Source organism: Rhinatrema bivittatum, chromosome 3 (genome assembly GCF_901001135.1).
Source record: "Rhinatrema bivittatum chromosome 3, aRhiBiv1.1, whole genome shotgun sequence".
In the NCBI taxonomy this organism is placed as follows: Eukaryota; Metazoa; Chordata; class Amphibia; order Gymnophiona; family Rhinatrematidae; genus Rhinatrema; species Rhinatrema bivittatum.
The window spans coordinates 9,925,793-9,997,697 of record NC_042617.1 but is presented as its reverse complement, the minus strand read 5'-3'; the positions used below and the strand labels follow the sequence as shown (position 1 = coordinate 9,997,697).

The 71,905-nt window shown below is 49.4% G+C and overlaps 1 protein-coding gene across 1 annotated transcript; it reads left to right on the top strand.

Annotated features, from left to right (window-relative positions):
- Positions 1-12,059: 12,059 nt before the first annotated feature.
- Positions 12,060-58,818, top strand: TMEM151B (transmembrane protein 151B). The gene is given in 15 exon segments (XM_029596751.1): positions 12,060-12,471; positions 56,226-56,481; positions 56,484-56,533; positions 56,535-56,558; positions 56,560-56,614; positions 56,617-56,671; positions 56,673-56,746; positions 56,749-56,787; positions 56,790-56,836; positions 56,838-57,139; positions 57,141-57,241; positions 57,244-57,314; positions 57,317-57,422; positions 57,425-57,544; positions 57,547-58,818. Coding segments are annotated over 15 exon segments (1,512 nt in total). The 5' UTR covers positions 12,060-12,381; the 3' UTR covers positions 57,669-58,818.
- Positions 58,819-71,905: the final 13,087 nt, after the last annotated feature.

The following is a 71,905-nucleotide window of genomic DNA, read 5'->3' as shown; positions in this document are numbered from 1 at the left end:
TCTGCACCCACGTATCATGCGGGCAAGTTCATGAAAGGGCATATCTGCGGCAAATCCCCTTTAAAACGAGCTCTCGGTGTACAAAACCGGAAGACGTGCTCCCGATGAGTGGCCGTCCGATCCGATCATTTCCTCCTACACTGGAATAACTCTGGGGAAAGAGTTAATTCAGTTGTGATGATGGTTGATTTCCCGATGCACAGACCCGCTCTCAGTCCATTGAAGCGTTTGCATTAGAAAAACAAGAGCACGGTAAAAAGCGTTTGGCAGTGCATTGGTGCCAGCAGCTGCTCTCTGGAAAATGGGTTTATCCTGCAACCAAAGTCCGGGTGACTCCGCAGCGTGAGAGGGAAGATATTTCATGGAGAAACTTACTGCTCTTCTGAAGAATAGGAGTGAAGTTCCTCAATTAGGCTAGTACAGAGGGTATGTCACCAGTAATGCATGTACAAAGCCCACCCATGCATGGCGCCCATCTGCCTCACGTTGACCGGATCTGTGTGCTGCGTTGGCAGTAGTGAGGAGCGGCCGGGGAAGAGGCCGGCTGTTTGATGAATAGGTTCCTGGAGGTGGTGCCTGCATGCATTGTGAATGACAATGGGAGTAGGGCCGGCTCACCCGTTAGCTAGACAGGTGAATGCCTAGAGAGAAGCAGTTTTGCAGGTGGCGTCAAAGGATTCCCAGTGCCTGGGGCGGCCCCCCCCCCCCCGAGACTCTGCTATGACGACTTTACTGGACAGGGCAAAGCAAAGACGTGTGCGCCTTGCTGCTCCCGAATCCAGTCCCTGCCCGCCTGGAGTCGGAGGGGAATGAGGGTGGCGTGCACAAGAGTTCAGCTTTTATTTGTACGTTTCGGTTTATAATTTGTGGTCACTTATTCTGTATTTCCAGTAGGCCTTTCAGCTTGCCTTCCCAAACAATGACGGAGCTTTATGGCAGTTTTAGAAATCAGCTGCAGCAAGCCCCTTACCCGAGAGAACAAAAGATAAAAGACAGGACCCCGAAGCAAGAGAACATCCAGCACAGAACCCAAATGTTCGGCACGGGTCGCACACATAACACCCCTCGTCCGGTCACTGCGCCGGGATGTCTGCGGGCCTGCACGCTCGCTCAGCTGCTGCGTCCTCCATGAGCCCTCCGTCCGGCCCCGGCGCTGGCTCCGGCGGGCCCGGCATGTCCTGAGGTGTCTCTGGGATTAGGAACCCTTCCCTAATCCTGCGAGGCACTCCAGCGTTTGAGCAGGAGCAGTCTCTCTGTGTGTGGCAGGGCTCCAGTGATTTCGATGGTGGAACCTCTAGCAAACACAGGGATCTTGTAGCACAAATGAGGCCAAGACGGATGAGCCCAGCAGGGTCTGGCCTGGCTCCTGCTTGAGCTGTAACTCCGCCGTGGGCACAGGGCTGAGAGGCTCTAGGCATCCCTAACATGACTGGGATAGCCTGATGACTTTTCCTTGGAATAACCACACTGTTTCCCCATGGGGGGGGGGAGATATTCCTGACGGGCTGAGCGTTCACGCCGCCTGCTTGAAACTGGTCCGAACCGTTCAGGCAGTTTTACCACTTGATCACCCTTCCACACCAGTTCAGGACGCGGGTCAGCACAGGATCCTTTGCAGACAGCCTGGAGGGCAGCGTCAGGAGCAGATTGTAGCATGAAAAGGTTACCCAGAGGTGCAAGTGGCAGGTTGGCCCGGTTATGCCCTTCCTTTGCCAGGGCTGGATGCCAGGGTATAGTCGTAGGCGTGATGCAGCGTGATGCTCCAACGGCTGTATCCACGGCGACCAGAGGAGGGATTGAGGATCTCCTTGGGAGAGGCCGGTGGTTAGTACTGATTTCAGAAGCCCGGCCGTGCCCGCAGCTGGGGGACTTTTAAACCCGCCTGCCGCTCTATCAGTCAAAGCCTAATCCTGCTCGCATGAAGGCAAGGTTTGAGGAGAGTGGGGAATCAGTGCCTCCGGGATGACTGGAAGAGCCCCGGCGCCATGCGACGAGGCATCGCAGGCGGAAAGGAGAGCACAGGGCCAGTGCAAGGCTATCGAGCCAGCCACCCCCCTCCCCCATTAAATGTCAGGCCCATAGGCCACCCCCCCCCCCCCAAGATTTTGATAATTCAGCCACCGCCAGCCCAAAATAATCCTGTAAATAACACAGGACTGGACCTAGGGAGCACATTTCACAGCTGGAAAAATCGCCCGGGACCTTCATTTTCACTTTTATTTGATTTTTCCCAGGAATTTATCTTGGAGTTTATTATTGCTAGAGCAAACATTATCCCAAATCATTTTTTCCATTTTTGTTCTGCTTGCAACAAACACCCATACATTCTTTAAAAAATATTTTTAAAAAAACCCCAAAAATGCCCCCCTTGAAAATTGCCTGAAAGGAGGCAGGGTTGAAAGGGAAAGGATGCTCGTACGTTCCCTGTGAGAACTGGCACAAAGCACGTAGGGAAAAATGCACGCAGGCTTTGCAGCAAAATGTACGATTGTGAAAACTGCGCCGTACATTAAACATTAAACTTTATTTCGATGCACACATAAGGCCACAGCGTCTGAATGGCATGCGGTATTTTTGAAGATAGAGTGCAAAAAATAAATAAATCAGGAAATACCTAAAGTTTATCAATGGAAAGGAATCAATCTATATCCTGCACTGGCTGGAGATAATCTCCGACTGGCTGGCAGCTTGGGTCAAACTAGGATGCTTCCCCTTTTTCACTCACCGTACAAGACATTTGAAAAGTGTTTGTCGGCTCAGTAAAGTGGCACTAGCTCCCTCCCTCACCAGGCTCACTGTGAAGGAACACAAACCCTTGTTATGCTGAGGCCACATGCTCCAGCCCAGTGGTAATGGACGGTGGGGCAGGGAGGAGCTCAGCAGGACAGGGCGGGTCCTTGACACAGCAATCAAACCCCCAGCACTTGCTGCAGGCATTTCAGCATCCAGCAGGCTTAAGCAGCATCATTTCTAGCACCCGAGGATCCCCTTCCATCATGGATCCCCGGCCTCTACCACAGTCAGAAAAACCTTCAACCCGACAGGTAGGAGGAGGCCTTTTCCCAGCTAACAGACCCCCTCACCTCAGTCACCAATGCAGGCCACAAGTATAAATAGTAAGGTGCAGACAAAAAACTGGACTGGAAACCACTAAAAGCCAGAGTCATAAGCAGTGCAATAATGCAAAAACATAACTAACACCATTCCTTATAAAACAAAGTAAAGAAATATAAATCAGTCATAACAGTGAGGAAACCATAGTAATAAAAAAAAACATATTTCAAAGCAAATAACACATAGAACACCACCTAATAATTAAGAAGAATAAGGATTTAAAAAAACCCTTTAAAAATTTACCCAAAATCAATCAAATATTTCAAAACAGCAGACATATCAATCACCCAATAATTAAAACTAATAAGGATTTAAAAAAACATTCCCCCCTCTCCACACCTGGAAACTTTTCATTTCCAGTCACCCTGAGATTGTAGACTCTCTCTTTCACAGGCAAACACTCAAGCAGGTTCCCAATCTCTCTCTTTCATAGGCACACACACAAGCAGGCTCCCAATCTCTCTCTTTCACAGACGCACACACACACAAGCAGGCTCCCAATCTCTCTCTTTCACAGGCGCACACACACACAAGCAGGCTCCCAATCTCTCTCTTTCACAGGCACACACACACACAAGCAGGCTCCCAATCTCTCTCTTTCACAGGCACACACACACAAGCAGGCTCTCAATCTCTCTTTCCCAGGCACACACACACACAAGCAGGATCCCAATCTCTCTCTTTCACAGGCAAACACTCAAGCAGGTTCCCAATCTCTCTCTTTCACAGGCACACACACACAAGCAGGCTCTCAATCTCTCTTTCCCAGGCACACACACACTCAAGCAGGTTCCCAATCTCTCTCTTTCACAGGCAAACACTCAAGCAGGTTCCCAATCTCTCTCTTTCACAGGCACACACACACAAGCAGGCTCCCAATCTCTCTCTTTCACAGACGCACACACACACAAGCAGGCTCCCAATCTCTCTCTTTCACAGGCGCACACACACACAAGCAGGCTCCCAATCTCTCTCTTTCACAGGCACACACACACACAAGCAGGCTCCCAATCTCTCTCTTTCACAGGCACACACACACAAGCAGGCTCTCAATCTCTCTTTCCCAGGCACACACACACACAAGCAGGATCCCAATCTCTCTCTTTCACAGGCACACACACACAAGCAGGCTCCCAATCTCTCTCTTTCACAGACGCACACACACACAAGCAGGCTCCCAATCTCTCTCTTTCACAGGCGCACACACACACAAGCAGGCTCCCAATCTCTCTCTTTCACAGGCACACACACACACAAGCAGGCTCCCAATCTCTCTCTTTCACAGGCACACACACACAAGCAGGCTCTCAATCTCTCTTTCCCAGGCACACACACACAAGCAGGCTCCCAATCTTTCTCTTTCACAGGCACACACACACAAGCAGGTTCCCAATCTCTCTCTTTCACAGACGCACACACACACAAGCAGGCTCCCAATCTCTCTCTTTCACAGGCGCACACACACACAAGCAGGCTCCCAATCTCTCTCTTTCACAGGCACACACACACACAAGCAGGCTCCCAATCTCTCTCTTTCACAGGCACACACACACAAGCAGGCTCTCAATCTCTCTTTCCCAGGCACACACACACAAGCAGGCTCCCAATCTTTCTCTTTCACAGGCACACACACACAAGCAGGTTCCCAATCTCTCTCTTTCACAGGCACACACACACAAGCAGGCTCTCAATCTCTCTTTCCCAGGCACACACACACTCAAGCAGGTTCCCAATCTCTCTCTTTCACAGGCAAACACTCAAGCAGGTTCCCAATCTCTCTCTTTCACAGGCAAACACTCAAGCAGGTTCCCAATCTCTCTCTTTCACAGGCACACACACACAAGCAGGCTCCCAATCTCTCTCTTTCACAGACGCACACACACACAAGCAGGCTCCCAATCTCTCTCTTTCACAGGCGCACACACACACAAGCAGGCTCCCAATCTCTCTCTTTCACAGGCACACACACACAAGCAGGCTCTCAATCTCTCTTTCCCAGGCACACACACACACAAGCAGGATCCCAATCTCTCTCTTTCACAGGCACACACACACAAGCAGGCTCCCAATCTCTCTCTTTCACAGACGCACACACACACAAGCAGGCTCCCAATCTCTCTCTTTCACAGGCGCACACACACACAAGCAGGCTCCCAATCTCTCTCTTTCACAGGCACACACACACACAAGCAGGCTCCCAATCTCTCTCTTTCACAGGCACACACACACAAGCAGGCTCTCAATCTCTCTTTCCCAGGCACACACACACAAGCAGGCTCCCAATCTTTCTCTTTCACAGGCACACACACACAAGCAGGTTCCCAATCTCTCTCTTTCACAGACGCACACACACACAAGCAGGCTCCCAATCTCTCTCTTTCACAGACGCACACACACACAAGCAGGCTCCCAATCTCTCTCTTTCACAGGCACACACACACACAAGCAGGCTCCCAATCTCTCTCTTTCACAGGCACACACACACAAGCAGGCTCTCAATCTCTCTTTCCCAGGCACACACACACAAGCAGGCTCCCAATCTTTCTCTTTCACAGGCACACACACACAAGCAGGTTCCCAATCTCTCTCTTTCACAGGCACACACACACAAGCAGGTTCCCAATCTCTCTCTTTCACAGGCACACACACACAAGCAGGTTCCCAATCTCTCTCTTTCACAGGCACACACACACAAGCAGGCTCCCAAAGACACAATTGTACCTCTGCTCATTCTTCAGCCCTGCTGGCCTGGGTTGAAGTGGCAGCCCATCACTTGGTCTCTCTTCTCCTCTGGCGGGTGCGCTGCTGCGTTTCCTTTCTCCTCCTTCTCCTCCTTCGGCCCTGCTGGCCTGGGCTCCGGTGAGTGCTGCTACCGCAACTTTTTTTATTCTTTTTTTGGCCCCGCTGATCTGGGCTTCAGAAGGTGCTGTTGCCTCATCTCTGTCAGGGCCAGCCAATCCTCTGCTAGTTCCTGGGGGTAGCCTCCAGCCACTCCAAATCCCTTTCAGACTGACGAACAGAAACAGTGAATGCATGAGCCCCTGTGCTGAGGCGCAACCGCAAGGCAAGGCCCACGCCAACGGCAGGCGAGCAGGGACCAGACAGAACCCACAAATCCACACGAAGGCAGAACGTATAGCTGAAGGCTTGACAAAGGCAAGCTGAAGCAGAGAATTAGCAAGGGCTTGGCTCTTGGCTTGCGACAAGACTGATTACTTATAACAAGATTGATGGCTTGCACAATGCACAGCTGAACTGGAGCAGAACTAAAGACCAGAACCAGGCCAAGCCAAAATCAGGAACTAGGATGTACTGAAGAACATAGCAGCAGGGTCTGACAGAAGGCCCAGGGTCCAGCAGACAGTAGGCATACAAGATCCAATACAATCCACAGCCAGGAAAAGCAACCAGAATCCAATAACCAGCCCACGGTCAAAACAGGCATAATCCAAAACCAGACACTCAGCAAGCAAGGAAAGAACCAGGAACAAGCTACAGAACCTCTTCCAACCATAGAGTCCACTAAGTAGTTAGGAGCATGTGACATTATCATCAGGGTAAATGCCCAGCTCTCCCTCCAATGTGCAGAGAATCGTTCATGCCCATGCACACTTACACATGTGTGTTCCTCCGTCACGTCTTAGTCAGGGCGCCCGCTGGCAGTTCCTTACCATACAGTGAGCAGCTGAAGCCGGGGATTCTGGGAAGGCAGCTGATTCTAGCAGTCTCTGTCTCTTGGAGAGGATCTTTCCTGGCTGGTAGGGGGGTGGAAACCCTGCCAGCACTGATGAATGCGGTCGCTCCTCACTGAGACTCTCTCTATCTCCCACTGTAAGAGGGGCACTTTCAACTCAGGGTGGGTTTGGAGGGGGGGCAGTGTTACATTGGTTTGCCTGGGGTGCAAGGGTCTGTAGACTCTTGTAACACTGCCCCCCCCCCCCAAAACCCACCCTGAGTTGAAAAAATGAGAAGGCTACATTTCTTTTCTATGGGGGGATCAGAATCTGCTCTCTGTGGGAGGGGGGGTCACAGTCTGCTCTCTCTGGCCCAAAATCTCCATTTAAATCTTGGCACCCATCCCTTTTCTGCCTCCTTATTGTTGACATTTGTACTTCCCAGCTTCTTAAAATTTGCGTTGCTCGCACATGGCCCGTGTACACATATATGGGTCCCTTATTGCATGAGCAATGCTTTTAAAATGTCCCTGTGTGACCCCCCCCCCCCCCGGAGTACAGATCCTGCATTACAGCGGGGTGAATGTCGGGAGAAAGCCAGTTCAGCTCATTAATTTGTAGACGTTGTTAGGAGCTGCCAAGACTGTGGGGTAGTGTGGGATGGGGAGGGGAAGAGGAGGAGTGAAGGGGGTAATGAGAGTCTGTGATTGGAGGGGGATAAGGAAGGTGTGTGAAGGGGAAGGAGAGTGTATAATGGTGAGAAGGGGATACGGGGAGGGTGTAATGGGGAGGAGAGTGTGTGATGGGAGAAGGAGCTACAACCCAGGAAAGAGATCTAGGCAGCATAGTGGATAACACATTGAAATCGTCGGTGCAGTGTGCTGCGGCAGTCAAAAAAGCAAACAGAATGTTGGGAATTATTAGAAAGGGAATGGTGAATAAAACGGAAAATGTCATAATGCCTCTGTATCGCTCCATGGTGAGACCGCACCTTGAATACTGTGTACCATTCTGGTCGCCGCATCTCAAAAAAGATATAGTTGTGATGGAGAAAGTACAGAGAAGGGCTACCAAAATGATAAGGGGAATGGAACAACTCCCCTATGAGGAAAGACTAAAGAGGTTAGGACTTTTCAGCTTGGAGAAGAGACGACTGAGGGGGGATATGATAGAGGTGTTTAAAATCATGAGAGGTCTAGAACGGGTAGATGTGAATCGGTTATTTACTCTTTCGGATAGTAGAAAGACTAGGGGACACTCCATGAAGTTAGCATGGGGCACATTTAAAACTAATCGGAGAAAGTTCTTTTTTACTCAACGCACAATTAAACTCTGGAATTTGTTGCCAGAGGATGTGGTTAGTGCAGTTAGTGTAGCTGGGTTTAAAAAAAGGTTTGGATAAGTTCTTGGAGGAGAAGTCCATTATCTGCTATTAATTAAGTTGACTTAGAAAATAGCCACTGCTATTACTAGCAACGGTAACATGGAATAGACTTAGTTTTTGGGTACTTGCCAGGTTCTTGTGGCCTGGATTGGCCACTGTTGGAAACAGGATGCTGGGCTTGATGGACCCTTGGTCTGACCCAGCATGGCATGCTCTTATGTTCTTAATGTGTAATGAGTAAGAAGAGTGTGAGATGGTGAGGGGGATAAGGGGAGTGTGTAATGAGGGAGGAGAGTGTGTGATGGGGAAGGAGCGTATATGATGGTGAGGGGAATAAGGGGAGTGAGTAATGGGGGAGGAGAGTGTGTGATGGGGAAGGAGAGTGTGTGATAGTGAGAGGGGCAGGATAAGGAGAGTGTATGATGGGGAGAGTGTGTAATGGGGAAGGAGAGTGTGTGATAGTGAGAGGGGCAGGATAAGGAGAGTGTATGATGGGGAGAGTGTGTAATGGGGAAGGAGAGTGTGTGATAGTGAGGGGGGCAGGATAAGGGGAGTGTGTGATGGGGAAGGTGAGTGTGTGATGGGGAAGCAGAGTGTGTAATGAGGGAGGAGAGTGTATGATGGTGAGGGGGATAAGGGGAGTGTGTAATGGGGGAGAAGGGTGTGTGTGATGGGGGAAGGAGAGTGTGTGATGGGGAAGGAGAGTGTATGATGGTGAAGGGGGAAGGAGAGTGTGTGATGGGGGAAGGAGAGTGTATAATGGGGAAGGAGGATGTGTGATGGGATAAGAAGCGTGTATGATGGGGAAAGAGAATGTGTAATAGGGAAGGAGAATGTGTGATGGTGAGGGGGCAGGATAAGGGGAGTGTGTGATGGGGAAGGTCAGTGTGTGATGGGGAAGGAAAGTGTATGATGGTGAGGAGGGAGGAATAAGGGGAGTGTGTGATGGGGAAGGAGAGTGTGTAATGAGGGAGGAGAGGGTATGATGGTGAGGGGGAGAAGGGGAGTATGTAATGGGGAGAACAGTGTGTGTAATGGGGAGGAGAGTGTGTGATGGGGGAAGTGGAGTATATGATGGGGAAAGAGAGTGAATGATGGTGAGGGGGTAGGATAAGGGGAGTGTGTAATGAGGAGGAGAGTGTGTGATGGATGGAAGGAGAGTGTGTGATGGGGAAAGAGAGTGTATGATGGGGAAGGGGGAAGGAGAGTGTATGATGGGGAAGGAGAGTATGATGGTGAGTGGGATAAGGGGACTGTATAATAGGGGAGGAGAGTGTGTGATAGCGGAGGAAAGTGTATGATGGTGATGGGGGAAGGAGAGTGTGTGATGGGAAGGAGAGTGTCTAATGGTGATGGGGGGAAGGAACGTGTGTGATGGGTAAGGAGAGTATATGATGATGAGTGGGATAAGGGGAGTGTGCAATAGGGGAGGAGAGTGTGTGATGGGGAAGAAGGGTGTGTGATGGGATAAGGAGAGTGTATGAATGTGATGGGGGAAGGAGAGAGTGTGATGGGGAAGGAAAGTATGATGGTGAGTGGGATAAAGGGACTGTATAATAGGGGAGGAGAGTGTGTGATGGGGAAGGAGAGTGTATGATGGTGATGGGGAAGGAAAGTGTGTGATGGGTAAGGAGAGTATATGATGATGAGTGGGATAAGGGGAGTGTGCAATAGGGGAGGAGAATTTTTGATGGGGAAGGAGGGTGTGTGATGGGATAAGGAGAGTGTATGAATGTGATGGGGAAGGAGAGAGTGTGATGGGGAAGGAGAGTGTGTGGTGGGGAAGGAGAATGTATAATGGGGAAGGAGGGTATATGATGGGATAAGAAGAGTGTATGATGTGGAAGGAGAGTGTGTGATGTGAGGGGGTGGGATAAGGGGAGTGTGTGATGTGGAAGGAGAGTGTATGATGGGGAAGGAGAGTGTATGATGGGATAAGAAGAGTGTATGATGGGGAAGGAGAGTGTGTGATGTGAGGGGGTGAGATAAGGGGAGTGTGTGAAGTGGAAGGAGAGTGTATGATGGGGAAGGAGGGTATATGATGGGATAAGAAGAGTGTATGATGGGGAAGGAGAGTGTGTAATAGGGGAGGAGAGTGTGTAATGGGGAAGGAGAATGTATAATGGGGAAGGAGGGTATATGATGGGATAAGAAGAGTGTATGATGTGGAAGGAGAGTGTGTGATGTGAGGGGGTGGGATAAGGGGAGTGTGTGATGTGGAAGGAGAGTGTGTGATGGGGAAGGAGGGTATATGATGGGATAAGAAGAGTGTATGATGGGGAAGGAGAGTGTGTGATGGGGAAGGAGGGTATATGATGGGATAAGAAGAGTGTATGATGGGGAAGGAGAGTGTGTAATAGGGGAGGAGAGTGTGTGATGGGGAAGGAGAATGTATAATGGGGAAGGAGGAGAGTGTATAATGGGGAAGGAGGAGAGTGTATGATGTGGAAGGAGAGTGTGTGATGTGAGGGGGTGGGATAAGGGGAGTGTGTGATGTGGAAGGAGAGTGTGTGATGGGGAAGGAGGGTATATGATACAATATACATAGCCTATATTAGGCTATGTATATTGTATTTCTTTGTTTAACCCCATATATTCATTTCCAAGTTATTCTTCCTGTTCTCTGTAAGACATTTGCTTGTCACTGTTATTGTTCAAAATGTAAACCGAATTGATCAGTAATTCTGTTATTGGAAAGTCGGTATAGAAAAGTTCTAAATAAAATAAATAATAAATGATGGGATAAGAAGAGTGTATGATGGGGAAGGAGAGTGTGTGATAGTGAGGGGGGTGGGATAAGGGGAGTGTGTGATGGGGAAGGAGAGTGTGTGATGGGGAAGGAGGGTATATGATGGGATAAGAAGAGTGTATGATGGGGAAGGAGAGTGTGTAATAGGGGAGGAGAGTGTGTGATGGGGAAGGAGAATGTATAATGGGGAAGGAGGAGAGTGTATAATGGGGAAGGAGGAGAGTGTATGATGTGGAAGGAGAGTGTGTGATGTGAGGGGGTGGGATAAGGGGAGTGTGTGATGTGGAAGGAGAGTGTGTGATGGGGAAGGAGGGTATATGATACAATATACATAGCCTATATTAGGCTATGTATATTGTATTTCTTTGTTTAACCCCATATATTCATTTCCAAGTTATTCTTCCTGTTCTCTGTAAGACATTTGCTTGTCACTGTTATTGTTCAAAATGTAAACCGAATTGATCAGTAATTCTGTTATTGGAAAGTCGGTATAGAAAAGTTCTAAATAAAATAAATAATAAATGATGGGATAAGAAGAGTGTATGATGGGGAAGGAGAGTGTGTGATAGTGAGGGGGGTGGGATAAGGGGAGTGTGTGATGGGGAAGGTGAGTGTGTGATGGGGAAGGAGGGTATATGATGGGATAAGAAGAGTGTATGATGGGGAAGGAGAGTGTGTAATAGGGGAGGAGAGTGTGTGATGGGGAAGGAGAATGTATAATGGGGAAGGAGGAGAGTGTATGATGTGGAAGGAGAGAGTTGATGTGGAGTGTGTGATGTGAGGGGGTGGGATAAGGGGAGTGTGTGATGTGGAAGGAGAGTGTGTGATGGGGAAGGAGAATGTATAATGGGGAAGGAGGGTATATGATGGGATAAGAAGAGTGTATGATGGGGAAGGAGAGTGTGTGATGGTGAGGGGGGGGTGGGAGGGATAAGGAGAGTGTGTGCTGGGGGGAGGATTCCCAGCAGCAGGAGGAGGATTGAAGGCTGGAGGCAGCCTCTCTACAGTCCCTGACAGAAGATAGAGAGAGACACAGGAAGGAGCGCAGAGAGCAGAGGCAGCGCTTTCTCCTCCTCCGCCTCCTCCCCTCTCCCCTCCCTCTTCCCTCCCCCTCCAGACCTCGGCTTGCCTTCCTCTATCACCTGCGCCGCATTTCCCCAGGGTTTCCCCAAATCTTCCCTCCCTCCATCCTTCCCTCGATCCCCCTGCACTGCTCTCCTGCACCCTTCCCTCCGTCCCCCGTGTCTCCGTCCCTTCCCTCCCTCCCCTCGGCTTCTTCCCTCCATCGCCGCTGTCTCCTTCCCTTTCCTCCCTCCATCCCTGTTTACCCTCCCTCCCCCTGATCATGGGGCCGCGTCCGTGCCGCTTGATCGGAGCCCGCCGCCGACACCGGGGCTTCTCCGGGAGCGTCGGCGGCTGAGGAGGACCCGGGAATCCGGCTCCAGCATCCGATCCCCAGCATGGCCCCCCCGGCTTCCGCCGCCGCCCCCGCCAGCCAGAGCAGCACCAGCTCCGTGCATCAGGAGGAGGCGGAGGGGGGCAGAGAAGAGGTGAGCAGGGAGAGGAGCTAGCGACCCGACGGGGAGGGGGGGTTACCCGGAGGGGGAGGGAGCAGAGAGGAGGTGAGGACAGAGAGTGGTTATCTGCGGGGGGGGGGGGGGGGGGCTGGGGGTAGAAACGTGGTGAGGAGGAGGAGGGTCTTCTCGCTTGGTAAGGGAGGGGGGACAAGAGGTGAGGGAAGGGAAGGGCTACGTGCCTGGGAGAGGGGCAGAGAGGAGGTGAGCGGGAGGGGGGGTGGTTACCCGGAGGGGGAGGGAGCAGAGAGGAGGTGAGGAGAAGGGCTACCCCTCTGGCAGAGAGCAGTGCTACCCGCAGGCAGGAGGAGAGAAGGTGGAGCGGGGGGGGGGGGAGCAGTGAGGAGAGAGGGGGCAGAAGTGAGGGGGGGGGGGTCAGAGGAGGTTTGAGGCTGAGGGACCATCTGCTATAGAGAGGCAATGAATAAGGAGAATGGGCACCTGCTGGGGGGTGGGGTGCACAGAGAGGAGGTGAGGAAGGAGAGGGGCTGGCAAGAGGGGCACATAAGTGGTTAATGTTTCTTAACTTGTTGGTGGAGCAAAGGCTTGGGATATGTGGACTCGCTCTGTAATTACATAAGTACCTAAGGCTTGCATACCGGGTCAGACCCAGGGGCCATCAAACCCAGCATCCTGTTTCCAGCAGTGGCCAACCCAGGTCACAAGTGCCTGCCAGGATCCCAAAATGCCGATAGATTCCATCCTGCTTATCCCAGGGATCTCCCCAACTCCACCTTAATAATGGTTTATGGACTTTTCCTGCAGGAACTTGTCCAAATCTTTTTTAAACGCAGCTACACTAATAGCTTTCACCACATCCTCTGGCAACAAATTCTAGAGTATAATTATGCATTGAGTAAAACAATATTTTCTCTTATTTGTTTTAAATGTACTACGTAGTAATTTCATTGCATTATCCCTGGTCTTTGTGCTTTCAGAAAGAGTGAACAACCGATTAACGTTTACTTGTTCCATTCCACTCATTATTTTATAGACCTCTATCATATCTCCCTCAGCTGCCTCTTCTCCAAGCTGAAGAATCCTAACCTCTTCAGCCTTTCCTCATAGGGGAGCTGTTCCATCCCCTTTATCATCTTGGTCATCCTTCTCTGTACCTTTTCTAATCCTGCTATATCTTTCTTGAGATGTGGTGACCAGAACTGCACTCAGTGCTCAGGATAAGGTCGCACCATGGAGTGATACAGAGGCATTATGATATTCTCTGTTTTATTCTCCATTCCTGTCCTAATAATTCCCAGCTTTCTATTTGCTTTCCTGGCTGCTGCTGCACACTGAGCAGAAGGTGTCAATGTATTATCAATGATGACCCCTAGATCCTTTTCCTGAGTGGTGACTCCTAATGTGGAGCCTTGCATTGTGCAGCTATAATTTGGGTTTCTCTTCCCTAAGTGCATCACTTTGTACTTCTCCACATTAAATTTCATTTGCATGCCTAATCTACCAATCTTGCAATGACCTCTTGCAATTTCTCACAGTCCTCTTGTGATTTAAGAATTTTGTGATATTGGAAAATTTGTTCCCATTGCCAGGTCGTTTATAAATATATTAAAAAGCATCGGTCGCAGAACAGATCCCTGGGTCACTCCACTATTCACCTTTCTCCATTGGGAAAATTTACCATTTAGCCCTGCTCTCTGTTTTCTACCTTTTAACCAGTCAGCAATCCTCAATAGGACACTGCCCCCTATCCCAGGACTTTCTAATTTCCTAAAAAGTCTCATGAGGGACTTTGGCAAATGCTTTCTGGAAATCCAGATACTCTGTATCAACTGGCTCACCTTTATCCACAGGTTTATTTATGCCCTCAATAAAATGTAGCAGATAAATGAGGCAAGATTTCCTCTGTTGGCTTTGCCCCGTTAATTAGTCCTGGGGGATTTCTGGGCTACTGCAGAGCGCAGAATTTGCACAGAATTCCCCCCCCCCCCCCCACACGCAGAATTGCCAAATTCTGCGCAGAAAATGGCAGCGGGAACCCTGGCATGCCGCGAACGGAGTGCGCACCATTCGCGGCAAAGATGAAGGCCCCAGTGAGAGTGAATGTGTGTGAGAGGAGGGAGGGAGTTTGAGGGGAGGGGGAAGGCATGTGAGAGAGAGAGAGAGAGAGCAGGGGAGATGGGGTGAGAGAGAAAGAGAGCGGGGGTGAGAGAGCAAGGGGGTGAGCAGGAGAGTGTGAGAGAGAGAGTGGGGGGATGCTTGACTGTGGGTGCCAGAGAAAGGAGATTGTGAAGGAGTGTGTGTATGTGTGAGAGATTGGGAGCTCCTGTGTATGAAAAAGGGGTCGTGTGTATGTGAGGGTGCTAGCCTGTGTGAAGGGATTGTGTATGTGTGAGAGACAGAGCCTGTGTGAGGGTGTATGTGTGAGAGAGAAAGGGAGCTTGTGTGGGTGTGTATGCAAGAGAGAGGAACCCTGTATGAGGGGATGTGTGTGTGTGAAAGTCTGTATATAAATCAGAGAGAGAGAGAGAGCATGTGTGTGAGAGAGGGAGGAACAGAGGGAGCCTGTGTGAGGGGCAGTACTGAGAATGGGGTCAAACTCTGGGACTGGCAATAGAGTGGAAGGGGTTGAGCCTAGAGGTGGAAGGGAGAGATATTGGCAGGTGGAGGAGTTGGGGCCTGAGAGAGCAAAGTGGCCAGGGGAGTAGGGAGCGGCAGTTACTACACTTAACAAAAGGCATGGGGTAACCTGCATGGAGCGGCAGTTTCTGACTATTAGAGACGGTTACATTATTACCCTTAACAGAAGGCATGGGGATAACCTGCACAGAGCGGCAGTTACTACCCTTAACAGAAGGCATGGGGATAACCTGCACGGAGCGGCAGTTACTACCCTTAACAGAAGGCATGGGGGTAACCTGCACAGAGCGGCAGTTACTACCCTTAACAGAAAGCATGGGGGTAACCTGCACGGAGCGGCAGTTACTACCCTTAACAGAAGACATGAGGGTAACCTGCAGGGAGCAGCAGTTACTACCCTTAACAGAAGGCATGGGGGTAACCTGCACGGAGCGGCAGTTACTGCCCTTAACAGAAGGTATGGGGGTAACATGCACAGAGCGGCAGTTACTACCCTTAACAGAAGGCACAGGGGTAACCTGCACAGAGCGGCAGTTGCTACCCTTAACAGAAGGCATGGGGGTAACCTGCATGGAGTGGCAGTTACTACCTTTAACAGAAAGCATGGGGTAACCTGCATAGAGTGGCAGTTACTACCCTTAACAGTTACTGTCCTTAACAGAAGGCATGGGGGTAACGTGCATGGAGCAGCAGTTACTACCCTTAACAGAAGGCATGGGGTAACCTGCATGGAGCTGCACTTATTGCCCTTAACAGAAGGCATGGTGGTAACCTGCATGGAGCAGCAGTTACTATCCTTAACAGAAGGCATGGGGGTAACCTGCATGGAGCGGCAGTTACTACCCTTAACAGAAGGCATGGGGTAACCTGCATGGAGCTGCAATTATTGCCCTTAACAGAAGGCATGGGGGTAACCTGCATGGAGCAGCAGTTACTACCCTTAACAGAAGGCATGGGGGTAACCTGCATGGAGCAGCAGTTACTACCCTTAACAGAAGGCATGGGGGTAACCTGCATGGAGCGGCAGTTACTACCCTTAACAGAAGACATGGGGTAATCTGCACAGAGCGGCAGTTACTACCCTTAACAGAAGGCATGGGGGTAACCTGCATGGAGCTGCACTTACTGCCCTTAACAGAAGGCATGGGGGTAACCTGCATGGAGCTGCAGTTACTACCCTTAACAGAAGGCATGGGGGTAACCTGCATGGAGCTGCAGTTACTACCCTTAACAGAAGGCATGGGGGTAACCTGCACGGAGAGGCAGTTACTGCCCTTAACGGAAGGCATGGGGGTAACCTGCATGGAGCTGCACTTACTGCCCTTAACTGAAGGCATGGGGGTAACCTGCATGGAGCAGCAGTTACTACCCTTAACAGAAGACATGGGGTAATCTGCACAGAGCGGCAGTTACTTCCCTTAACAGAAGGCATGGGGGTATCCTGCACAGAGCGACAGTTACTACCCTTAACAGAAGGCATGGGGGTAACCTGCACGGAGCGACAGTTACTACCCTTAACAGAAGGCATGGGGGTAACCTGCACGGAGCGACAGTTACTGCCCTTAACAGAAGGCATGGGGATAACCTGCATGGAGCGGCAGTTACTACCCTTGACAGAAGGCATGGGGTAACCTGCATGGAGTGGCAGTTACTGCCCTTAAGAGAAGGCATGGGGGTAACCTGCACGGAGCGACAGTTACTACCCTTAACAGAAGGCATGGGGGTAACCTGCATGGAGTGGCAGTTACTACCTGTAACAGAAGGCATGGGGGTAACCTGCATGGAGTGGCAGTTAGTGCCCTTAACAGAAGGCATGGGGGTAACCTGCATGGAGTGGCAGTTACTACCCTTAACAGAAGGCATGGGGTAACCTGCATGGAGTGGCAGTTACTACCCTTGACAGAAGGCATGGGGGTAACCTGCATGGAGTGGCAGTTACTACCCTTAACAGAAGGCATGGGGGTAACCTGCATGGAGTGGCAGTTACTACCCGTAACAGAAGGCATGGGGGTAACCTGCATGGAGTGGCAGTTACTACCCGTAACAGAAGGCATGGGGTAACCTGCATGGAGTGGCAGTTACTACCCTTGACAGAAGGCATGGGGGTAACCTGCATGGAGTGGCAGTTACTACCCTTGACAGAAGGCATGGGGTAACCTGCATGGAGTGGCAGTTACTACCCTTAACAGAAGGCATGGGGGTAACCTGCATGGAGTGGCAGTTACTACCCTTGACAGAAGGCATGGGGGTAACCTGCATGGAGTGGCAGTTACTACCCTTAACAGAAGGCATGGGGGTAACCTGCATGGAGTGGCAGTTACTACCCGTAACAGAAGGCATGGGGGTAACCTGCATGGAGTGGCAGTTACTACCCGTAACAGAAGGCATGGGGGTAACCTGCATGGAGTGGCAGTTACTACCCGTAACAGAAGGCATGGGGGTAACCTGCATGGAGTGGCAGTTAGTGCCCTTAACAGAAGGCACGGGGGTAACCTGCACGGAGCGGCAGTTACTAAGAACATAAGAAATTGCCATGCTGGGTCAGACCAAGGGTCCATCAAGCCCAGCATCCTGTTTCCAACAAAGGCCAAACCAGGCCACAAGAACCTGGCAATAACCCAAACACTAAGAAGATCCCATGCTACTGATGCAATTAATAGCAGTGGCTATTCCCTAAGTAAACTTGATTAATAGCAGGTAATGGACTTCTCTTCCAAGAACTTATCCTAACCTTACTACCATAAGAAAATTGCTGGGTAGACAGGATGGAGCATCTGGTATCATTATTATGTTACTATATAACCCTCCAGTCGTCAGTTACCATAGGAAGAATTTAATGATAGTTTTTAAATTAGTAATAGCAGGTCTGCAATTTCATTTTCCAGTCTTCTCTTGGGTAGGGGTGGTGGTGGGGAGGTGGTGGAGGATCACGAGTGCTAGATTTGAGCAGAATGCATTAGAAAGGGGCCTCATAAACCCTTAGAAAGGAGCTGGGTGACTGGCGGCTCTGGGCATTTCTAGGGGTAGAGGTAATACTGTGAGTCAGCTCCAGGTCATCAAGAAATTACCAGACCAGTCTTGCTTTTACCCGAAAATGTGCAGAGAGGGAGAGCAAAAGGGATAAAGGGCATGGAACGGCTTCCCTGTGAGGAAAGGCTAAAGAGGTTAGTGCTCTTCAGCCTGGGGAAGGGACAGCTGAGGGGGGATAGGATGGAGGTCTCTAAAATCCTGAGTGGGGTGGAACGGGTAAATAGGGAACGGTTATTTGCCCTTTCAGGCAACACTAGGACAAGGGGCAATCCATGTAACTGGCTACTGGCAGATTTAAAGCAAACCAGAGAAAGTATTTTGTCACTCGGCCCGTAATCAAGCGGTAGAATCTGTTGCCAGAGGACGTGGTCAAGGTGACGAGCATAGCGAGGTTTAAAAGAGAATCAGACAAGTTTCCCGAGGGAAAATCCATAAGAGGTAAAGAAAGTTATTGCTGCCCCTGGGGGGTTTCTGCTGGAAACAGATTGCTGGGCTCGCTGGACCTTTGCTCTGATCCAGCACCCAGCACGGCACTTCTTGTGTTCTTCTCTATGGACTCGTAATTTCTCCGTGAGCAGGACTAGAAGTCCCTCGAGAATATGGGGGTAGATGAGGACTGACCCAGCCTGTGTCTTATGAAAGCTGGGCTAGGTTAAGGGGACGAGGAATGGCCTGCAGAAGGTCTGATATATTTCTGCACAAACAGATCCCTCGCGCCACTATTTTAATTTTTGAGTGAAGGTTACAATCTGTAGGTTGAAGCTGAAGGGAGTAATGAAAAATCCCACCTGGAAAAACACAATTGTACGACTAGGACCACACGAAATTGTGGAAGAGCCTTGCCCCAGAGAGCGCGTGCCAGTGGGAAGCCCAGCGCACGTTACTGATCAGGTTCCCCCCGAGGTCGCTTCTCAGAGAGATGCAGCATCGCTAAAGCGCCAGACGTTTGCTGGTTTCCCCTTGCCAGGGAGCTTCTCCGTCTTTAAACGTAAGGAAGGAGAGCCTTGGCGGCTGTGAGTGAAGATGCATCTCTCGTGCACCCCTCGGCACTCCGCTGGCCTCTTTCTGCTGCTTCCTGGTGTGACGCGGCAGCAGCCTGGGGCACCCGGGCGAACTCCTGCTGAATCCACTGCACAAGCCCTGAGGAAGCACTAACTCAAATGAACCCTTTTATTTTTTTCTGAGAAAAACAAAACCAACTCGCAGCCTCTGCTGTGACCGGGGCTCTCGCATCTCAGGACTGTCCCTGCTGTCACTGGAGGGTTCCTCAGTATCTCTGGAACCTCTTTGCTGTTACCGAGGGTCTCGGATACCTCAGCACCGTCCTTAACCTTATTAGAGCGGATTCATCTCGCAGGGAGCACAGTTTATTCCAAATGTTTGTTATCCGTTGTCGTCTCAGATTTGGCCGGAAGTTAAGATCTAGGTGCCACGGTCGTGCATTATCTGCCAGAAGCAGCTCTGCTCTCCTGCCTGTCCCCAGAGCTACGACTCTGCAGTTCATGCATGATCGCAGAAGCCTCCTCTGTGCACTCGTTTATTTCCTCACACTCCGTGATATTCCAATAAACGATGGATCTCGGGAGACAGAAACACGACATTCATAATGTAACAGATTCAGACAAGCATTTCAAATAAATAAATAAATAAATAAATAAATAACTATGTCATTCAGAGCACAGGCGATTGTTTTCCAGTGATGCTGATTTCACCCCCTGTATTCCTCCAGTGGTCCATGCTCGAGGCAGACGTCCAGTGGAAAGCAATAGCTAACCCTGCGGCATGCAGCACGTCCTTCTGTCTCTTAGACCAAAATCCCACCACATGTGGCAGTAAGAGGCTTCCATCCTGCATCCCTCCAACACGAAGGACTAGTTTTACAAAATTGTGTAAAGTACAAAGGAAACCAATATGTTCTATGAAGAAACCTAATATTAAATCTTTGCTTTTATCACAGATTCAGATCTTTGGAATGCAGCACTATATTTTATTTTATTTTATTTATTAGTTTTTTCTGTACCGGCATTCGCGATGGGAATCGCATCATGCCGGTTTACAATTAACAAGGGGTGACACAAGGAAAATAATCATAAGAACATTAACAAGTGCTCAAAGAAAAAATAGCAGTTACAATAAAACAGGGACATATTACAACTTGGAACGGTGAGAAGGCGATAGTAATTTAACAGTGAAAAATAAAAGAATAAACCTGCCAATTTAAAAGAGATTGTAAAAATTAAGGAATTGTCAAAGTTGTTGAATACCCTGTTGGGTGGTCAGAGTTAATTAAGTTGAATTTAGGTTCCATTGGTGTCTGGAAAGGCTTTCATAAATAACCAGGTTTTAAGTCTTTTTCTAAATGTTGGAAGGCAGGATAGTGCATCAATCCTCTGCATCAAGATCCGAAAAGAGATCGGAGTTCCAACACTTGATCAGTCTGGCAGTTTTCTCGTTGACTTGCCTCTTATCGGGTGCAGTGACCAAGCCTTTGAGCAGTAATCCAGATGTGCGCCTACCAGGGCCCGGTGTGTAGGCAGGATCCTCTTCTAGAATGAGCAAAAGAAATGTTGTCAGCCAGAAAGAGATGATTCTTCCTACGCACAAGGCCATGGTTGTTGCACATCTGGAGCACTGCACAAAGGTTTGCCCACTGCACCCGATAAGAGGCAAAGTCGACGCGAAAATTGCTACACTGGTGAAGAATTGGAACTCTGATCTCTCTTTGGATCTTGATACAGAGGATTGGCGCCCTATATGTTATTATATTCCAAAGATCTGAATCTGTCATAAAAGCACAAATTTAATGTATAGGTTTCTTCATAGAACATATCCAAAATGTATGCAAAAAAGGAGAAAATATCTTTTTTCTCTCTCACAGGCAGGAAGGGTGGACAGAACATTTTCTCCCAGATAAAATCTCCAGACACAAAAGTACTCAAAACACTGAGATCCACTATCTGTCCACTGGCTGCGAGTCAGAATATATGGCTTCCTCACTTCTAAACTATTCAGCAAAAAGCTTTCGAGCCAATACTGGGTAAGGATAGAAGACCTAGAGAAAAACAGATCCTCTCACTTCAACTTCCAGCTAAAATACCACAGTGACCCTAAGGGTCACCGGCTCTTCTGCAGGAATGACAGTACCACTGCAGCAACCTTCAGTCGGGGGATGCTGTGGCAGGATGGTGCGTCCCTGTGCTCCTTCACTTCCATGGGGTCCCAGCACGGGTCCATTATCTGCCACCTTTCACAGTGACCCTAAGGGTGACCTGCGCTTCTGCAGGAATGACAGTACCACTGCAGCAACCTTCAGTCGGGGGATGCTGTGGCAGGATGGTGCGTCCCTGTGCTCCTTCACTTCCATGGGGTCCCAGCACGGGTCCATTATCTGCCACCTTTCACAGTGACCCTAAGGGTGACCTGCGCTTCTGCAGGAATGACAGTACCACTGCAGCAACCTTCAGTCGGGGGATGCTGTGGCAGGATGGTGCGTCCCTGTGCTCCTTCACTTCCATGGGGTCCCAGCACGGGTCCATTATCTGCCACCTTTCACAGTGACCCTAAGGGTGACCTGCGCTTCTGCAGGAATGACAGTACCACTGCAGCAACCTTCAGTCGGGGGGATGCTGTGGCAGGATGGTGCGTTCCTGTCCTCCTTCACTTCCATGGGGTCCCAGCACGGGTCCATTATCTGCCACCTTTCACAGTGACCCTAAGGGTGACCTGCGCTTCTGCAGGAATGACAGTACCACTGCAGCAACCTTCAGTCGGGGGATGCTGTGGCAGGATGGTGCGTTCCTGTCCTCCTTCACTTCCATGGGGTCCCAGCACAGGTCCATTATCTGCCACCTTTCACAGTGACCCTAAGGGTGACCTGCGCTTCTGCAGGAATGACAGTACCACTGCAGCAACCTTCAGTCGGGGGATGCTGTGGCAGGATGGTGCGTCCCTGTGCTCCTTCACTTCCATGGGGTCCCAGCACGGGTCCATTATCTGCCACCTTTCACAGTGACCCTAAGGGTGACCTGCGCTTCTGCAGGAATGACAGTACCACTGCAGCAACCTTCAGTCGGGGGATGCTGTGGCAGGATGGTGCGTCCCTGTCCTCCTTCACTTCCATGGGATCCCAGCACGGGTCCATTATCTGCCACCTTTCACAGTGACCCTAAGGGTGACCTGCGCTTCTGCAGGAATGACAGTACCACTGCAGCAACCTTCAGTCGGGGGATGCTGTGGCAGGATGGTGCGTCCCTGTCCTCCTTCACTTCCATGGGATCCCAGCACGGGTCCATTATCTGCCACCTTTCACAGTGACCCTAAGGGTGACCTGCGCTTCTGCAGGAATGACAGTACCACTGCAGCAACCTTCAGTCGGGGGATGCTGTGGCAGGATGGTGCGTCCCTGTGCTCCTTCACTTCCATGGGGTCCCAGCACGGGTCCATTATCTGCCACCTTTCACAGTGACCCTAAGGGTGACCTGCGCTTCTGCAGGAATGACAGTACCACTGCAGCAACCTTCAGTCGGGGGATGCTGTGGCAGGATGGTGCGTCCCTGTGCTCCTTCACTTCCATGGGGTCCCAGCACAGGTCCATTATCTGCCACCTTTCACAGTGACCCTAAGGGTGACCTGCGCTTCTGCAGGAATGACAGTACCACTGCAGCAACCTTCAGTCGGGGGATGCTGTGGCAGGATGGTGCGTCCCTGTGCTCCTTCACTTCCATGGGGTCCCAGCACGGGTCCATTATCTGCCACCTTTCACAGTGACCCTAAGGGTGACCTGCGCTTCTGCAGGAATGACAGTACCACTGCAGCAACCTTCAGTCGGGGGATGCTGTGGCAGGATGGTGCGTTCCTGTCCTCCTTCACTTCCATGGGGTCCCAGCACGGGTCCATTATCTGCCACCTTTCACAGTGACCCTAAGGGTGACCTGCGCTTCTGCAGGAATGACAGTACCACTGCAGCAACCTTCAGTCGGGGGATGCTGTGGCAGGATGGTGCGTCCCTGTCCTCCTTCACTTCCATGGGGTCCCAGCACGGGTCCATTATCTGCCACCTTTCAGCTCACCTTCAGGCCCGTGCAAGATTTCTCCTTCTGTTTCTTCTCGGGTGGATCCAGACCACATCCCACTGTGTTGTCTTCTGCCTGCTCCTTGTGACACAGAGGTAAAGAGTTGCCAGGTCCAAGTACCGAAGGGACCCCATTATGTAGGTCTCCCTCCACTGGGAGCTGACGTCATACCCCATGCTCCTTGGTTCCCTCTCACGGAGCCAGTCGACCCCCCTCAGCTGTGGAGTTCCCCCTTTATTCCTGCTCCTTCAGTCGGCTTCCCTGTGGTGGCTTTCTTGGAGTCCAGGCAGATGATATCCATGGTTGTCCTATTTTCCAGTGACTTAGAAACATAAAAGTAACTGGATGAGCTTGGCAGGACTTTTTTTGTGCTCTGAACGTAATCCAAATTCTAACTGGGCTCTTGCATTATCTCCGGTGATTTTCCCAGTGTCTCATTTAATGCCCTGGTGAGATTTACTCATCTGTCATTTGCACAGGATCTGAGAATACCTACTTTGTGCAAAGTGTGAGATTTGCTAATTAACACGTTCCTGCTTCCGTCCCTATTTTAAGAATGCCATTGAATATAACAGTAATAAGTTTCCCATGTCTGCTGCCGGATCCCTTCGCAGTCCTGGATGGAGCACATCTGGCACATTGGGATTTAGTCAAGCTCATGTAGACTTTCCAGCTGCTTTTTAAAAATCTTTTCCCCATACCCCAATGCCCCAAGATATCCCGCAACCGGTTTCATTTCCATCTCCTTCCTTTTTCTTTTTATTTATGCAATTTTCATATATGTTTCAAGAAAACACTTGAATTGCAATCCTTTGTAAACATCACTAAATAACAATCCAAGGAAAAAAAGAAAAAAATATCACCACATATAATCCAAGTCCTCAATTTAAAGGATTCCAGTATCACGACTTCACGAAATGTTTGTAACCATCATAAGGTAAAAAGAACTAGTAAAGAAGCCAATATCATGAACCAACATCATGCAAACACATACATCCTAACTAGGCATTGGGAGAAGAGCAAGACATTGAGGGAACCTTAATACTCAAAAAAAAACCAACAGACAACTGTGATGGCAAGAAAAAAAAGTATAGGAGGCATTTTGATATTAAACAATACATTTACACGGGAACTTAAAAAAAAAAATCTCCCAACTCCAAAACGTTAGGTCTAAATAACGGAATTTGACTCCTTTGTTTCTGGATCTGCTTTGCCAAGTCGGGAAAAAACACGAATCTTCATATATTCAAGAAAAGTTCAAAAAAAACCTAAACATTTTAACATATTCATTGTAAATCAGATATCTCATCAACATCTTTTTTAAGAGATCCACAGTAAGTCATCTTTAGTAAAGGAAACCTCCGTTTCTAGCAATTTCAGACGGCCATCCATTATTCATTAAAACTTGAATAGCGTCCCAGATTGTTTCAGTTGTAATTGTAGAAGGTCTTTACCGGCTCCATTCTTTGAATAACAGGTAACTCGGATGTTTGGTCTCCAATATGCCTGGAAGCCACGCTGTTTGTAGAGTCCGCCGCAAACCTGGGTTCCTCGATTGGTGCTTGAGCAGACATCGCTGAGTCTGCGATATCAGAGGGGTCCCTGGGCGTCTTCGGTGTCTTTGGCCGGCACCCGTCCCCGCAGCAGGTCCCGCTCGCCTGCCTCAGCCGGGTTGGAAGGAGACAGAAAGCTCAGGGAGGAGCCGGGGGCAGCTTCTTCCCAGTCGGCCCCCATCGAGCTGACTCCCGGAACAAGGCCTCCCCAGCGTACAGGAGCATCCATCGGGCCAAAACAGCAGGTGGAGAAAATGCTGATAATACTTCCCGCTCTCTGGCTCTTCATTTCCTGCCAGAGCGAGGCAAGATAGAGGAAACAATTCCAGGACCCGAGAAAACAAACTCAAGCGCGTCAGGCTCGTTCGGCCTCCTTGGGATCCTCCTCCATTTACATCTCCTTCTCTATCATGCATGAGTTTTAACTGAGTGCGTCTGCCGTGCCCGGTTCATCTGAATTAGTCTCACCACTGAGTTCCAGTGCTCCTGCCTTCCCCTGCTGATTTGAATTAGTCTCCTCCATTGAATTCTAGTGATCCTGCCTAACAAATCTGCTTCACTTTTTTGAAAGGGTTAATAAACATGTGGATAAAGGTGAACCGGTAGATATAGTATACTTGGATTTTCAGAAGGCGTTTGACAAAGTTCCTCATGAGAGGCTTCTAGGAAAAGTAAAAAGTCATGGGATAGGTGGCGATGTCCTTTCGTGGATTGCAAACTGGCTAAAAGACAGGAAACAGAGAGTAGGATTAAATGGGCAATTTTCTCAGTGGAAAAGGGAAAACAGTGGAGCGCCTCAGGGATCTGTACTTGGACGAGTGCTTTTCAATCTACTAGATAAGGGAGCCCGGACCGACGTGCCACAAATACGCAGTAGAGAGCAACTTTACCACGCATGCGCGGGCGAGCACGTCGGCCAGAACTTGCCCATAACAAAAAATGGCGCTGGGAGGAGCGGCGGCAAGGCGCAGTAGCGGCACGCGCGCGCGAGGGACCTCCTCCAAAGATCTTCCATTTGTGCTATCCGGAAGGGGAGGGGAGAGAGGAGGAGGGAGTGACTGAGGGGAGGAGGGAGGGAGAATAAAGGGTGAGGGGAGAATGAGGGGGGGGGGGGGAGGAAATGGACCGAAAATGTTTTTTTTTAATGTAGCCCGTTATTACGGGCTTAACGTCTAGTATATATATAAATGATCTGGAAAGGAATATGACGAGTGAGGTTATCAAATTTGCAGATGATACAAAATTGTTCAGAGTAGTTAAATCACAATCAGATTGTAATACATTACAGGAGGACCTTGCAAGACTGGAAGATTGGGCATCCAAATGGCAGATGAAATTTAATGTGGATAAGTGCAAGGTGATGCATATAGGGAAAAATAACCCTTGCTGTAGTTACACGATGCTAGGTTCCATATTAGGAACTACCACCCTGGAAAAAGACCTAGGCATCATAGTGGATAATACTTTAAAATTGTCAGCTCAGTGTGCTGCAGCAGTCAAAAAAGCAAACAGAATGTTAGGAATTATTAGGAAGGGAATGGTTAATAGAACGGAAAATGTCATAATGCCTCTGTCTCGCGCCATGGTGAGACTGCACCTTGAATTCTGTATACAATTCTGGTCGTTGCATCTCAGAAAAGATATAGTTGCGATGGAGAAGGTACAGAGAAGGGCAACCAAAATGATAAATGGGATGGAAAACTCTCCTATGAGGAAGGACTAAAGAGGTTAGGATGGTTCAGCTTGGAGGGGGGATATGATAGAGGCCTTTAAGGTCATGAGAGGTCTTGAATGAGTAGATGTGAATCGGTTATTTACACTTTCGAATAATAGAAGGACTAGGGGGCATTCCATGAAGTTAGCAAGTAGCACATTTAAGACTAATTCTTTTTCACTCAACGCACAATAAAGCTCTGGAATTTGTTGCCAGGGGATGTGGTTAGGGACGTCAGTGTAGCTGGGTTCAAAAAAGGTTTGGATAAGTTCTTGGAGGAGAAGTCCATTAACTGCTATTAATCAAGTTTCCTTAGGGAATAGCCACTGCTATTAATTGCATCAGTAGCATGGGATCTTCTTAGTGTTTGGGTAATTGCCAGGTTCTTGTGGCCTGGTATAGCCTCTGTTGGAAACAGGATGCTGGGCTTGATGGACCATTGGTCTGACCCAGCATGGCAATTTCTTATGTTCTTATGTTCTGTCTTCCCATGTTCATCTGAACTAGTCTCCTCCATTGAATTCTAGTGATCCTGTCTTCCCATGTTCATCTGAACTCGTCTCCGCCATTGAATTCTAGTGATCCTGTCTTCCCATGTTCATCCGAACTCGTCTCCTCCATTGAATTCTAGTGATCCTGTCTTCCCATGTTCATCCGAACTCATCTCCTCCATTGAATTCTAGTGATCCTGTCTTCCCATGTTCATCTGAACTCGTCTCCTTCATTGAATTCTAGTGATCCTGTCTTCCCATGTATATCTGAACTCGTCTCCTCCATTGAATTCTAGTGATCCTGTCTTCCCATGTTCATCTGAACTCGTCTCTTCCATTGAATTCTAGTGATCCTGTATTCCCATGTTCATCTGAACTCGTCTCCTCCATTGAATACTAGTGATCCTGTCTTCCCATGTTCATCCGAACTCATCTCCTCCATTGAATTCTAGTGATCCTGTCTTCCCATGTTCATCCGAACTCGTCTCCTCCATTGAATTCTAGTGATCCTGTCTTCTCATGTTCATCCGAACTCATCTTCTCCATTGAATTCTAGTGATCCTGTCTTCCCATGTTCATCTGAACTCGTATCCTCCATTGAATTCTAGTGATCCTGTCTTCCCATGTTCATCCGAACTCGTCTCCTCCATTGAATTCTAGTGATCCTTATTTATTTATTTATTTATTTATTTATTTATTTATTTATTGTTTTTGTTATACCGAGTTTCATAACAGGCATCACATCAACCCGGTTTACAATTAACAGAGTGTGTAAAGCATAACATAACTTAAAACAATGTTCTCAATAAGAACCTTGAACTTTAAATACAGTGAATAAATACAGTGAATCAAATAAAGGATGTGAGAAAGTTACAAAAAATCAGGGAAATCAACTTGGAACTGGAAAAGGGGAGAGATTGTACAGAGCAATATTTACATTTTGGCCTATTAATGTAATAGAGTAGCAAAGTGATTAAATAAGAATTTGTGAGTAACTGTGGCGGTACATCACTATGAGACGGTACATAAATAACCGGATGCATAAATACGATAATGGTATGATAAAAGCTCAGAAGGTATTGATGAGTGTCAATTTAAGGTTGGTTGATTTGTATTAGGTCCAGTTATAGAATAAGAGTTTGTGCTATTTAATGGAGGTTTTATTCAATGCTTGGAAATGCTTTTTTGAAAAGCCAGGTTTTTAGTCTTTTCCTAAATGTTAGAGAGCATGGCTCCTGTCTCAAATCAGGTGGGATAGAGTTCCAGAGAGTTGGACCTGCTGAAGAGAAGGCTCTAAGACTCAATGATTTATGTTGGTAGGTTTTGGCCTTTGGAATTTGGAGTGACTCTTTGTAGTATTCCCTGATGGGTCTGGCGGAAGTGTATTTTTTAAGAGGTATTTGTAGGTCGAGGTGCGTGTTTTGGTTGATAGTTTTGTATATGATGTTGATGGTTTTGTACATGATTCTATAGTGGATCGGTAGCCAGTGGAGGTTTTTGAGGATAGGTGAGATGTGGTCCATTTTCCTGGAGTTTGTAAGGACTCTGGCTGCAGAGTTCTGAACCATTTGTAGCGGTTTGGTATAGGAAGCTGTCTTCCCATGTTCATCTGAACTCATCTCCTCCTTTGAATTCTAGTGATCCTGTCTTCCCATGTTCATCTGAACTCGTCTCCTCCATTGAATTCTAGTGATCCTGTCTTCCCATGTTCATCTGAACTCGTCTTCTCCATTGAATTCTAGAGATCCTGTCTTCCCATGTTCATCCGAACTAGTCTCCTCCATTGAATTCTAGTGATCCTGTCTTCCCATGTTCATCCGACCTCGTCTCCTCCATTGAATTCTAGTGATCCTGTCTTCCCATGTTCATCCGACCTCGTCTCCTCCATTGAATTCTAGTGATCCTGTCTTCCCATGTTCATCCGAACTCATCTCCTCCATTGAATTCTAGTGATCCTGTCTTCCCATGTTCATCTGAACTCATCTCCTCCATTGAATTCTAGTAATTCAGTCTTCCCATATTCATCTGAACTAGTCTTCCCCACTGAGCTTTATGGTTTCTTCTCCTCCTCTTATTTCTGTTTAGATCTATTTTTAAACCACATGAGTACATTGATTGTACTTCACCTTGAGGCTTGCTTGGAAAAGGTGAAATATCAAATGTTTAAATACATATATAAATTGCCTTTTTCTGTTGTTGTTTCATTTTTGATGACACTAAGGAGTTTGCCTCTGATCATATTCCATCTGTTCTCCAGTAGCACTCCATCTGTGGTAGAGCTTATGTAGGAGAGTTTCTTTATATTATATTCATCTGGACCCTTTTATTGCATAGTAACAGGAGAGAAGATGGCTGAAAGGGACAGCCTGCCCAATTATTCCTGCCTGCATTGTCATGGATATATCCCAGTTGCCAGCCATAGAGTGTGATGGCTTGCAAGGTAGCACCTCCTATTCAGGACACCTCTTGTCGTTTTCCTCTTTTATACTCCGTCCTCATGTGTAGATGAGGACACAAATCTGAATTAGTTCAAAGCCAGCACGTCACTGCTCTGTAATAATCTAAATAGCCACCAGTCTTAGCCCTTTCCTTTTCAGATCGTTTGCACTGGATCAGAGTTCGGGCAGGAGTACGTTTATCTTTGTAAACATTTTCAAAGAGAATGTCTTTCCAGATGTTCTCTTTTAAACTTGCAGCTGGTAAAAAATCCCCATGGATTATATAGACCAGAGGTTTACGTATATCCTTTCTCCATTGAACTTTCCTTCTCTGACCTGAATGCTCTTGCAAATACTTTGTCTAAATGTGGGAAATACGATGTGCGCTCCTAGATGCAGCACAGGTGCTGCATGTGCTGAAACACAGTGTGTGCTTCTGGCCTCAGCGAGGTGCTGCATATGCTGAAGTATGCCGTGTGCTTCTAATTGCAGCAAATGTGCTGCATATGTTGAAATATGGCATGTGTTTCTAGGCACAGCGAGGTGCTGCAGGTGCTGAAATATGGCATGTGTTTCTAGCATGAGAGAGGTGCTGCAGGTGCTGAAATATGGCATGTGTTTTCTAGCATGAAAGAGGTGCTGCAGGTGCTGAAATATTGCATGTGTTTCTAGCATGAGAGAGGTGCTGCAGGTGCTGAAATATGGCATGTGTTTCTAGCATGAGAGAGGTGCTGCAGGTGCTGAAATATGGCATGTGTTTCTAGCATGAGAGAGGTGCTGCAGGTGCTGAAATATGGCATGTGTTTCTAGCATGAGAGAGGTGCTGCAGGTGCTGAAATATGGCATGTGATTCTAGCATGAGAGAGGTGCTGCAGGTGCTGAAATATGGCATGTGATTCTAGCATGAGAGAGGTGCTGCAGGTGCTGAAATATGGCATGTGTTTCTAGCATGAGAGAGGTGCTGCAGCTGCTGAAATATGGCATGTGTTTCTAGCATGAGAGAGGTGCTGCAGGTCCTGAAATATGGCATGTGTTTCTAGCATGAGAGAGGTGCGCAGGTGCTGATATATGGCTTTTGTGTCTGGCCACGAGGGTGCTGCATGTGCTGAAATACAGCATGTGTTTCTAGCCGCAGCAAAGTGTTGTATGTGCTGAAATCTGACGTGTGCTTCTAGCTGCACAAAGGTGCTGCATGTGCTGAAATATGGTGTGTTCTTCTAACCGCAAAGGTGCTGCAAGTGCTGAAATACGTGTGCTTCTAGCTGCAGCGAGGTGCCGCATGTGCTGAAGTATTGTGTGTGCTTCTAGCTGCAGCGAGGTGCCGCATGTGCTGAAGTACGGCGTGTGCCTCTACCCGCAGTGAGGTGCCGCATGTGCTGAAGTACAGTGTGTGCTTCTAGCCGCAGCGAGGTGCTGCAAGTGCTGAAATACGTGTGCTTCTAGCTGCAGCGAGGTGCTGCATGTGCTGAAGTAAGACGTGTGCTTCTAGCTGCAGCGAGGTGCCGCATGTGCTGAAGTACGGCGTGTGCTTCTAGCCGCAGCGAGGTGCCGCATGTGCTGAAGTACGGCGTATGCTTCTAGCTACAGCGAGGTGCCGCATGTGCTGAAGTAAGACGTGTGCTTCTAGCCGCAACGAGGTGCCGCATGTGCTAAAGTACGGTGTGTGCTTCTAGCTGCAGCGAGGTGCCGCATGTGCTGAAGTACGGCGTATGCCTCTACCCGCAGTGAGGTGCCGCATGTGCTGAAGTACGGCGTATGCTTCTAGCTGCAGCAAGGTGCCGCATGTGCTGAAGTAAGATGTGTGCTTCTAGCTGCAGCGAGGTGCCGCATGTGCTAAAGTACGGTGTGTGCTTCTAGCTGCAGCAAGGTGCCGCATGTGCTGAAGTACGGCGTGTGCCTCTACCCGCAGTGAGGTGCCGCATGTGCTGAAGTACGGTGTGTGCTTCTAGCTGCAGCGAGGTGCTGCATGTGCTAAAGTACGGTGTGTGCTTCTAGCTGCAGCGAGGTGCCATATGTGCTGAAGTACGGCGTGTGCCTCTACCCGCAGTGAGGTGCCATATGTGCTGAAGTACGGCGTGTGCCTCTACCCGCAGTGAGGTGCCGCATGTGCTGAAGTATGGTGTGTGCTTCTAACTGCAGCGAGGTTCCACATGTGCTGAAGTAAGGTGTGTGCTTCTAGCCGCAGCGAGGTTCCACATGTGCTGAAGTAAGGTGTGTGCTTCTAGCCGCAGCGAGGTGCCGCATGTGCTGAAGTAAGACGTGTGCTTCTAGCTGCAGTGAGGTGCCGCATGTGCTGAAGTACGGCGTGTGCTTCTAGCTGCAGCGAGGTGCCGCATGTGCTGAAGTACGGTGTGTGCTTCTAGCTGCAGCGAGGTGCCGCATGTGCTGAAGTACGGTGTGTGCTTCTAGCCGCAGCGAGGTGCCGCATGTGCTGAAGTAAGACGTGTGCTTCTAGCTGCAGCGAGGTGCCGCATGTGCTGAAGTAAGACGTGTGCTTCTAGCTGCAGCGAGGGTGCCGCATGTGCTGAAGTACAGCGTGTGCTTCTAGCTGCAGCGAGGTGCCGCATGTGCTGAAGTACGGTGTGTGCTTCTAGCTGCAGCGAGGTGCCGCATGTGCTGAAGTACGGTGTGTGCTTCTAGCTGCAGCGAGGTGCCGCATGTGCTGAAGTACGGTGTGTGCTTCTAGCTGCAGCGAGGTGCCGCATGTGCTGAAGTACGGTGTGTGCTTCTAGCTTCAGCAAGGTGCCGCATGTGCTGAAGTACGGTGTGTGCTTCTAGCCGCAGCGAGGTGCCGCATGTGCTGAAGTAAGGTGTGTGCTTCTAGCTGCAGCATGGTGCCGCATGTGCTGAAGTATGGTGTGTGCTTCTAGCCGCAGCGAGGTGCCGCATGTGCTGAAGTTAAGGTGTGTGCTTCTAGCCGCAGCGAGGTGCCCGCATGTGCTGAAGTAAGACGGTGCTGCTCTAGCCGCAGCGAGGTGCCGCATGTGCTGAGTAAGACGTGTGCTTCTAGCTGCAGCGAAGGTGCCCACATGTGCTGAAGTACGGTGTGTGCTTCTAGCTGCAGCGAGGTGCCGCATGTGCTGAAGTACAGTGTGTGCTTCTAGCTGCAGTGAGGTGCCGCATGTGCTGAAGTACGGTGTGTGCTTTAGCTTCAGCGAGGTGCCGCATGTGCTGAAGTACGGTGTGTGCTTCTAGCCGCAGCGAGGTGGCCGCATGTGCTGAAGTAAGACGTGTGCTTCTAGCCGCAGCGAGGTGCCGCATGTGGATGAAGTAAGAACGTGTTGCTTCTAGCTGCAGTGAGGTGCCGCATGTGCTGAAGTACGGCATATGCTTCTAGCTGCAGCAAGGTGCCGCATGTGCTGAAGTAAGATGTGTGCTTCTAGCTGCAGCGAGGTGCCGCATGTGCTAAAGTACGGTGTGTGCTTCTAGCTGCAGCGAGGTGCCGCATGTGCTGAAGTACGGCGTGTGCCTCTACCCGCAGTGAGGTGCCGCATGTGCTGAAGTACGGTGTGTGCTTCTAGCTGCAGCGAGGTGCTGCATGTGCTAAAGTACGGTGTGTGCTTCTAGCTGCAGCGAGGTGCCATATGTGCTGAAGTACGGCGTGTGCCTCTACCCGCAGTGAGGTGCCGCATGTGCTGAAGTATGGTGTGTGCTTCTAGCTGCAGCGAGGTTCCACATGTGCTGAAGTAAGGTGTGTGCTTCTAGCCGCAGCGAGGTTCCACATGTGCTGAATTAAGTGTGTGCTTCTAGCCGCAGCGAGGTGCCGCATGTGCTGAAGTAAGACGTGTGCTTCTAGCTGCAGCGAGGTGCCGCATGTGCTGAAGTACGGCGTGTGCTTCTAGCTGCAGCGAGGTGCCGCATGTGCTGAAGTACGGTGTGTGCTTCTAGCTGCAGCGAGGTGCCGCATGTGCTGAAGTACGGTGTGTGGCTTCTAGCCGCAGCGAGGTGGCCGCAATGTGCTGAAGTACGGCGTGTGCTTCTAGCTGCAGCGGTGCCGCATGTGCTGAAGTAAGGACGTGTGCTTCTAGCTGCAGCGAGGTGCCGCATGTGCGAAGTACGGCGTGTGCTTCTAGCTGCAGCGAGGTGCCGCATGTGCTGAAGTAACGGTGTGTGCTTCTAGCTGCCAGCGAGGTGCCGCATGTTGCTGAAGTACGGTGTGTGCTTCTAGCTTCAGCGAGGTTGCCGCATGTGCTGAAGTACGGTGTGTGTGCTTTCTTAGCTGCAGCGAGGTGCGCCTGTGCTGAAGTACGGTGTTGCTGCTCTAGCGTCAGCGGAATGGTGCCGCATGTGCTGAAGTACGGTGTGTGCTTCTATGCCGCAGCGAGGTGCCGCATGTGCTGAAGTAAGGTGTGTGCTTCTAGCTGCAGCATGGTGCCGCATGTGCTGAAGTATGGTGTGTGCTTCTAGCCGCAGCGAGGTGCCGCATGTGCTGAAGTAAGGTGTGTGCTTCTAGCCGCAGCGAGGTGCCGCATGTGCTGAAGTAAGACGTGTGCTTCTAGCCGCAGCGAGGTGCCGCATGTTGCTGAAGTAAGAGTGTGCTTCTCGCTGCCAGCGAGGTGCCAGCATGTGCTGAAGTAAGGTGTGTGCTTTAGCTGCAGCGAGGTGCGCATGTGCTGAAGTACGGTGTGTGCTTCTAGCTGCAGCGAGGTGGCCGCATGTGCTGAAGTACAGGTGTGTGCTTCTAGCTGCAGCGAGGTGCCGCATGTGCTGAGTACGGTGTGTGCTTCTAGCTGCAGCGAGGTGCCGCATGTGCTGAGTACGGGTGTGCTTCTAGCCGCAGCGAGTGCCGCATGTGCTGAAGTAGACGGTGTGTGCTTCTAGCTGCAGCGAGGTGCCGCATGTGCTGAAGTACGGTGTGGCTTCTAGCTGCAGCGAGGTGCCGCATGTGCTGAAACATAGAAACATAGAAACATAGAAATGACGGCAGAAGGAGACCAAATGGCCCATCTAGTCTGCCCCGCAAATTTTCTCTCTCATACTTATCTGTTTCTCTTAGCTCTTGGTTCTATTTCCCTTCCACCCCCACCTTTAATGTAGAGAGCAGTGATGGAGCTGCATCCAAGTGAAATATCTAGCTTGATTAGTTAGGGTAGAAGCCGCCGCAATAAGCAATCTGCACCCATGTTTATTTGTTTTACCCAGACTGTTATACAGCCCTTATTGGTTGATTTTCTTCTCCCATGCCGTTGAAGCAGAGAGCTATGCTGGATATGCATCGAAAGTGAAGTATCAGGCACATTTGGTTTGGGGTAGTAACCGCCGTAACAAGCCAGCTACTCCCTGCTTTGCGAGTGCGAACCCTCTTTTCTGGATGTGTGAAGTATCAGTTTTTCTTCTCCCCTGCCGTTGAATCAGAGAACTATGCTGTATATGCATTGAAAGTGAAGTATCAGGCTTATTTGATTTGGGTAGTAACCGCCGTAACAAGCCAGCTACTCCCCTCTTTGTGAGTGTGAATCCTTTTTTCCACATTTCCTCTTGCTGTTGAAGCTTAGAGCGATTTTGGAGTCACAGTAAGCCTGTGTATGTTTATTTAATAAGGGTATTGACTCCAGGCAGTAGCCGTCATTCTGGCGAGTCACCCACTCTTCATTGGCAGCCTCTTGACTTTATGGATCCACAGTGTTTATCCCATGCCCCTTTGAAGTCCTTCACAGTTCTGGTCTTCACCACATCCTCCGGAAGGGCATTCCAGGCATCCACCACCCTCTCCGTGAAGAAATACTTCCTGACATTGGTTCTGAATCTTCCTCCCTGGAGCTTCAAATCGTGACCCCTGGTTCTGCTGATTTTTTCCTTCGGAAAAGGTTTGTCGTTGTCTTTTGATCATTAACACCTTTCAAGTATCTGAAAGTCTGTATCATATCACCTCTGCTCCTCCTTTCCTCCAGGGTGTACATATTTAGATTCTTCAATCTCTCCTCATACGTCATCCGATGAAGATCCTCCACCTTCCTGGTCGCCCTTCTCTGTACCGCCTCCATCTTGTCTTTGTCTTTTTGAAGGTACGGTCTCCAGAACTGAACACAGTACTCCAGGTGAGGCCTCACCAAGGACCTGTACAAGGGAATAATCACTTCCCTTTTCTTACTCGATATTCCTCTCTCTATCAGCCCAGCATTCTTCTGGCTTTAGCTATCGCCTTGTCGCATTGTTTCGCCGACTTCAGATCATTAGACACCATCACCCCAAGGTCCCTCTCCTGCTCCGTGCACATCAGCCTTTCCCCCCCCATCGAATACAGTTCATTCGGATTTCCACTCCCCATATGCATGACTTTGCACTTCTTGGCATTGAATCTCAGCTGCCATATCTTTGACCACTCTTCCAGTTTCCTTAGATCCCGTCTCATTCTCTCCACTCCTTCCGGCGTGTCCACTCTGTTGCAGATCTTAGTGTCATCCGCAAAAAGACAAACCTTACCTTCTATCCCGTCCGCAATGTCGCTCACAAAGATATTGAACAGGACCGGTCCCAAAACCGATCCTTGTGGTACACCGCTTAAAACCGCTCTCTCTTCAGAGAGAGTTCCATTTACCATCACACATTGTCTTCTGTCCGTCAACCAATTTGCAATCCAGGTCACCACCTCGGCACTCACTCCCAAGCTTCTCGTTTTATTCACCAGTCTCCTGTGCGGAACCGTATCAAAAGCTTTGCTGAAATCCAAGTAGATGACATCGAGCGCTCTTCCTTGATCCAATTCCTTGGTTACCCAGTCAAAAAGTCAATCAGATTTGTCTGACAGGATCTTCCCTGGTGAATCCATGTTGCCTCTGGTCCATTAATTCTCCTGACTGTAGATAGTTCACTATTCCTCTTTCAACAGTGACTCCATTACTTTTCCCACCACCGAAGTGAGGCTGACCGGTCTGTAGTTGCCAGCCTCCTCCCTGTTCCCACTCTTGTGAAGCGGGACCACCACCGCTCTTCTCCAATCTCTTGGTACCACTCCTGTTTCTAGGGATCTATTGAACAGGTCACACAGCGGACCCGCCAGAACATCTCTGAGCTCCCTCAGTATCCTTGGATGAATCCCATCAGGCCCCATGGCTTTGTCCACTTTCAGGTTCTTTAGCTGTTCCCATACATTCTCTTCTGTAAAAGGATTTCATCTATTCCTCTTCTCCAGTTTCTTGTTGTGTAAAGATGGTCCTTCTCCAGGGTCTTCTTTAGTGAACACAGAGCTGAAGTATTCGTTTAATATTTCTGCCATTTCTTCATCTCTCTCCATACATTGATCATTACCACCTTTCAATTTCACTATACCACTTTGGACCTTTCTCTTTTCGCTGATGTATCTGAAAAATGTTTTGTCACCATTTTTTTGTCACCGCATGTGCTGAAGTATGGGTGTAGTGCTTCTAACTGCAGCGAGGTTCCACATGTGCTGAAGTAAGGTGTGTGCTTCTAGCCGCAGCGAGGTTCCACATGTGCTGAAGTAAGGTGTGTGCTTCTAGCCGCAGCGAGGTGCCGCATGTGCTTAAGTAAGACGTGTGCTTCTAGCTGCAGTGAGGGTGCCGCATGTGCTTGAAGTACGGCTGTGTGCTTCTAGCTGCAGCGAGGTGCCGCATGTGCTGAAGTACGGTGTGTGCTTCTAGCTGCAGCGAGGTGCCGCATGTGCTGAAGTACGGTTGTGCTTCTAGCCGCAGCGATGGTGCCGCATGTGCTGAAGTAAGACGTGTGCTTCTAGCTGCAGCGAGGGTGCCGCATGTGCTGAAGTAAGAACGTGTGCTTCTAGCTGCAGCGAGGGTGCCGCATGTGCTGAAAGTACAGCGTGTGCTTCTAGCTGCAGCGAGGTGCCGCATGTGCTGAAGTACGGTGTGTGCTTCTAGCTGCAGCGAGGTGCCGCATGTGCTGAAGTACGGTGTGTGCTTCTAGCTTCAGCGAGGTGCCGCATGTGCTGAAGTACGGTGTGTGCTTCTAGCTGCAGCGAGGTGCCGCATGTGCTGAAGTACGGTGTGTGCTTCTAGCTTCAGCAAGGTGCCGCATGTGCTGAAGTACGGTGTGTGCTTCTAGCGCAGCGAGTGCCGCATGTGCTGAAGTAAGGTGTGTTGCTTCTAGCTGCAGCATGGTGCCGCATGTGCTGAAGTATGGTGTGTGCTTCTAGCCGCAGCGAGGTGCCGCATGTGCTGAAGTACGGTGTGTGCTTCTAGCCGCAGCGAGGTGCCGCATGTGCTGAAGTAAGACGTGTGCTTCTAGCCGCAGCGAGGTGCCGCATGTGCTGAAGTAAGACGTGTGCTTCTAGCTGCAGCGAGGTGCCACATGTGCTGAAGTACGGTGTGTGCTTCTAGCTGCAGCGAGGTGCCGCATGTGCTGAAGTACAGTGTGTGCTTCTAGCTGCAGTGAGGTGCCGCATGTGCTGAAGTACGGTGGTGTGCTTCTAGCTTCAGCGAGGTGCCGCATGTGCTGAAGTACGGTGTGTGCTTCTAGCCGCAGCGAGGTGCCGCATGTGCTGAAGTAAGACGTGTGCTTTAGCCGCAGCGAGGTGCCGCATGTGCTGAAGTAAGACGTGTGCTTCTAGCTGCAGCGAGGTGCCGCCTTGTGCTGAAGTAAGGTTGTGTGCTTTCTAGCTGCAGCGAGGTGCGCATGTGCTGAAGTATGGTGTGTGCTTCTAGCTGCAGCGAGGTGCCGCATGTGCTGAAGTACGGTGTGTGCTTCTAGCTGCAGCGAGGTGCCGCATGTGCTGAAGTAAGGTGTGTGCTTCTAGCTGCAGCGAGGTGCCGCATGTGCTGAAGTACGGTGTGTGCTTCTAGCTGCAGCGAGGTTGCCGCATGTGCGAAGTACGGTCTGTGTGCTTCTAGCTGCAGCGCGGTGCCGCATGTGCTGAAGTACGGTGGTGCTTCTAGCTGCAGCGAGGTGCGCATGTGCTGAAGTACGGTGTGTGCTTCTAGCTTGCAGCGATGGGTGCCGCATGTGCTGAAGTACGGTGTGTTGCTTTTAGCTGCAGCCAGGTTTGCCGCATGTGCTGAAGTACGGTTGTGTGCTTCTAGCTGCAGCCAGGTGCCGCATGTGCTGAAGTACGGTGTGTGTGCTTATAGCTGCAGCGAAGGTGCCGCATGTGCTGAAGTACGGTGTGTGCTTCTAGCTGCAGCCAGGTGCCGCATATGCTGAAGTACGGTGTGTGCTTCTAGCTGCAGCCAGGTGCCGCATGTGCTGAAGTACGGTGTGTGCTTCTAGCTGCAGCGAGGTGCCGCATGTGCTGAAGTACGGCATTTGCTTCTAGCCACACCCCCAGCCCCCCCCAAAAATTACCTGGTGGGCTCTTGGCCCCACTCTTGAATCCCCTCTGAGCCCGTCGACACCCCCTTACCCTTAAATAATCATTGGTGGCCAATAGGAGGGCCCAAGGCACCATTTTCCACATGGTAGGTGCAAAGTCCAGACGGCGCCATTTTGGATAATGGTGCCAACCAGGCCCAGGGCTAGGGGCACCCTGGGCCCTCCTACTGGCCACCAATGACTATTTTAAAGGTAAGGGGGAGGCAGGGTAGTCTGTAGTAGTGTCCACGAGTCCACCAAATAATGTTTTGGGGGATTGGGGGGCTCTACTGGCCTATCCTTTATGTGAAAGGGGGGGTCAGTATAGTGGGGCAGCTATTGGGGGTGGAGGGGGAACTATTTGACCCAAGAGGAGGTTCTGCTTAATTGGGGAGGGGATTGGACAGAGGGGGTGAGTCTTCACTCGCTGTGGAGTTTTTGTGGGGTTACCTTGAATAGCAGCCCTGAAGGAGGCAAGGGGGACCAGTAAGATCCCTGGTGACTTTTTTTAAAACTTGTGGGAGGGAGTCGTGTTGGGCCGCAGGATCCTTTAATTCCTCAGTGGGAGCATCAGGACCAGCATTAGGGTCTCAGTGCTCCCGTGGGAGGATAGCATTTCCGGAAAAGGCGCAGATGAAATGACCACGTGCCTGAAAACATCTAAGTCTGTTTACATAGGATTAGGGATGCATGAGTGGCTTTGCATGGATTTGCAAAATGTATGCATGGAAATTGCCATGCAAATCAGCTCATTGTAATAGGGGTGGGTTTCAGCCCAAATATCACGTGACATCTCTGCAATAGGGCTATATCACTCAGTATATAGCATTTATTGCCTAAAGGAGAATTCAATGCAAAACATCCTGAGACCTGATCCAAAGGGTCAGAACCTGGATGGGTCTCCTCCATAAAGAGACTTTAGAGGTAGGAAACTGATGACAGTGAAGTGAATGATTTGGGTTTATCTTGAGCACAATTAATTCCCTTCTCTGCAGTTCTCACCCCCGTCCCCTTCCTTGCCAAAAATGTGCACTCAGTCTAGTCTTCATAGTAACAAAATGAACTTGTAGGTGTTGGGAAATTGTCTGTTTAGCGAGCAGATTGCATTTTTCTATGGTCTCCCTATAAACTCACTGCCCACTGCTACCATTTGAATTAAAATTGTTATCTATTCTATTGTATGTACAATTTCTAGACACAGAGAGGTCCTGGATTGTGTGCAGGAAGAACCAGCACTAGAACCGATGTTTGAGGGGGCAATACTAGACCTAATGCTTACAAATGGGGGATGTGCATTCGTTGCTCCATTCGTTTCATTTGTTGTAGTGGTATGCAAGTATCTCACCGATTTATAATGTGCATGTAAAACGTATGGTACACCCATAATTCGTTAATAAACATATATGTGTTCTTTAAATCTGTGAGGTACAAAGAATGAAAGCAACAAATGCACATCCCTAGTTTCTGTTGGCAGTGGGGTATCCCCTGGGACCCAGTGATCACTAGATGGTATGGCTCAGTATTAGAGCACAGGTAGCGGTGCTTTATTCAAAGGCAAGGGTCCTGGACTTCAGAAAAATCAGTTTTACCAGATGAGAAGAGTGGTCGAAGGTCTGGCAGCTGGGATTCAATGCCAGGAAGTGCAGAGTCCTGCATCTGGGATGTGGTAATCCAAAAGAGCTATGTGTGATGGGGAGTGAAAGACTAATGTGCACAGACCAGGAGAGGGATCTTGGGATGATAGTGTCTAATGATCTGAAGTCGGTGAAACAATGTGACAAGGGGATAGCTAAAGCCAGAAGAATGCTGGGCTGCATAGAGAGAGGAATAACCAGTAAGAAAAAGGAAGTGATAATCCCCTTGTACAGGTCCTTGGTGAGGCCTCACCTGGAGTACTGTGGTCAGTTCTGGAGCCCGTATCTCAAAAAGAAGAGACAGAGACAGGATGGAGGCGGTCCAGAGATGGGAGACCAAAAGGGTGTGGGATCAGTACTGGAAGATTTATGAGGAGAGGCTGAAGGATCTGAATATGTACAGCCTGGAGGAGAGGAGGCGCGGGGGAGATAGGATACAGAGCTTCAGATACCCTGGAAGAGAGGAGGCGCGGGGGAGATGGGATACAGAGCTTCAGATACCCTGGAAGAGAGGAGGCGCGGGGGAGATAGGATACAGAGCTTCAGATACCCTGGAAGAGAGGAGGCGCGGGGGAGATAGGATACAGACCTTCAGATACCCTGGAAGAGAGGAGGCGCGGGGGAGATAGGATACAGAGCTTCAGATACCCTGGAAGAGAGGAGGTGCGGGGGAGATAGGATACAGAGCTTTCAGATACCCTGGAGGAGAGGAGGCGCGGGGGAGATAGGATACAGACCTTCAGATACCCTGGAGGAGAGGAGGCGCGGGGGAGATAGGATACAGAGCTTCAGATACCCTGGAAGAGAGGAGGCGCGGGGGAGATAGGATACAGAGCTTCAGATACCCTGGAAGAGAGGAGGCGCGGGGGGAGATAGGATACAGAGCTTCAGATACCCTGGAGGAGAGGAGGTGCGGGGGAGATAGGATACAGACCTTCAGATACCCTGGAAGAGAGGAGGCGCGGGGGAGATAGGATACAGAGCTTCAGATACCCTGGAGGAGAGGAGGGGGGGGGGGGAGATAGGATACAGAGCTTCAGATACCCTGGAAGAGAGGAGGCGCGGGGGAGATAGGATACAGAGCTTCAGATACCCTGGAGGAGAGGAGGCGCGGGGGAGATAGGATACAGAGCTTCAGATACCCTGGAAGAGAGGAGGCGCGGGGGAGATAGGATACAGAGCTTCAGATACCCTGGAAGAGAGGAGGCGCGGGGGAGATAGGATACAGACCTTCAGATATCCAGGAAGAGAGGAGGCGCGGGGGAGATAGGATACAGAGCTTCAGATACCCTGGAAGAGAGGAGGCGCGGGGGAGATAGGATACAGAGCTTCAGATACCCTGGAGGAGAGGAGGCGCGGGGGAGATAGGATACAGAGCTTCAGATACCCAGGAAGAGAGGAGGCGCGGGGGAGATAGGATACAGAGCTTCAGATACCCTGGAAGAGAGGAGGCGCGGGGGAGATAGGATACAGAGCTTCAGATACCCTGGAAGAGAGGAGGCGCGGGGGAGATAGGATACAGGCCTTCAGATACCCTGGAAGAGAGGAGGCGCAGGGGGAGATAGGATACAGAGCTTCAGATACCCTGGAAGAGAGGAGGTGCGGGGGAGATAGGATACAGAGCTTCAGATACCCTGGAAGAGAGGAGGTGCGGGGGAGATAGGATACAGAGCTTCAGATACCCTGGAGGAGAGGAGGCGCGGGGGAGATAGGATACAGAGCTTCAGATACCCTGGAGGAGAGGAGGCGCGGGGGAGATAGGATACAGAGCTTCAGATACCCTGGAAGAGAGGAGGCGCGGGGGAGATAGGATACAGAGCTTCAGATACCCTGGAAGAGAGGAGGCGCGGGGGAGATAGGATACAGAGCTTCAGATACCCTGGAGGAGAGGAGGTGCGGGGGAGATAGGATACAGAGCTTCAGATACCCTGGAAGAGAGGAGGAGCGGGGGAGATAGGATACAGAGCTTCAGATACCCTGGAAGAGAGGAGGCGCGGGGGAGATAGGATACAGACCTTCAGATACCCTGGAAGAGAGGAGGCGCGGGGGAGATGGGATACAGACCTTCAGATACCCTGGAAGAGAGGAGGCGCGGGGGAGATGGGATACAGACCTTCAGATACCCTGGAAGAGAGGAGGCGCGGGGGAGATGGGATACAGACCTTCAGATACCCTGGAAGAGAGGAGGCGCGGGGGAGATGGGATACAGAGCTTCAGATACCCTGGAAGAGAGGAGGCGCGGGGGAGATGGGATACAGAGCTTCAGATACCCTGGAAGAGAGGAGGCGCGGGGGAGATGGGATACAGACCTTCAGATACCCTGGAAGAGAGGAGGCGCGGGGGAGATAGGATACAGAGCTTCAGATACCCTGGAAGAGAGGAGGCGCGGGGGAGATAGGATACAGAGCTTCAGATACCCTGGAAGAGAGGAGGCGCGGGGGAGATAGGATACAGAGCTTCAGATATCCTGGAAGAGAGGAGGTGCAGGGGGGAGATAGGATACAGACCTTCAGATACCCTGGAAGAGAGGAGGCGCGGGGGAGATAGGATACAGACCTTCAGATACCCTGGAAGAGAGGAGGTGCGGGGGAGATAGGATACAGACCTTCAGATACCCTGGAAGAGAGGAGGTGCGGGGGGAGATAGGATACAGAGCTTCAGATACCCTGGAAGAGAGGAGGTGCGGGGGAGATAGGATACAGACCTTCAGATACCCTGGAAGAGAGGAGATGCGGGGGAGATAGGATACAGAGCTTCAGATACCCTGGAAGAGAGGAGGTGCGGGGGAGATAGGATACAGACCTTCAGATACCCTGGAAGAGAGGAGGCGCGGGGGAGATAGGATACAGACCTTCAGATACCCTGGAAGAGAGGAGGCGCGGGGGGAGATAGGATACAGACCTTCAGATACCCTGGAAGAGAGGAGATGCGGGGGAGATAGGATATAGATCCTCAGATACCTGAGAGGTTTTAATGATGCATGAACTTTGAACCTTTTGTATTGGAAAGAAATCAGGAGAACTAGAGGTCACAAAATAAAATTCCAAGCAGGACGACTCAGAACCAACATCAGGAAATATTTCTTCACAGTGGTGGGTGCCTGGAATGCCCTTCCAGAAAACAAACAGTCAAAGAATTCAATGAGGCATGGGATAAACACTGTGGACCCCTAAAGGTTAGAGGACAGAAATTAGGTAAGCGTGCAGAGATGCTAGCTTGCTGGTGCGAGAGTTACTACCCTTAGCAGAAGACGTGGAGATTACTAATCTTAACCAATACGCCTTCATGCTTTTAATGCAATTGCCAAGGTAATACAAACATAGAGGGCAAGTATTAAATAGGTTCTCCTTATTCAATAGTTTTGACTACACTACCAGAGAACCCTACATATCATCACACCAAACACTTAAATACAAACATGCAAAAATATTTATTTAAGAATAACACAACACCTGTCTAGACAATTAAATGCTATCTAGCCATTCATACAATCACACCCTTCATTCATTAAAAACAAAATACAGAGCATCACAACATGGACCCAACATTTGCAATATGACATTAGACTCTTTCAAAAATGCAAATGTATTTGTCAGCTTAATCAAATTATAATGACCGTGGAGTTTGAAGATCTCATATTTTTAACAAACTACAACACAGATCATAATTATATAAGTATATTATAAATACGCCTCGTTGAAATATCCTCCACAATTCTTTCCACAAGTGGAGCCACGTGGACCCACGGCGGGGAATAGCCGAGTGAATAGCCACTGCCATTAGCAATGGTTACATGGAATAGACTTAGTTTTTGGGTACTTGCCAGGTTCTTATGGCCTGGTTTGGCCACTGTTGGAAACAGGATGCTGGGCTTGATGGACCCTTGGTCTGACCCAGTATGGCATGTTCTTATGTTCTTATGTTCTTAACGGCATTAAGGCAGTGCACAACAATAACCATCATTAATGGACCGGTGAAGTGGATTGGGTCCACCTGTGGAAAGAATTGTGGAGGATATTTCAACGAGGCGTATTTATAATATACTTATATAATTATGATGACTGTTGAAGTTTGTTAAAAATATGAGATCTTCAAACTCTAATGTCATATTGCAAATGTTGGGTCCATGTTGTGATGCTCTGTATTTTGTTTTTAATGAATGAAGGGTGTGATTGTATGAATGGCTAGATAGCATTTAATTGTCTAGACAGGTGTTGTGGTATTCTTAAATAAATATTTTTGCATGTTTGTGTTTAAGTGTTTGGGGTGATTTAATGCAACTGCAACATTGCTCCCCACTTAGATGGCAGCGGAAAAAAAGAATTGGATCCAGACAACACCCAAGAGGGCTCCAGTTTCTATGGTCTAGGGTACTGATTAGCAGGACGGCTTCTATGGCCAAGTCCATAAGCAAAGCACATCAAGCAGCACTGACTGAAATATCAAGAAAGCTCCTCACCCAGGAAAAATGTTGCTAGCAGTAATTTTTATAGGTTATTATAATGCTTAGGGATAACTGCATAGAGCGGCAATTATTACCCTTAACAGAAGGCATGGGGGTAACCTGCATGGAGCAGCAGTTACTACCCTTAACAGAAGACATGGGGGTAACCTGCATGGAGCGGCAGTTACTACCCTTAACAGAAGGCATGGGGGTAACCTGCACGGAGCGGCAGTTACTACCCTTAACAGAAGGCATGGGGTAACCTGCACAGAGCGGCAGTTACTACCCTTAACAGAAGGCATGGGGGTAACCTGCATGGAGCGGCAGTTACTGCCCTTAACAGAAGGCATGGGGGTAACCTGCACGGAGCGGCAGTTACTACCCTTAACAGAAGGCATGGGGTAACCTGCACAGAGCAGCAGTTACTGCCCTTAACAGAAGGCATGGGGGTAACCTGCACGGAGCGGCAGTTACTGCCCTTAACAGAAGGCATGGGGGTAACCTGCACGGAGCGGCAGTTACTACCCTTAACAGAAGGCATGGGGTAACCTGCACAGAGCAGCAGTTACTGCCCTTAACAGAAGGCATGGGGGTAACCTGCACGGAGCGGCAGTTACTGCCCTTAACAGAAGGCATGGGGGTAACCTGCATGGAGCGGCAGTTACTGCCCTTAACAGAAGGCATGGGGGTAACCTGCACAGAGCAGCAGTTACTACCCTTAACAGAAGGCATGGGGGTAACCTGCACAGAGCAGCAGTTACTATCCTTAACAGAAGGCATGGGGTAACCTGCACAGAGCAGCAGTTACTACCCTTAACAGAAGGCATGGGGGTAACCTGCATGGAGCGGCAGTTACTACCCTTAACAGAAGGCATGGGGTAACCTGCACAGAGCAGCAGTTACTACCCTTAACAGAAGGCATGGGGGTAACCTGCACGGAGCGGCAGTTACTACCCTTAACAGAAAGCATGGGGGTAACCTGCACGGAGCGGCAGTTACTACCCTTAACAGAAGGCATGGGGGTAACCTGCACGGAGCAGCAGTTACTGCCCTTAACAGAAGACATGGGGGTAACCTGCACAGAGCGGCAGTTACTGCCCTTAACAGAAGGCATGGGGTAACCTGCACAGAGTGGCAGTTACTGCCCTTAACAGAAGGCATGGGGTAACCTGCACAGAGCGGCAGTTTACTACCCTTAACAGAAGGCATGGGGTAACCTGCACAGAGTGGCAGTTACTGCCCTTAACAGAAGGCATGGGGTAACCTGCACAGAGCGGCAGTTACTACCCTTAACAGAAGGCATGGGGGTAACCTGCACAGAGCGGCAGTTACTGCCCTTAACAGAAGGCATGGGGGTAACATGCACGGGGCAGCAGTTACCTCATTAAGAAGGTTGCTGGGCAGACTGTATGGGCCATTTGGTCCTTTTCTGCCGTAATTACTATGTTACTATGACAACGTTTACGGGGAAGTAGAAGAGCGTCGGTAAAACTGAAAGGAGCTATTGTAAAAGCAGCAAACCTTTCTGGTAAAGTTTAAAGGGAACGCACATGCACCCATAAACGTGCATATTGCATAGCATTTAAAGCACTCGTGGTGTGCATGTGCCACATTCTTTACATGTGTATCTTATGTGCTTGCACCAGGGAGGCCGGAGGGAGCCTCTGTATAGGGTTAGGCTGATATTCTCTATATAGCTACCACTGTAGAGGGGCACTTTGAATTGGGGTGGGTTTTTGGGAGGTGGGTTGGGGTTAGGGGGTGTTGTTACAGACACATTCAGAGCTATTCATTGTAAAATTGACATCAGCAAACAATGTTTGACCTTATAAGAGATGAAAAGTCTAACAAGAGGAGTTGGTTTGTGCACTGCAGTCTTTCCTAGCTGCATTCTACAAATCTACTCCTTTTCATCACTAATAAGGGGCTATCATTTTTTACGGATGTCAATTTCGGTATGAAGACCTCTGAATGTACCTGTAACACCACCCTCCCTAGCCCTAGCCACCCCGATATGAACCCTTCTACTGCGGTGCCTGTATAGAGAGCATCAGCTGCACCTGGTCAGGACCTGTCACAGAGTTACACCTTTGCAAAATTTCGTGGTTGCAGACATCATTCTCGGCCCTGACCCCAGGACACCCATGCCCCACCACCCCTTCCCCACCTCCTTATTATGTACAGAAATCCTTCCTGGCTTCTTAAAATTCATGTTGCTCGCGCTCCGCGTGTGGCCGTTTTTGCGCAAGCAACACTTTTAAAATCTACCTCTTTCTGATAGGAGTAAAGGTGAGAAGAAAAAGAGGCTGCTGTGGTTTTCTAAAGAAACAGCTAAAAAGCAAGAGAAAAGGGTTAAGGTTCATAAAGTACAAGAGATCGCAGAAAGAGTAAGAAAGGCAGTAATATCTGGTAGGGATGTGAATCGTTTTTTGACGATTTTAAAAAATCGTCCAATATTTTCTAAATCATCAAAAATCGGTACAGTGAGCGATACAAAAGAAATTTTCACGATTTATCGTGAAAAATCGTTACTCCCGTTAGTGTTCACTAATGGAAGTTATTGGGGGAGAGGGCGGGAAAACCGGCACACCAAAACAACCCCTAAACCCACCCCGACCCTATAAAACTAATCCCTTACCTTCCCCCACCCCCCGAACCCCCCGAAAACTTTTTACGAGTACCTGGTGGTCCAGTGGGGGCGCGGGGACCGATCTCCCGCTCTCGGGCCATCGGCACCATTTTGGCTGCCACTCAAAAATGGCGCCGATGGCCCAATTTAAAAAAACCCCACCCGACCCTTTAAAGATGACCCCTTAGCTTCTTCCACCCTCCCGATCCCCCCAAAACATTTTAAAATTACCTGGTGGTCTAGTGGTCCCGGGAGCGATCTCCCGTTCTCGGGCCGTCGGCTGCCACTCATAAAGATGGCGCCGATGGCCCTTTGCCCTTACCATGTGACAGGGTATCCGTGCCATTGGCCGGCCCCTGTCACATGGTAGGAGCACTGGATGGCCGGTGCCATCTTTTATGGCACGGATACCCTGTCACATGGTAAGGGCAAAGGGCCATCGGCGCCATCTTTATGAGTGGCAGCCGACGGCCCGAGAACGGGAGATCGCTCCCGGGACCACCACTAGACCACCAGGTAATTTTAAAATGTTTTGGGGGGATCGGGAGGGTGGGAGAAGCTAAGGGGTCATCTTTAAAGGGTCGGGTGGGTTTTTTTTTTAATCGGGCCATCGGCGCCATTTTTGAGTGGCAGCCAAAATGGCGCCGATGGCCCAAGAGCGGGAGATCGGTCCCCGCGCCCCCACTGGCCACCAGGTACTCGTAAAAGGTTTTGGGGGGGTTCGGGGGGTGGGGGAAGGTAAGGGGTCAATTTTAAAGGGTCGGGCCTCACTAAAAAAAAATTAACGATGTGAATCGGAACCGATTCCAATTCACATCTCCAGCGATCAGATTTTTTTCTCCCTCCAGCTGAACCCGATCGTTAAGACGATCGGGCACACGATTCACATCTCTAATATCTGGAGAAGCTAGGAGAAGCTGGGAAAGGAGCCAGGAGAGCAAAGGAGCAAACGGAAGAAAAAACCACGAACACAGTAAAAGGGGGAGGGGGACACGACTTATTTGGACTTATTAGTGACAGGAGAACGTGCAAAGGTGAAGGAGGGAATATGCAGAGGCTGAGGAGGAGAAAGCAGAGTTGCTTAAATATTTCTGCTCAGTGTTCACCAAGGAAAGACTTGCAGTAGGACCACAGGCAGCTGCCACAAATAGGACTGGAGGTGAGGTAAACCTCAGTCAGTTCTCAGAACAGTGCGTCAGTGAGCAGTAACTAAACTTAAAGTAGATAAGGCGATGGGGTCGGAGGGGATACATGCGAGGGTGCTGAGGGAGCTCAGAGATGTCCTGGCAGCTCCGCTGGGGACCTTTTCAGTGCTTCCTTAGAGTCGGGAGTAGTCCTGGAGGCCTGGAGAGGGGCGGATGTGGTTCCTGCTCATAAACGTGGAAGTAAGGAGGAGGCTGGGTACCACAGGCCACTTAGTCTGACCTCTGTGGTGAGCAAACTAATGGAATCCCTGATAAAACAGAAGACGGTGCAGATTCTGCATTGCAAGATCCGAGGCAGCAGGGTCTTACCAGAGGTAACACAAGCACAGCTCAAATAGTCTACTGGTATATATAATTCAACAACTTCAATATAGCCACATTTAATACATAAATATGTATAGTACAGTGTATTATTTATGTAGGACCCACACTTCACGAGTTTGTATGTCATCAAACTCAAAATTAGTAATAGGTCTCTTTGCTTTATTTTCATCAGTTTTTTGTATTTGATAAATTTTCTAAATTTTTCTAAAAAATCATTTCTCCATAAGCTGACAAACTCCAGAGTAGATGCTCATTTCAAAACGGTAAATACTCGTCTCTGTACAGCTATCAATAGTCCAGCCCCGACATGATCAAGTTTCGAACCACAAAGTTCTGCCTCAGGGGGGATCCTTTTCCTTACATCTTCACTACGGAGAAACGTTCCATCAGCTCAATATCGGCTAATCTTCTTATTTTTCTTGCGTGACCTGACTTCAGGGCTGAAATAAGAAGATAGCCGATATTGATCTGATGGAACGTTTCTCCGTAGTGAAGATTTAAAGAAAAGGATTCCCCCTGAGGCTGAACTTTGTGGTTCGAAACATGATCATGTCGGGGCTGGACTATTGATAGCTCTGCTTGTGTGACTATTAATTGTCTCTGGAACACATTGATTGCAGTTTGGGCAGATTTTGTGACTGATATAGTTTACCAGGATAAATCATGTCAGATAAATCTGATCGGTTTCTTTGACTTATTGAGCAGGGGAGAGAGTTAGATACATTGTACTTGGATTTCAGTAAGGCCTTTGACAGGGCTCCGGATAAGCAACTTATAAACAAAGTGAGCGCCCTTGGTATGAGCCCAAAATTGTCTGACTGGGTTAGGAACTGGTTGAGAGGGAGGCATTGTTATGCCTGTCAGCCGAGGAGGCTGACTCAACTTACCCTCTCCGCCCACGATCTGACACGCTGCTGATTCACGGGGGTTGCCGCGAGGTCAAGGGGCGTGCGACCACGTTGGAGACGCAGCAGAAACGAAGACTCCGCTCCCAACGTCCTCTAGACGCATGCAGCAAAGCCGGTCCTGGTTTTAAAGAGGAACTATTCAGGAAGGGCGGCCCTTACCAGTGACTCCGCCCCTTCCTGGGAGTATATTAGTTGGCTTCACTGCTGACTGAATTGAGTTAGCAAGGACTCGCTTGGTCTTAGCTTCTCTGCCCGCTCCCGCTGTTACTGGAGGTTCTCTCCACCCTCCGAAGGTTTTTTCCTTGGGTACCCGCTCCTCGGGGGCCCTATGCTTACTTTACCTACTTTGTTTATTTCAGGTACCTACTCTCTGTCCAGGTACTCACTCCTCAAGGTCCTGAGTGCATATCTTGGTATCTGCTTCATCTACCATCCGCTAGGACACCATCCTCACAGCTATAAGAAGAGTGAGTAATTACCACCATCTTGCAGTACTTCCTTCAGCCTACCTGGCTATCTGCATTGGAACTGCCTTTCCTCCATTGTGGAACAGGATTCCTCAGCACTGCTATAGATTCTACTCACTGCTGCCCTCTGCTGGACTGCAGCTTCAAGTATTACTCACTACTGCCACCTCTGGCAAACATCAAGAACTGTTAATAAATTCCTTTTCTGTGTGTGTGTCTCCAACACTGAGCCTGACCTGTGGCCCCTCTCGGGTCTCTCCCCCCAAGGGCGTGGTCATCTGCCACTGGTCCAAGGATCCTCCCACAACCTTTTTCAGATCACAACAGATTGCTAACTCCATGGATCCGGCTCAGCTCAATGCATTGCAGGCCATTCCAGGTCTGACCCAGAAAAGCCAAGAATTGCAAAGGTTCTTGGAGATGCTATCTGAATACTCGACTGGATGTCATGCCAAAGAGTTGAAGATACTCCAGTCTCTACCGGGCCTTATATCCAAGGTACAGAGTCTTCAGAATTCTTTAGAGATAGTGCTGACGGACGTTCAGCATTTAGCTACTCGTCAAGATCTCCGGAGGCAATGTGAAGCTTCGCCATCTTTAACCAATTCCTCTGATACCTTCGGATTTAATCAGGCTGTGATTCCCCTGTCCAAACCTCCTCACTATTCTGGAGATCTGAAAGGCTGCCGAGCGTTCTTAAACCAATGACAGGAAACAGAGACTAGGATTAAATGGTCAATTTTCTCAGTGGAAAAGGGTAAACAGTGGAGTGCCTCAGGGATCTGTACTTGGACCGGTGCTTTTCAATATATTTATAAATGATCTGGAAGGGAATACGACGAGCGAGGTTATCAAATTTGCGGATCATACAAAATTATTCAGAATAGTTAAATCTCAAGTGGATTATGATACATTACAGGAGGACCTTGCAAGACTGGAAGATTGGGCATCCAAATGGCAGATGAAATTTAATGTGGACAAGTGCAAGGTGTTGCCTATAGGGAAAAATAACCCTTGCTGTAGTTACACGATATTACGTTCCATATTAGGAGCTACCACCCAGGAAAGAGATCTAGGCATCATAGTGGATAATACTTTAAAATCTTCGGCTCAGTGTGCTGCAGCAGTCAAAAAAGCAAACAGAATGTTATGAATTATTAGGAAGGGAATGGTGAATAAAACAGAAAATGTCATAATGCTTCTATATCGCTCCATGGTGAGACCGCACCTTGAATACTGTGTTCAATTCTGGTCACCACATCTCAAAAAAGATATAGTTGCGATGGAGAAGGTACAGAGAAGGGCGACCAAAATGATAAAGGGGATGGAATAGCTTCCCTATGAGGAAAGGCTGAAGAGGTTAGGGCTGTTCAGCTTGGAGAAGAGACGGCTGAGGGGGGATATGATAGAGGTCTTTAAGATCATGAGAGGTCTTGAACGAGTAGATGTGACTCAGTTATTTTCACTTTCGAATAATAGAAGGACTAGGGGGCATTCCATGAAGTTAGCAAGTAGCACATTTAAGACTAATCGGAGAAAATTCTTTTTCACTCAACGCACAATAAAGCTCTGGAATTCATTGCCAGAGGATGTGGTTAGTGCAGTTAGTGTAGCTGGGTTCAAAAAAGGATTGGATAAGTTCTTGGAGGAGAAGTCCATTAACGGTTATTAATCAAGTTTACTTAGGGAATAGTCACTGCTATTAATTGCATCAGTAGCATGGGATCTTCTTAGTGTTTGGGTAATTGCCAGGTTCTTATGGCCTGGATTGGCCTCTGTTGGAAACAGGCTGCTGGGCTTGATGGACCCTTGGTCTGACCCAGCATGGCATGTTCTTATGTTCTTATGCATTTTACTCTTCAGCCCACTTTGTTTCTGAATGACGTAGTAAAAACTACGTTCATCCTTTCTCTTTTGGATGGAAGGGCTTTGGCATATGCTTCTCTACTGTGGGAACATTTGAACCCTTTATTATCGAATCTAACCCTGTTCATTGCTGCTTTTAAAGAGATTTTTGAAGAAGCCAGAAGGATACCTATGATAGGATCCGATCTGATCCACCTTCGGCAAGGGTCTCGTTCCCTGGGCGAATACGCTGTGTGTGAGTGTGTGTGTGTGTGTGTGTGTGCATGTGTGAGGGAAGCTTGCATTGCTGCTGATGTCCATATTGTTCTTATCCAGTGCTGGCACACAGAGTGTGTGTGTGTGTGTTGTTGGGGTGATTGCTAAATCAATTTAGTAAATACATTGTGAATATTTTACAGATCTGTCTCACATTTCTTAACACTACTACAGTTTCTTAAAACTGATAAACATAATGCAGAAATTAATCTCATTTTCTAAGTGATCCATCTGAAGAACAGAAATTGTATTATTGCTTGAGTCTGCTGCACACTGGGGAGGGAGAAAAGGGTTCAGTATTAAGCCTTTTACCACCACTACTTTCTGATTAAATAAGAGGGAAAACCATGCTAATGAGAAATATTCACCTCCTCCCCCAACCCACTGTTCTCACTGCAGTGGATAGCTGTACAGCCCCCCCCTCCCCTGACTCACTGTTCTCACTGCAGTGGATATCTATACAGCCCCCCTCCCCTGACTCACTGTTCTCACTGCAGTGGATAGCTGTACAGCCCCCCCTCCCCTGACTCACTGTTCTCACTGCAGTGGATAGCTGTACACCCCTCCTCCCCTGACTCACTGATCTCACTGCAGTGGATAGCTGAACAGCCCCCCCCCCCCCCCGACTCACTGTTCTCACTGCAGTGGATAGCTGTACAGCCCTCCCTCCCCTGACTCACTGTTCTCACTGCAGTGGATAGCTGTACAGCCCCCCTCCCCTGACTCACTGTTCTCACTGCAGTGGATAGCTGTATAGCCCCCCTCCCCTGACTCACTGTTCTCACTGCAGTGGATAGCTGTACAGCCCCCCCGACTCGTTCTCACTGCAGTGGATAGCTGTACAGCCCCCTCCCCTGACTCACTGTTCTCACTGCAGTGGATAGCTGTACAGCCCCCCTCCCCTGACTCACTGTTCTCACTGCAGTGGATAGCTGTACAGTCCCCCCCTCCCCTGACTCACTGTTCTCACTGCAGTGGATAGCTGTACAGCCCCCCCCCCCCAACTCACTGTTCTCACTGCAGTGGATAGCTGTACAGCCCCCCTCCCCTGACTCACTGTTCTCACTGCAGTGGATAGCTGTACAGCCCCCCCCCCCCCCGACGCCTCCCCTGACTCACTGTTCTCACTGCAGTGGATAGCTGTACAACACCCCTCCCCTGACTCATTGTTCTCACTGCAGTGGATAGCTGTACAGCCCCCCTCCCCTGACTCACTGTTCTCACTGCAGTGGATAGCTCTACAGCCCCCCCTCCCCTGACTCACTGTTCTCACTGCAGTGGATATCTATGCAGCCCCCCTCCCCTGACTCACTGTTTTCACTGCAGTGGATATCTATACAGCCCCCCTCTCCTGACTCATTGTTCTCACTGCAGTGGATAGCTGTACAGTCCCCCCCCCCCCCCCTGACTCACTGTTCTCACTGCAGTGGATAGCTGTACAGTCCCCCCTCCCCTGACTCACTGTTCTCACTGCAGTGGATAGCTGTATAGCCCCCCTCCCCTGACTCACTGTTCTCACTGCAGTGGATAGCTATACAGCCCCCCCTCCCCTGACCCACTGTTCTCACTGCAGTGGATATCTATACAGCCCCCCTCCCCTGACTCACTGTTCTCACTGCAGTGGATAGCTGTACAGTCCCCCCTCCCCTGACTCATTGTTCTCACTGCAGTGGATAGCTCTACAGCCCCCCCTCCCCTGACTCACTGTTCTCACTGCAGTGGATAGCTGTACAGTCCCCCCTCCCCTGACTCACTGTTCTCACTGCAGTGGATAGCTGTATAGCCCCCCTCCCCTGACTCACTGTTCTCACTGCAGTGGGATAGCTCTACAGCCCCCCCCTCCCCTGACTCACTGTTCTCACTGCAGTGGATATCTATACAGCCCCCCCTCTCCTGACTCATTGTTCTCACTGCAGTGGATAGCTGTACGGTCCCCCCTCCCCTGACTCATTGTTCTCACTGCAGTGGATAGCTGTATGGTCCCCCCTCCCCTGACTCACTGTTCTCACTGCAGTGGATATCTATACAGCCCCCCCTCCCCTGACTCACTGTTCTCACTGCAGTGGATAGCTGTACAGCCCCCTCCCCTGACTCACTGTTCTCACTGCAGTGGATAGCTGTACAGCCCCCCCCTCCCCTGACCCATTGTTCTCACTGCAGTGGATAGCTGTACAGCCCCCCCTCCCCTGACTCACTGTTCTCACTGCAGTGGATAGCTGTATAGCCCCCGCCCCTGACTAATTGTTCTCACTGCAGTGGATAGCTGTACAGCCCCCCCTCCGACTCACTGTTCTCACTGCAGTGGATAGCTGTTCAACTCCCCCTCCCCTGACTCACTGTACTCACTGCAGTGGATAGCTGTACAGCCCCCCCCCCCCCCCCCCCCCCCGATCCCTCCCCGACTCACTGTTCTCACTGCAGTGGATAGCTGTACAGCCCCCCCCCCCCCTCCCTGACTCATTGTTCTCACTGCAGTGGATAGCTGTACAGCCCCCCCCTCCCCTGACTCACTGTTCTCACTGCAGTGGATAGCTGTACAGCCCCCCCCCCCCCTTTCCTGACTCACTGTTCTCACTGCAGTGGATAGCTGTACAGCCCCCCCTCCCCTGACCCATTGTTCTCACTGCAGTGGATAGCTGTACAGCCCCCCTCCCCTGACTCACTGTTCTCACCTGCAGTGGATAGCTGTACAGCCCCCCGCCCCTGACTCATTGTTCTCACTGCAGTGGATAGCTGTGCAGCCCCCCCCCCCCCCCGACTCACTGTTCTCACTGCAGTGGATAACTGTACAGCCCCCTCCCCTGACTCACTGTTCTCACTGCAGTGGATAGCTGTTCAACTCCCCCTCCCCTGACTCACTGTTCTCACTGCAGTGGATAGCTGTACAGCCCCCCCCCCCCCCCGACCCCTCCCCGATTCACTGTTCTCACTGCAGTGGATAGCTGTACAGCCCCCCCCCCCTCCCCTGACTCATTGTTCTCACTGCAGTGGATAGCTGTACAGCCCCCCCCCCCCCCCCCCCCGACTCATTGTTCTCACTGCAGTGGATAGCTTTACAGCCCTCCTTCTCCACACACACACACACACCCCCAAGATCCCCAGAGGCTGACTGTGCACCCTCTGCTTTCTCTCCCAGATGTAGGTTATGATGCCCCCTCCCCATCCCCTACAAAAAGGACCAGAGACTGGCTTATAGCTCTCTTCTCTTCCCACGCAGAGGATCAGAGGCAGGCGGTTCAGTGCCCTCCTCCCCCACCCTTCTCTCCCAGAGAGTGACTTGCAGCCCCTCCCTCTACTCCCATCACCATTACCATCACTATTGCAGAGCTGCCAAGTTACCCTGTTCCAGGCGGGAGAGGTCGTGGCCAGTCCTGCACTGCGATGGTTTTCAGCTTCCATCCCAGTGCAGTGTGGTATTTGTAGGCTGATTCTACCCGATGAAATCGGGACTGCAAGTCCCACAATGCATCAGAATGGGGCTCTCAGAAACCCAGGGCTGGCCAAGAAATCTCCATCCTGGATTTTGGCAGCTCGCCGGCAGGGCTGCTATAGATCTGCAGTGCAATTCCAGTAGGGGCAAGGGTGGTGCCCCCTCCAGGGAAACTAAACAGGATGCGTAATCTCCCGAAACACTGGAGGAGTCCAGTGCCAGATATAAATTCTGTTGCTGGTGTCAGATAATGGCAATATATAGACGACCTTTGCCTCTCTTCGGGTTTGCCATTAAGATTCAGTAATAATTGATTTATAAAGTTATCAAGCAGTGTAATTAACGATTCTGACAAATCTCTCTCTCTCTCTCTCTCTCTCTCTCCCTGGTCGCTATGGGAACGTGGAACAGCAAAGGCCTGTGACACAGTCGCTCAGCAAATCGCTGTGCAGGGAGTCCCACTGGAAGTGCCTGCTGCTTTCCCTCCTCATGTACGGCTGCATGGGAGCCATCACCTGGTGCCACGTCACCAAGGTCACCAGGCTAACCTTCGACAGTGCCTACAAGGGGAAGTCCATGATGTACCACGACAGCCCCTGCTCCAACGGCTACATTTACATCCCCCTGGCCTTCTTGGTGATGCTCTACGTGGTCTACCTGGTGGAGTGCGGCACTGCTACACCAGAAACGAGCTGCAGTACAAGGTGGACCTGGAGAGCGGTGCACGAGCGGGTGCAGAGGATGCCAGCAGGCCACGCCGTGCATCTGGTGGAAAGCCATCAGCTACCACTACGTGAGGCGCACCGGCAAGTCACCCGCTACAGAACGGAGACGGCCTACACCACCACCCAAGTGTACACGAAGGGTCAACACCCACGTGGCCGAGGCAGAGTTTGACTATGCGAACTGTGGCGGTGAAAAGAACATCTCCAGGAGCTGATGGACATGGAAACATTACCGGTGACCAGGCTGCGGTGACTAAATGCTTCAGCTTTGCCAACGTGGAGTCGGAGAACTCCTACCCTCACCCAGAGAGCCAGGTTCTTCACCGAGAGAATGAGGGCTGGATGATACATGGAAGCCAGGGAAGGAATGCATCTCAAGAACGTGGACTTCAAGGAATACATGGTTACCTTTTCTGACCCGGACAACCTGCCATGGTATGTTTCCCATTATGTGTTTTGGACGGCCGCCCTCCTGATCCTGTCTTGGCCTCTGAGGGTCCTGAATGAATATCGCACCTCCTTTGTCCATTACCATGTGGAGAAACTCTTTGGTTTTGACTACGTGCCGGTGACGCCAGCAAGAAGAGCGTTCGTTTTGCCGGAGGATGCCGCGGGTAAACACGGTAGACAGCACTGAGCTGGAATGGCACATCCGGTCTAACCAACAGCTGGTTCCCAGCTACTCAGAAGCTGTACTGATGGATTGGTGGGCCTTACCACTTGTACTACGTACTCAGCTTGCCGGTATACAGGACGCTACTGGCAGAATTGTGAGCGCGCTGCCACCGGACGATAAGTTCTTCCTCCATCTTCTCCAGAAGCGCCTTTAAGCATCTGCCATGGCAGCCCCAGGAAATCCCCTTCAGTGGAAGCCGCCGCTTCTCGCTGGGCGGCTCTACGGGTCCCGTCGCAGCTGCCTGTGGCAGAGCCGGAGCGAGAGCCTGAATGAGCAGAGCTGCCCCACTGAGCAGACTCGTCTCTCCAGCCAGGTCACGGTGGAAGAGGAACCCCTCCTTATCAGGATGCCCTCTACTTCCCTGTACTGATTGTGCATCGTGACGAGGGCTGCCTCTCCCACGACCACCACCGCATCCAGCGCAACGGATCCTGTGTGGAAACCTCACTGTGACAAAGGTATGAAAAGGGGAGCAAGTGCAGAATCCAGGCGTGAGGATTGTTTTCCTCACTTTGGCATGCCTGGTGGGGAACGCATGTGGGACACTTCTTCTAAGGCATCGACTGTTGGGACGATGCAGCAAACTGAGAATGTCTACCCTTCTTTCACTGAAAAGTCAGGGGCACTTTATGTCATTCTAGCAATACAACTTCAGCCTCGAGGGCAGATCTCTTAGCAGCTGATATCTCTACGGCAGGCGCGTTTCTGAGCACAGCGCAAAGCTGAAACCCCAACCATAACAATGCAGCATACACAGCACAGGTTAGAATGTCTTCTGGTCACACGTGCTTGCCATCTCCCTACTCAGTCTCCAAAGGCAGTACTGAAGTTCAGCTAAAAAAAAAAAGCCCAGAGTAGCAGAAGTACCGCCCCTCCCTACCTCTGAATAGCAAAGGCCGCGGAGGACAGGAAGGCTTTAACAAAGGAACTGGAAATGGCGCCAACAGAGAGTGGGTTCCATCTGCTGCTCACTGGAAGCCATACACATCTGGCTAACATTTACCACATCTGGTTTCCGATTGGGTCTTCTACTGTACACACTGACCCACTCTATTGGAGGCGGAGGCGCTCTCTCACAGGCAGGGGAGAGTGATTCCTCCTCATCAAAGATGAAGGAGAACCATGGAAAATGAGGAAGGGCAGGCTGTAGAAACAATCCAAATAGAAACATACAAAAAAGTAAATTAAATCAATAATGGTGTTTGACTGTTACAATATTGTTTGATACCACAGAATGGATCCATCACCAGATCTTGTGCCCCATTCTTCTGAAAACCCTGGATGATTGATCTGTCAGGATTATCTATAATCACTGAAAGTAATGATGATGATGATGATGAGAAGGATCAGATGAGATGGAAATGGTTGGAGCATTGTCTTGATTGACTTGGAGGTCAACAAAAGATGCGGTGGAGCCATCTACTGCCAGAGGTCTCCAAGAAGCAGGGATACATCATGAGTAGCTACCTCAAGGTTTCATGAGCTTAGGGAGTGTGGGCATCCTTCTCTGGGGATCATGAAGATGGGTGGCTTGGACATCTTATGGTAGGACTGTTATTAGAAATTTCTGGGAAGCAGGGTACACAGTACAGGGATTGGGGAGTTGAGCAAATCAGTTTCACTAAATTTGTACATCCACCTGTCTTGGTTTTTTTCTAACATTTTTCAGAATGGATAATAGTTTCAGCTGTAGTCAGTCTCTTAGTAAGGGTGGAGTAGATTAGTTTGATTGCATAATGGTGGCAGATTATGGGACTGGTTCATTACACCAGCTTCTGGAATGTGGGGTTGATAATTACGTGGTTATCCATGTCTGTTCGTTTTTTTTTTATATTCCCTTTACAACCTGGCAACTACAGCTGCTTAGTGTTGGACTGCTGAATCTAGCAACCTTTTCAGCCGCCAGGCTACCAGGCTTTTAACCCTTTTTTGTTACCCTCACCTTAACTTCCCTCCTCTTCCTTCTGCCCCAGTCCAGTCATTGTCGTGACAGTCCTTGTCATCAAGCACAGAGCACGCTCCTTCTCCGGAGCTCAGTGCAAGTGTATAGAAAGATTGGTAAATGTTCCTGTCAAGCCGGCAGTCTGGACTTTCTCGTTTTCCTTCCGGATCTGTGAGCGTTGCCTCCCTCAGCATTCCCAATCCCTGCCCTGGTAGCTAAGGAGCAACGAGCCAGGTCTGGAATTCAATCTGGCTCTCCTGCTTGCCACACTGACCCTGGGCATAACAGGGTTACGCTTCTGAAATCTAGAAGTTACCGTAAGTGGGAGGTTATGGAGAGTCATTTTGAACCAACCAAGACCTCAGAACACCAATGGAGCATTTGCCTAGTTGCTCCAGAAAAGGGTTAATGCAAGCTAACGGATTGCTTTGGGATTTGTGGAGCACTTCTTGTCCTGGGTCCACTCCCTTTATACCCCAAGCAACCCAAATGATTGGACCCTGCTTTTGTGAAGTGCTCATATATCACATCATATCCTGACATCTCTTTAATATCATTCTGCTTATCATCGTTTTACAATGTACTATTATAAGAATTAAAGTAGTAATAATTATTGAGCTAACGTAGGGATAAACTGATATGATCATCCAAGTCACATAGGTACAGGATGGTAGGGGAGGTCTCTTCCGCAGAGAGCACACCATGGAGGATGGGGTCGGCTGCAGGAACGCTGACCTGGTAGGTGAAGGAGAAGGCAGTGGGGCTTTTAGGGGAACCTAGAGGATACCCCCTCAAAGAAGGACAGTCAGAGGAGCCTTTAAAAAGAATTCAGTGAAAAAGCTTAAACGGCACAGAATATTCTGACCGAGTCGTAAAATGAAATAATTTTGTGCAGCACGTGGAGGGCAATATTCAAAGGGACTTATCCCTGTAAATGGGCTGTCGGAATATTTCTCACCGTTGCACTGTACTGGAGGCATTCCTGGGCCAGGGTGAGCTCGGGGAGAAACCTACAACTATCGCTTTGGATTTTCAAAGCGATGCATGCAATTTGGTTGGGAAAAGTGATCGGAGATGCAGATCTCTGCAGGTATTTTTCCCTTGGTCATAGATGTTGTGCAAGACTGCAGCTATAAAATATTTGGAGATTATGCAGTAATGCGGACAGTTTTAAAATTGTCCCACCCTCCCACCAGGCAAAATGTGGAGTCCTTTCTATGTAATATGATTAATTCCCTTCTTGGGAATGCCGAGGAAATAAAGTGGTTTGCCCAACATCGCACAGTCAGTGGCACAGGAAGATAGAGCGACTTGGCCAGGATCACATGGAGAGCCAATGACAGAGCTGGGATTAGGATGGAAGAACAGCAAGATAAAGGGGCTCGTCCCCCAAGGTCACACAGACCGGGATTAGGAATGAGGCACAGGGAACAGCTGACGATTAGGACTGAGGTGCAAGGAGATAAAGGGACTGATTTAGAATGTTCCCGTTCTGGGAAAACTCAATAAGACGCCTGGGAATGGGAGCGCGTATTGAGGCCCCTTTTCCTATCATGTGCACAGCCACCTCTCTTGGGCTCCTGGAGTTACATTTAAATGAGTTGATGCAGTGTTTTTTAAAAAGGGCGCGCCAGGGATAAACCTGTGCGTCCCTATGGCTCAAAAGCATCGGGCGCCCAGGAGACGTGGGCTGTTTGCTACGGGCACTCAATACAATTGAGTTGCAGGCAGAAAAGAGCTGTTCTCCTGCCAGGGGTTATGATGATCCTCATTAGTTATGAAGACAGGCATGCGGCTGGAGAGGGGCTTGTTCAGCATCACGTGATAAGCAAATAATTGGACTATTGTCTGCAGCTTGTCGACTATGATGATAGTCTAGCGAGATCAATGGTTACATAAACCAGTTTATCCCCAGCACAAAACAGAGCCCGGTCATTTCCCCTCCCTGCAAGAAGGATCGCGGACCCCGGCTCCATCTGCATTGTGTGCAGTCGTGCTGTGTGGTGTGCAAGCCGGAGTCTGCAGTCGGAGGATCCGCAGATCTATCAGGTCTTACAGTGTGGAAACCCCTCCAACAGGGAACGCTGAAAAGAGCATCAACTGTGGAGGGTGCAGGACTACAAGTTATGGTTGTATCTGTTGCCTTGAGCCCTTGACTTGCGGAATGACATAACGCCAGCTCTAGGCTGGTGTTAAGTTGCCGCATTAAGAAGGGGGCGTTTGGACAACCGGCAATTTTCTGCATTGGGGGGTAATAGCTAATAGCCTCATCTACATGGAATTTACATGCAATGAGCGCTATTAGCTATGCATTTGTTTGGGCGCGTGTTTTGGACGCGCTATTCCCTTATTGCATCGGGAGTTAGTCTATCACATCCAAAATATGCATCCAATCGCACTGTTAACCTGTGCGTATGTTATTGCATCAAGCCTTTCTATGTCTATAAATGAGATTGCCACTGGAACAGCAGGAGAGTTGCCCAGGGCTGAGGTTAATGCTGAAAGTGATTTAACATACCCTCCTCTAGAGACTGGCCCATCACAGCTGGCCTGGCAGCTTTTCCCGGGGCAGATATTCAGTCTTCATACAAATGCTGTGTCCTGACTTGGCTTCTGGACAGAAGACTGTTGTTTCTAGTACTATGCGTTCCATTAGCTTGTTCAAAACAAAAACTAGAACGCCAGCCTCCAGAGTTGCCAACTGTCCTTCTTCTTCTGGAAATTGACTTATTTTTCTTTCTTCTTCCTGACTGAACGTTGGTAGGAGAGTGCAACACCTCCCACTTTCTCCCACTAATATCCTTTTAATGGACTTTCAAAGAGTGGCAAGTAGGCGATCCCATGAGTGAGTCTTAAATCCTGCCCTTCCAGAAAAGACAAGATGTTCCAAATTTTACTTTGGCTTTAGCTGTCAATGAAATGGAGGTCACACTGGATATTTGATGGAAAGATTCATAAATTGTCCCAAATAGGTTCCTGATGACCTTTCATTACGGCATGATATTCCCAAAGAAAGCAGTACCATCTCTGACCAAAAAGAGTCTGTTTGCTTTGTGATCCCCAGACAATGCGTGTAAAGTGATGGGAGTATCACGACTTCGAAACGGGAGAGGCAAGAGATTAAAAGGGCCAGTGGAGCTTTGGGAGCAATTTTTCCATTTCGAGAGACTTGGTATAAACGAGTGCATTCACTATGTTAGTCTACGGCTTCTTTGTTGACTTAAGAACATAGTACAGATTTAATACATTTTTTGCTTTGTAAGTGGGCCCTCTTGTTGGTAAAAAAAACAACAACCATATTTTGTTCCATGTTAATCTTTTTGTTTTAACCGTGGGATGCCTCTGATCCTGAAAACTGCTGGAGAGCCTTGGGCTAATGGGTCAGCACATTCAGTATGATGTCACAGAGCTTTGCAGTGTGTAGTAAAGAGACCTTGTTCATTTTCTTTCATGAATCTTGCTACCCCCAGACCAGTGGGTTATGTCCCCCTAACCAGCAGATGGAGGCAGAGAACACAGTTTTCCTCGGTGGACATCATCGCCAATACTTAGAGAAGGTGCAGCACAGGAACAACTCAGCATTTCTATAACAAAGCACTGAACAGAACATCAACATTCAAACTGAGAAAACAATCTTAGAAACCTTAAAACTGCTTGTTATTGGAGAGAAGCTCCTCTTACTGTGCGTTACTTATCCTAAGCCCTGTAAGAAACAGGAATGACAGCTAACGAAAACGGAGAGCTGAGTAAAAAACAACCAAAGACTTCCTGAAGGATCTGTCTTTCTGTAACACATCTCTATAATCAGGCAAACTAGATAAAGAAAGTGCCGACAGCCCACCCATCTACATAAATCAAAACCAAGACGCGGGAAATACAAGCAAATGTATAGGAAGTGCCTTTATTCCGCCATGTTAAATCACTAGCATTTCAGTACACTAAGTTTTAATCGCCCACCTGCATAAAACAACAAAGACTTCCTCCTTCTCAATGCAGACCAGCTTCCTGGGAGGGCTCGGGACTGGAGTAGCAGGATTACCAATATCTACGGAACCCCTTACTATAAAGGGAATGAGGTTGGTTATTGATTACCAATATCTACGGCACGATAGCAATTCCTTTCATCCAGGAAGAAGACTGAGCTCAAGCAGAATGAGCATGAATAATCTCGGATGGCAGATGGCCTTTGAGCATATATGCTGAAGACACTGAGGTTGATATTCAAAAGCCACGTAGATGGATAACTGGCAATATTCAAAGTCATATGTGGCTAAATTCTAGCGGCTAGAATTTAGCAACATAAGTTGGGGGTGTTCTGGGGATGGAGGCGTTTCTGGGAGGTGCAGAGTTAGCTGCATAAGTTATTTGGAGTTAGCCACTTTACTTAGACTGCTAACTCTGGTCGTGCTGCTGGCCTGTCCTAACGTTAGCCACCTAAACCTATGCGGCTAACTTTAAAATAGCCGGGTATACTCAGCGGCAACACTGGGTATGTTTATCCAGCTAATAGCCGAGCCGCTCAGCGGCTGAATATTGGACCTCATCGTGTCCATGATCCAGCTTTGGAGGCTGCCGCCCTTTATGTGGCCCTCCAAACAAAACAAACCTCAAAATACTTAACAAACACTAGACAGACATTCGAAATTACAAAGATTATTGTTGCCTTGTCACTCATCTCTAGAGATAAGATGGCAAAGAAATAGACTAATTGAGAAGGCACGCTGACATTGACATTACCTTCGGAAGAAAGGAAGACATAGTACTTAGAGATATGAATCTACCACAAAAACCAAAAACGGGATCCCTACGGGGAAGAGCCTGAAACTCAGAAATACACTGAGCCAAACACGAAACACAAGTACCTTCAAGGGCATGCCCTTAAGTGAAGCATTTTTCAAGGCTCAAAAGGAGAGGCCACTAGTGCTTTCATGACCGATATGAGATCCTAAACAGATGCCGCAGCCTCTTCATTCCACGAAGGAAGTGGAACACATTTGCATAGGAAACAACCAATATCCCATGGATTCTACCCCTGAAACAGGAAATAGCCTGGACTTAAAAAGAGTCCAAGGCTAGCCCCTTCCTCAATCCTAACTAGAGAACAGTTAAAATACCAGGATATCCCATGTCTGAGAAAAGTAAATCTCGTTTCCGGGAGATGGGGTCTCCATTCTTTACTGTGGTTCCTGGGAAAATAAGAAATAAGATCCAGTTTTTGACTGTGCAGTTGACATTTGAGATGAATCTTGATTCTTGAGGTTCCAGTTGACATTACCATTGTACATTACCTATGAAAGTGACATTGAAATTTAAATTGATATTGTGTCTATGTTTGTTAGGTGTGTAAGGGGAAAGAAGTTGGAGGGTGGGATGGAAGTTAATATACAGTCATTTGACATATGTTTCAGTACCTAATGTTATGCTGTTTGCTTACTGATGATGGATGGGAAAATGCTTTGTTCAAATTGAAACGGTCAATAAAGATATTTGAAAAAAAATAATACCAGGGATATCCAACCGTCAAAGAGAAACTGTCCATTCCCTGCAGCAAGCCTGAAAGAAACACCAAGCCTGAACATAAGCCAGAGAAGGTGAGGTCATATAGACTTTCAATAGAGTACAGATCACCAGTGATAACAGTAACCTTTCTTCCTCAAAGGCGGTGGCAGTTAAAGAGACAAACCACAAGAAAATGGAGAAGAATCTTCCATGGACTCTGCACCAAGAGTCTTCAGTCCTCTGAAAGACGAAAGGACGGTCAATTACAATCTCATCCAATCTGTATACCATTTCCTTCTCAGCCAATTTGGCACCATTGGACACATGAGAGCTCTGACTCTATTCCCCTTAGAAATTTTCTAATTAGTAGCCGGGGGGAATATGTATCACCAATGCCCCTCTTGGACAAGGCTGAACTAGGGCTTCTATCCCTTTAGCTTCACTCTCCCTGCGACATACTTGGGCATTCTTGTGAGCTGCCATCAGATCTACTTGAGGCATGCCCCACTATAGCGCTACCAGTGAAAGACATTTGGCTGAGTGCGCATTTGACTGGAACCAGGAGGCTCAGGAAATCAACCTGAATATTTTCCTAACCCGCAATATGAGCTACTGTCAAGAGTTGGAGATTTTCATCAGCCCAGGGAAGAGGAGCTGTGACTCTTCCGACACCCCTAGACTTCGGGTATCTCCTTGTCTTCTGACATATTCCACTGGTTGTCGCATTGCTAGAGAGCACTATGACGCCTTACCCTTTAAGAAGGGAAGAAAATGATTAGGGCTAATTTTACTGCCCCAGTTTCCCAACCTGTTGCTGGACCAAGCAGCCTGTCCCTAAAACCAGAGCTCCTGAGCTACTTGAACCAGACTTCCTAACCCGACAGACTTGCAAACATCGTGCTTAGTATTCCCGAGGAGCGATATTGGGCTCATGCCCTTCAATAGGTTCTGAAGGATTGTCCACCTAAAGCAAAAACCACTCCTCACCAACACAGACTATGGGAGGCAATACTTGAAATCTGAGCATGGGGCAGCCACCAAGACAGGAGGGAGAATTGGTATGGTCTCATGAGAGACCGACGCTCGGAACTGGAATCCTAAGCAGTTGCCATGAAAACCCAGCGGCTGAGATAAATCCAGCTTAGGAGGCTTTCAGGGCAGTGAATCTCTGAACTTGGAGAACAATTTAGGTCACTCTTTCCACCATAAGAAATACCCGACCTATCTTGGGATTGAATTGAGCTTCCTGGTATTCTAAGGACTGAGTAAGAAGAAGTTTGCTCTTTGCAGAATTGACTACCCAGCCCAGGACTTCTAAATCGTGGACTACTTTGTTGGATGCTTGAAGGCCTTCATGGTAAGACTTGGCCCTGAGTCAGCAAAGGGTCTAGATAAGGAACAACCGTACAAAACAAACTTACCCTCACTCTGGAAAAACTTAAAGAAATTCTTAGGAGATCGCAAGGCTCACAAAAGAAAACACAGCAGTTGATTCCATTCGCATCACTTCTTTCCATTCGGGAAGCTGCTGAATCCATGGTAGGAGCACCCAAGCTACCAAACTGTCGCAAATAGAAATTTGAACAGGAAAGGGCTGAGAAAGTAAACGTGTGCTTTAAGGACAGCTCCATCTTCCTATCCTGAGGGCCTTTACAAAGTACCACCCTCTGTTGGGAAGTGGAGGGGATATAATTTCATAATATTTTTCACTCCCTTGAGGTTGCTGTCAGGGGAATCCCCTTCAGAAAGTACCACCTGCTCTGAGAGAGGAGGAGAGACCTTGGAAGGCTTATGAACCCTCTTATAACGTGGGTTCCAGTCATGACTCCCCTCTCAGCAATGGAAACGACATATTCAAAGAGTGCCCCAATCTCATCCCAATGGAAAAGACAAAAAAAAACTGTCATTCTCCTTTCCAAGGGCATCTCTCCCTCCTCCAAGGAGGCAGAGCTAGCGTTCCCAAAGAGTGATTCCTCAGTAAAGGAGAAGGAAATCTATGAAGAAAAATGTTCTTTTTTTTTTTTTCCCCTCTATTTTTTTTTACAGGACACTCAGTCCCTCAGCTGAGGGACTGAGCCCTCGATTCACAGGAGATCTCCCTCTCCCACTAGGCTTCTGAACCACACAGACCTGGTGCAGAAAGCTCAAAAGGTTCAGTAGAAAAATTACTCAGAGAATGTGCACTCTAAGGGAAAGGCAGATCTGCTTGAACTCCCACCGGGGCAAACACTGAGGGATCACCAAATGAACCAAACCCTGCTGAATCATGCTCTTGGAGCTTGGAGGCCGGGAGACTCGCCAAGAAAGAAATCAAAATGGCAGCCGAACCCGCCAAAACCAGTTATTCTGAGGTCTCCCCCAGCCTACGATCTGACTGCGGTGCTGCTAAAGAGGCCTTGTCCACTGCTTCCACAGTGGCAGCCAACAGCTCCGAGGCCCAAGAAGACTTCCCAGGAACCACCCCGTTTCAGAGGCACACGGCATAAAGGAGGCCTATGGTACAAGCACCCTGCCTGCAGCTGCGGGCTCCTCCCTGGCGGCCACGCTCCTTTCTTCATGAGGAGAATGAGGCTGAGGCCTACGGCCCCTCACATACCCACATCCACACAAGCGGCAAGGGATGGACAAATGGGAGCGGCTAAAAAAGCAATCTCCCCCAAATCACGTACCCGAAGCAGGCAGGTCACCTTAGCTCTTTTCAACTTTGTTCCTTTTGTTCTTTTTGTTTGTTTTTTCAATTTTGGCAGGCCTTCAATGCTGAAATGGTGCAGATGGGGGGTGGGGAAGAGGAAAGCAAGTTGAGGAGGGTCTTCTCTTCAGCACAAAACTCCTTCACTCCTCTAATTTTTATTTTTGTTAATAATTGCCAAATTAAATCCCTCTGGGCTCTACCAAATCCTCTCTGGGACTGAGAGCTCCAGGGCCGGTGCGTCCCAATAGGTGAACTAGGCGATCGCCTAGGGTGCCAGCCATTATGGGGGCGGAAAAGAGCAGCCATATGGGGCCACGAGCGAAACCAATCCCACTCATGGCCGAGAGGAGTAGGGACGAGCGACGCCTCTGTGTGTGTGTGTGAGTGAGCGAGAGGGACTGTGTGTGTGCACGAGAGAGCAATGGGGTTAGTGAGAGAGAGGGAGGGAGCCTGTGTAAGGGTGCGTGTGCGTGTGAATGAGACAAGGAACCTAAGTGTGTAAGAGAGGGGGGGGAGCCTGTCTCAGTGAATGAGGTCAGAGCCGGGGCCGGGCCTGGATCGGGGGTGGGGGCGCAAGGCAGAAGGTTCACCTAGGGCGCTTATTACCCTTGCACCGGCCCTGGGGATGGTCTCACCATGGGCTTGCTACACTGGGCATCCCACATGCCTGCCCCTTAACCACTGCCACTCCCGAACCCCAAGGATAAAGGGGAGGCAGAACTAGTGAAAATCCTGCTGCACCACCAGTCTCGTCCGACCATCTGCTGGAGGCAGAGAATGCTGAGCTGTTCCTGTGCTGCACCTCCTCTAAGTAGTGGCAATGACGTCACCAAGGAAAACTGTGCTCTCTGCCGCCATCTGCTGGTACGGCGGCATATCCCACTTTTCTCGACTGGACTGGTGTAGCAGGATGAAATGGAATTGTGCCAAGGAAAGCTTTCTTATTTTGCCCCATCGTTTTCCTCCCCTCCCAATCCATTTAGCCTGGCCATCACAGTAAGAGCCTTTAGCCGGGAGCCACAGACTGTGGGTCCCTTCATAACATGGTGGCCGTTAAGTGTTGCCGCTGCCAGATGCTCTGGGGCTTCCCTTCCTCCCTCCCTGGGGGCCGTGAAGGCTGCCTCTGCAGCATCCCCAGCCCAGGCAAGCCCAGAGAGCAGAGTCCCGGCCCAGGAACTGAATCCAGGTCCCAGTGGCCCGGCAAATTCCAACAGAAGTTGCCTGGCGTCCTTCATGCATTCGGTTTTACTGAGGGGGAAATGCAATCACAGAAGTCAGCTTTTCAAAACGATGGCGGGTGCTATGAATAACATTTCACACATCTTAAAAGGGCTATTTACTGAGGTATGGATAAAATATTCATCTTTTCAATGTGAAGTGGGAGTTCTTTGAACATCTCCCAGTAGTTTTATGCATGCTAAGTCTTTTTACATTGTTGTACCTGTGCTGAGACCACTCCTTCAGCTGAGATGTCAGGCACTTCAAACATTTAGGGGGCTGGCAAAATGACTCATTTAGGGGGCTGGCAAAATGACTCATTTAGGGGGCTGGCAAAATGCCTACTACTCTTTTGGAAGGAAGCTTGCTTTTACTTTACAAAACATGTTGCTATTTTCCATTCCCTTCCTTGCTCCTCCAAACATCCCTCCTTTCCATATGTTTCAATAGGAGATTATGAAATCTTCCACTGGAGAGCATTCCGCTTTCTGTACCAGAGTGGGTCAGAGATGCCTTTAACTGCTGGGGGCAAGGGGGTAGTCATTGTGAGCTTGGTTTCGGAGACTTGCAGGGATAGTGTCATAGCCTTGGCAGTGACTTCTGGAGCAAGTCTGCAAAATTCAGGGATAAGTCAAAAAAATGGTCTTGGCTAGGCCTAAGATAACTCAGCAGGTGGTGAGGTATGATGCCGTTGTACATCAGGGACTCAGCCAGGGGTAGGTGTGACACTTGTTCATTAGTGTCTCAGAAGAGGCCAGGTATGGCCCACTCCTTTAGTGACTCAGCAGGTTGTGAGGTATGACATGCTCACATTAGTGACTCAGCTAGGGATAGATGAGACCCACTTATCCCATGACTCAGCAGGTTGTGAGGTATGACACGCTCACATTAGTGACTCAGCTAGGGATAGATGAGACCCACTTACCCCATGACTCAGCAGGTTGTGGGGTATGACACGCTCACATTAGTGACTCAGCTAGGGATAGATGAGACCCACTTACCCCATGACTCAGCAGGTTGTGGGGTATGACACGCTCACATTAGTGACTCAGCTAGGGATAGATGAGACCCACTTACCCCATGACTCAGCAGGTTGTGGGGTATGACACGCTCACATTAGTGACTCAGCTAGGGATAGATGAGACCCCACTTATCCCATGACTCAGCAGGTTGTGAGGTATGACACGCTCACATTAGTGACTCAGCTAGGGATAGATGAGACCCACTTACCCCATGACTCAGCAGGTTGTGGGGTATGACACGCTCACATTAGTGACTCAGCTAGGGATAGATGAGACCCACTTACCCCATGACTCAGCAGGTTGTGAGGTATGACACGCTCACATTAATGACTCAGCTAGGGATAGATGAGACCCACTTACCCCATGACTCAGCAGGTTGTGGGGTATGACACGCTCACATTAGTGACTCAGCTAGGGATAGATGAGACCCACTTACCCCATGACTCAGCAGGTTGTGAGGTATGACACGCTCACATTAGTGACTCAGCTAGGGATAGATGAGACCCACTTACCCCATGACTCAGCAGGTTGTGAGGTATGACACACTCACATTAGTGACACATCTGGGGGACAGACATGACCCACTCATTTTGTGATTCAGCAGGTTATGACGTAAGACATATTCACTCAATCGATATGGAGGTGACAGGACTGTTCACGCTATAAGGAGATGCACTGTCATAACCGTTGTTTGCAATAAATTATCCTCTTCCCTCTCTAGAGTAAGAGGAATTTCCATAACTTTCCCCAGTTTCCTTAGCCTTTGCTTGAAATAGTTGACAAAAGTATTCTGTCAAATGTTCTTCTTAATGGTGTTTCTTGAGGAAATGCTGCAAAGGCTGTGCATGTCCTTTAAAGAAAGCCAATATTTTGCTATTTATTGCAATATTTTGTTATGTTGAATAAATTGGCAGATTTCCTCTTTGCAATGTCATTTCTGGTGAAGGTGGAGCCCTGCATAGTAGGACTGAAAGAGAGGAACTTTTCAGGGAATGCAACTCTGGTCCAACGATTAGTCATACAGTGGCTCAAAATTAGAATTAATTTACTTGTCCTGAAAAGTAGACCAGGCGGCATCAGTTTAGGACTAGTGTTTGTTATTCCTGGACTATATCTACTACCAGTAATAATCTTGGCAGCTTTATGTTTCATTGAGTCAGCTCCTTAGAAAGCTGCAGAGTATACTGTGGGATTATGGTGCTGTCCCCATACACGGAGCTGTAATCTCTGAATGTTCTCACTGGCTCAGATCCTGGGAAAGCTGCAGGGAGTGCTGTGGGATTATGGTGCTGAATGTTCGCACTGGTTCAGCTCCTGGGAAAGCTGCAGGGAGTGCTGTGGGATTATGGTCCTGAATGTTCGCACTGGTTCAGCTCCTGGGAAAGCTGCAGGGAGTGCTGTGGGGATTATGGTGCTGAATGTTCGCACTGGTTCAGCTCCTGGGAAAGCTGCAGGGAGTGCTGTGGGATTATGGTGCTGAATGTTCGCACTGGTTCAGATCCTGGGAAAGCTGCAGGGAGTGCTGTGGGATTATGGTGCTGAATGTTCGCACTGGTTCAGCTCCTGGGAAAGCTGCAGGGAGTGCTGTGGGATTATGGTGCTGAATGTTCTCACTGGTTCAGATCCTGGGAAAGCTGCAGGGAGTGCTGTGGGATTATGGTGCTGAATGTTCGCACTGGTTCAGCTCCTGGGAAAGCTGCAGGGAGTGCTGTGGGATTATGATGCTGAATGTTCGCACTGGTTCAGCTCCTGGGAAAGCAGCTGGGAGTGCTGTGGGATTATGGTGCTGAATGTTCTCACTGGTTCAGATCCTGGGAAAGCTGCAGGGAGTGCTGTGGGATTATGATGCTGAATGTTCTCACTGGTTCAGATCCTGGGAAAGCTGCAGGGAGTGCTGTGGGATTATGGAGCTGAATGTTCGCACTGGTTCAGCTCCTGGGAAAGCTGCAGGGAGTGCTGTGGGATTATGATGCTGAATGTTCGCACTGGTTCAGCTCCTGGGAAAGCTGCAGGGAGTGCTGTGGGATTATGGTGCTGAATGTTCGCACTGGTTCAGATCCTGGGAAAGCTGCAGGGAGTGCTGTGGGATTATGGTGCTGAATGTTCGCACTGGTTCAGCTCCTGGGAAAGCTGCAGGGAGTGCTGTGGGATTATGGTGCTGAATGTTCGCACTGGTTCAGTTCCTGGGAAAGCTGCAGGGAGTGCTGTGGGATTATGATGCTGAATGTTCACACTGGTTTACCTTCTGGGAAAGCTGCAGGGAGTGCTGTGGGATTATGGTGCTGAATGTTCGCACTGGTTTAGCTCCTGGGAAAGC